A 72089-nucleotide genomic window follows, 5' to 3' on the forward strand; every position below is an offset into this window, starting at 1 on the left:
ATGACAAAATAGCCAAGCAAATGAGATATGTGGTCAACTTATTTTTTAAGATACCATGATATTCTAAATAATTTCCACTCACCCCCAAGTAAAGTCTGATAGATTTGGAACAGGTAACACCTTTAGAACCACAGGGAACATTTTCTGAGACGATTCGGAATGTACCATCAGAAGCATTATCAGAACAATAATCCTAGGGATGAAAGTAGAGGTGGATTGGTAAAGTAAACATTTGTGGACACATTATTCACAAAATGATTTAAATCAGCCTAAAATCAATCCAAAATCCAAATGAATAACTAATCATAACCCATGTATAAATTAGTTTACATGAGACAGCACATCATTATACCCTATATATAGGAACAAGGGCTGATAATAATCTACACTCCTAGAGGTGTTTTATGAATATGTTCCCTATTTCATGCTGGTCTCCATCATAATTTCAAGTAGCGTTATCTTTCTGTTTCCACCTATTTTATTCATTAATGAGCTCTCGTTATCATTAGTCCGATGCAACTAGTCTATTCAGCTCAACTTGTTATTCAGGGGTCTATGCATCAAGCTAATTTGTCACTTAAAGATAAGGAAACGGCTGTTTCCGCATGATTTAAGATTAGTTGGCATGTATTAACTGCCTAACAGAGGAGATTTCACAGAGATACCATGCAGCATCGCAGTCGCCATAGATTAATATGGGGACTGCGATGTTCTGCAATGCATGAAGCTTTGATAAGCTTTGCATTGCACAGACAGGTAACGCCATCTCAGGATGGCGTTACCTATCATTTCCTACGGGATTCTGCTGAAGCCTCTCTGGCTTCACAGAATCCAATATAGTATTAGTGCTGTGCGCAGAGCACTTCCTCCTTTCACCAGCAGTGCTAAGATGCCAGTAAGCAGCAAAAATTAATTGCATCACAGGGGTCACTACGCCGAGGGTCCCAGAGTAGCCCCAGCATGATGCATTTCAGCGCTACATAAATAGGCATCACTGCGATTTGCAGCGATGCATATTTGCTGGTATCGCATCTTATTGATGCATATACCCCTCGGACACCAAAGTTTACTTGGTATTCCTAAATATTCAATGTAACAAGCTATACAGAATGCTCACAAGAGACTTGTGAACATAAAGTGGACAGTAAATCTCATACTTCTCAAAGTAAGAAGCAAACACAACACTAAAGAATTTAAAAAGACTTTTACCTGAGCCAAGGTATACCAACAATTTCCATTGAAGCGGTATCTTTTGCTGTCAAAAGTGAGGTAATGACCATCTCCATACACAGCGCAGGTCCCCAGACATGTGTCTTTGGTACAGTCCCACATTCTACGTTTACATGTACTGCACAACAAGGGAACACATAGGTCATCTTACAAGTATATTTATTGTAACCTAAGAGGCACCAAACCAACCTCACAAGAGACATATAATAATAGGTTGAATATCATATATTTGAGCATCTTACCAGGTATTGCATTTGACAGTAATTTGTTCTCCTGCTGAGTAAAAGTCATCATTGAGTGTGCAAGGACATTGTTCTTCAGGAATACATACTTTCCTTTTTTCCTCAAACACCAGTCCATCAGGGCATACACACCCAGACACACATTGTGCGCTGTACTGTAAGGTACATTTGCAAAAAGAAAAAATAAATACTATAAAAGAACAATGGCAGTCATAACTAAATAAGAGATCACACTACTCTTTCTTTATAATTCTGCAGAAAGTATTCTCCTTTCCAAAACTACCAAACAGTGAATGGAGTTGACTTAGTTTGATGAAAATGTAAACAATATATTAAAGTAGTATTAAAGCTGGGAAAATATGTTTGTATATGTTGTCTTATCTGTCACAGTCCTCTCCAAAATGGCTGCTGCCATGACAAAATGGCTGCTGCTTAGAACATTTTGTTGAGTTAATACAACACGGAGAACAAAAGCAAAAGCTTAAGCATACCAATGTACAGCAATTGCATTTTAAACTTCAGTTATCGTTAATAGTTTGTTATCACCAAAAAGTCATACACTCCCGTAAGATAATAATTTGCTAGAATATAAAAAATGTCTATAACTTTTTTAATATGTATAGCTGCCAATAGTATGTGAAAGATATACCTCACAGGCATATTAAAACCAAGTTTAATCATGGGACAATTAAAAACCATTTATGAAAAATCTTCATATGAACAATTTGCTATATAAAGAAATACCATTGTGGTATAGGATGTACACATAATTAATTAATGTTTTCTTACACATTCACTGTCAATGGTTGCACAGCTTTTTTGACACACAGTTTGTTTGTCTTCTTCAGAGGCATTGTCACAATCGAAGTAGACCATTGGCTCTGCACATACTAAGAGAAGAAAAATATCATGAGGTACAGAACCAGGGTAATTTCTAGGCTTTGTAATGTCAAATACCTTTGGTACAGTACCATTACATACTGTATTATTAAAAATGATATCCTCTTTGTGCAATATGGATTATATTATATAGTTGTAACTATGAATTGTGGAACTGTGCCCTCATACATTCGGAAAGAGAGAAAGACCTGTTCACAATTATTTAAAAATATTAGATATACTTGTGTGTGTGTACGTGTGTGTACGTTAGTACAGTAGGTGTCGTGCACTGGGTCCCAAGGGGATAATGGAGCCCGCTGGGTCAGGGGCTCTGGTTCTCTCCACCCCGCCCTCCTGTATCGAGGTCCACAGCTCGATAGTTCCAACACTCTATATATATATATATAGGTTTTTTTATATGTGTGTCTCTGTGTGTGTGTGTGTGTGTGTGTATGTATGTGTATGTGTGTGTGTGTGTGTGTGTGTGCGTGATTGAAAAATAACAAAACAGCCACATAGATGCTGCTGACAAGACCATAGAATTCACCAGCTTTTAGATCAGAAAGAAGGTAAAATCGCTTTAGTAGCTTTGTAATGTTAATTTGACTTTGGCAGAAGTTAAAATGATTGTGAGTTGAAGATTTGCGGTGGGAAAAAGGGGACGTCCTGTTAAACTTTGGAAACATGAAAGCCCTAGACAGGAAACAAAGCACTGGTAGCAGCAAATTATAGCGTTTCTGAGTCATGTTCAGAAGCTGTAAAAGAAACGTATATGTCAACATTGTTTAAAAAAGCAGCTGCTACTTTCATATATCAATATAATTTAGAAGGACTCCACAAAGCTTCTAGATCTTTATGGCCAGTGGAGGAGATTCCACTGGAGCAACCCATATAGCTATAGGACCCAGTGATGCTTCTGATCATGTATGGGGATGTCATGCATGCGCTGAAGGCTGCTCTACGTTGGCTGTCCCCCTGTGTATGCTCAGAAGAGTAGAGTGAGGATCTCCAAAGCTGATGAACCAGCATTACTGAACGTACCCAAAATGAATTACAATATTACCCACACAGATCAGGCACAGTAATTATACCTTTTTCCACCACAGGATTTATGCCGATACATTCCATCCTTCCATTTGTGCAGGTGCTAGAATATTTGAAAAAAAAAAAAACAATGGTGAGTTTGGCTCACGAGAATCTATTCTTCAATTCATATCTCCAGTCTATGATCAGACATTTCTGCAGTTCATAAATGAAACCTCTCTGACTGCAATGAGAAAGCCCTCTGTTTGCTGCAAACATAACAACTTACCACATTGCTCCACTGTCATGAATCATTTCATCAGGTGCAATTGCGGTTCCCTTATAATAGCACGAGCAGGCAGCAGGGAGAACACAATGTCCATTTTCATTTAGATACTTTCCATCTTCACAGGTGCAGCCATCAACCATGGGAAACTCAATTTTACAGATGACATCAGGCTCACTCAGGGAACGGCAAGTGAGCGGACAAGTATCGACTGTGTAACTGTAGGCAAAGCCTGGGTTGCATGTTTGGGTATATGAGTCTAAGGATAAAACATACCAATAAATTGATTAGAACTGGATACGACTAATCAGATTAATTAACTAAATTCCACAACCTGTCATGACATCCTGGTTTTAATTAAAGGAGGCCTGAAAAGCCTTACTTGAAATAATATACAAATTAAATTATAATTCCAATCAAAAATGAAAATTTATTTGTGGGTGGAGTTTTCTAAGTGGGCTAAGTTTAGGCTACCTGTCATGAGCTATTGCTCCACACATTCCACCATACTTGGTGGACAACATATTGGATCACCAGGAACAAGGAGACTGCAGCAGGCTTGAACGGGCTCTCCTTGTTCCTGTTGACCAAGTCTTTTTTTAGACAGAGCACGCAGGAACATTTGGGGCAGTGGCAGACAATCACAGGACATCGGGATACCCACTGGTGGACCTGCACTCTCAAACTTTATTACTTGGTGAAACTTACGGCAAACATTCGTTCTCCATCCCCGTAAGTCAACTCCCTCTTTAGAGCAGGCGGAAACATAGGATGAGAGCGCAGTACACAAACAATCTTCATTTTTTTCACAATTGCAAGAGTCAAACATACAGTTCTGCAGGGACATAAAATAAATTAGTGTAAACAAGTCAATACGTGAAGATCAATCTTTTCGCTTTCAGCTACTACTGACAGTTATTGTTGAGTAAGGAACATGGAATCGGCACTTCAGGAGCAATAATAAAAGGTCAACAGTCATTGTCATTTACCATTAGAGTCCTCATAGATTTCAATGTCTAAATAGGGATTTTAGAGTGGTGGAATCAAAAGGCAAACAGAGGAAATCTTATACTGTATTATTATTATTATTATTAACACTAGGGGCCTGATTCATTAAGGATCTTAAATTAAGAAATATCTTATTTAAGTCTCCTGGACAAAACCATGTTACAATGCAAGGGGTGAAAACTAGTTTTCTGTTTTGCACATAAGTTAAATACTGACTGTTTATTTATACACTGAAATTTAAAGTTGATATTTGAGTGCTACATGAAAAAACAGTCAGTATTTAGCTTATGTGCAAAACAGAAAACTAGTTTTCACCCCTTGCATTGTAACATGGTTTTGTCCAGGAGACTTAAATAAGATACTTCTTAATTTAAGATCCTTAATGAATCAGGCCCTAGGTTAGTCACTGTAGGGGGGTAAATGTATCAAACTGGGCATTTTGCAACTTGCTGATATTCAGCGACTTCGACAGATAAATTTAAAACGGCAATGTCTTTAAGGGCAAAACTTTCCCTTAAAGACATTGCCGTTTTAAATTTAGTCCCAGAATATCAGCGAGCTGCAGAACTCAGAGATTAATACATTTCCCCGCAGAACTCTAGGGTTTTTTACAGGAAATTATCTCTTGTGAATGAATGTTGCACAGACTGCTTTGTAGTGGGTGCCTAAGTATACGTATAAATTCATGTGGTTTGGTACCTAGAAGGCTCATACTGATTCATACAAGAGTTGGAATGCTTAGTGCTCCAAGAAGATATAAATAAAGGGAAAATGACCATATAAGCAATAAAACACAGTAGGCAGTATAAGATTTCAAATCATAAAGGTTCTAGGCTTCATGTGACTGCTTCAATTGCTGTGACTTATTCCTTAGTTTTTTTACTACAGCATTTTAATTTTAGTTTTACCTTATGGTATTCCTCAGGGTCTACAGTATTGTGACAGCTGACAAATGGTCCATCCTTGTCCAACAACATGCCACACCAATGGGATGCATATTTTTCTGAAAGCAAAACAAAAGTATTATATGTTCTGTATTCAAATATGTCAAAAGTGTGTTTTACCATGGTATATGGAATCTGAATCCCTGCATTCCTGCAACTAGTAATGTAGATAAGGGAAAAATTTGTGGTGCAAGGCACTGTGGGCCTGAGTCATTAAGGACAGCAAAGCAAAAAAAAAGGAGTAACTTTGCACTAGGGCAAAACCATGGAGGGTGAGGTCAATTTAAAAATGCAGGGAAAGATTTATAGTGGGGTTAGGGCATGTCCTAGGTCAATGTTAAATTTCAGTGCAAAAATAATGCTATCAAGTATTTGTGTGCTACATGAAAAAGCAGCCAGTATTTTCCTTGCATGCAAATTAATAAACTAATTTGCACCCGTTGCATTGTAACATGGTTTGTCCAGGGCCAAATTTACTCTTTTTTTCTGCCTTGCTCTCCTTAATGACTCAGGCCCTGTATCTTTATTCAAGTGGTGACATGTCAGAAGATGCTTCAGAGGACAAAAGCTCTTTTCTCAATAAACAACATACAAATGCAATATAAATGCAATACTGCAAAAACAATAAAGACACAGTACAGCAAAAACAATATAAACACAACACACTTGTTTGTCATTTCTCACACACCTATGATATTTAAATACGTATTTTAATTAAAAATGCAGAATACTTCTGAAGATACATTATAAAATGCTCACCATTTTCAGCACTGAGGGCACATGGGTCTTCAAATTGGTTTTTGACATTGGGACAGTCAAGCTGGGTCTTCCACAAGTTTCCAAATGATGAGCCAGTTCCTTCTATTACTCCAGAAGGAGATTTGAAGTCATCAGCCTGAATGTCGTTGAAGTTTCCACAGAGACCTGGAGGGATAATATTGTATTCACAATGGTTAAAATTGCTTTTAGGGTTTTTTTTAAACAGTTGTGCTGTTCATCTACTAAGCTTTCTTGATCTGTGCATGACTCCATGCTAAATACAGACCTGGGCATATTGCATCAATTATCTATAAAAAACGATTCAGAATGGAACATGTGATGCCAAAAAACATTAACAGAAATACAAGAAAGTAATATAAGCTTCATAAGTATAAGTCAGGCTAGTAATGTTATAATACAGACAGGGCCATCTTAACAACATTATTGGCCCCCGGGCAAAGCAGTGCACCAGGGCCCATATATAGATAGATAGATGTGGGGCCCCCGGGCACCTGCCCATCGTGCCCAATGGAAAAGATGGCCCTGAATACCATAATTTTTTTTATATTTAAATGCTCATAGATAAAGTGAGTTAATATAATGACATATGATGCTTAATTGTTCAGCCCTCCCAGTTGCTTAACATGTTTTTTCTCTTGAACTCTTGAACTAAATAATTTGCACAGCAAAGCTAATGATAAAATAAAATGGTCTTACCGCAAGTTTGGTCCTGATATTTTGGGTCAAGTAATACGGAGACTTGCATGGTGGGCACCAGCTGGATTTTAAGCTGTATACCAATATTAGTATGTATGATGATGTAGAAGGACGTAGGCTTAAAGATGGTGGCAGTGGCTGTGGATATAAGATAACTTAATTAAGATGGAAAGATAGGTTGGTAAGTAGTAATAGTTGTTAAGGTTGGAGCAGACCCCCAGCTTCATATTTAACTCCTCACTGGCATCCCATCTAAAGAGATAATTATGTCAGAGACAGAACCAAGAAGTTAAGTATAAAACATAACTGATGACTGCATCTCTAAAAAACTATTGAAAGTGATATTATTGCCAAACATGATTTGTGCAGATTTCACTTTCAGGACCTTTTCAACTGTCCATTAAGTCATTTGGGCATTGTATACTGAAACAAATATTACACTTCATCCATTGGTGATATAAAGGAACAAGGCAAGTCTAGTAATATAAAAAAAATGCCCTATGTATAATAGTATAATAGATTTGTTTCAGCAGTTCCATGTGTGATATTTACCTGATGAGATTGGAAGCTGGCTGTAGATGGAATTTATATATACGCTGCCACACTTCTTCACAAGGATAAACTGGAGAAATAGAATATAGTAATATGTTACATATGCGAAAAAATATTCTGGACAATGAATCATAAATATTCTGGACAGAAGGGACTTTTACATGTAGGCATGCAAGACTTGTACCTATGGGAACCTTTTGGAGAGGAGAAACTTGGTTTTGATAAACCCAGATTATGACAAACTCTGCAAAATATACCGTAGCTTTATACTGTAGATCATGGTACCAATGTGATCATAGTAACCATTTGTTATTTTTGGTTACCAACAGAGCCGGATTTAGACCTCATGGGGCCCCAGGCAAGACATTGGTTTGGGGCCCCCCTCCCTGAAAACAATCCATAGCACTATATTTTTGTAGTAAAGTCATGCCCAACATTCAGTGGGAGCAGAGAGGAGGAGAGACTGCCGGGAACCGAAGCGCAATCGCGACTGTTTTGGTTTTTTCTTTAAAAAAAAAAAAATCTGTTTCCGGCCGCAATTAGTTTTATTACGCCGGCAGACAGAGAGGGATGGCAGGAGGGGAGCGCCCCTCTGCCTTGCCTACCCTGCTCACCTCCGGCCCTGAGGGGGCCCTCTGGGGACCGCTGGGCCCTAGGCAGTTGCCTAGGTTGATAGTGGTAAATCCGGCTCTGGTTACCAAACATAAACATCTTCTAGAATAGCAATCAAGGCTAATACATTTTATATTAATGCCATGATATGTTTCACAAAAATTTATATATAGTTAATGTACCCTCAATTAATGGACATACCTCTTTTCCACCATTCAAGCTGAGGGAAATACCCTTCAGGCATGTTTCTGTGTCTGTTTGTCCACACTTCTCAAGATCAGCCATCACACTGAACAAGCCAGAGTTACATGTCTAAATAAAGGACAAAATAGTTGAGAGTAAGTTACATTCATGCCTTGAGAAAATGACAACTGTCCTTTTGTACTAAATCTTTACAACAAGAGCAAATTTGTGCACTGGATGAATGGTAGAGTGAAGTCTTTCATACAGATGACTATCATCATCATCATCATCAACATCATCATCAACATTTATTTATATAGCGCCAGCAAAATCTGTACCACATTATAATTGAGAACAAACACAGTATTAAAACAATACTGGGCAATGCAGACGGACAGAGAGGTAAGAGGAACTGGCTCACAAGTTTACAATCTATGGAATTATCTACAATCTACATGCAACCGGGGTTGTGGGTAGATAGTTATGGCTCAGGGCCAAAAATACAAATATTAGATGTCAATATTAGTTCACTGGATTGCAGTCATTCTACTTGAGGATTCAAGTATGTTTATGCCTAAGGTGATTGATAACGAAAAGCAATGTCACGTATTTCTACAAAGTCCTATACAAGTGTTGTACAACTGTGTCCTATTTTCACCAGTCATACAATCAGCATTAGATTGGTTTCTAATCGTTATTGCTCATTTGACCCTAAACAATTATGGCAAGTAAGTATCAGGTTTTTGAGTTTAAACTCCTTACATAATGCCTTCCAGTGTTCACATCTGTATGATAGGGCATATTGGTTTTGTAAGGTTGTTGAGTACAAGTTATAAAGTTAAATATGCTTACTGACCCCCTCAGTGATGTCACTGGTTCCCATTGCCAATGCAATGGTGGCCTCCATGGTGAGTAGGTCTTTCTCTGTTTACCTTGGCTAATGTGTAGACACAGTCTCCATGGAAGTTGTAGCGGGTAACGTCAAATGTTGTGACGTGTGAGCCTCCCTCCAAGGAGCAAGTGCCGAGACATGACTTTTTAACACAGTTCCATTTCCCTCCTTGACAGGTGCTGGAAAGATATGTTATTGTTAGAGGCAGAATAGTTTTTATTTCTAGCAAATCAGTATTCTTTTTCTAATTTTGTATATACTACAAGTGTAATGACCATTCAAAACTGCAGGGAATTATTTGCTGTCAATGTTAGGCATACTTGCCAACTCTCCCGGATTGTCCGGGAGACTCCCGCATTTTGCGAGAGTCTCCCGGACGAGTGTGGCAATCTCCCTGATAGGAAGGGGGAAAAATTTAGTTTAAACGCCGCGATTCACCCGGAATCGCGGCGTTTAGCCCCGCCCCCACTGTAAAATGACGCGATTTGCGTCATTCCGTCACGGGGGCGGGGCCAAAATGACGCGATTTCGCAGCCCCGCCCCCTGCACGCCCACGTCCCAGCCGGCATCTCCCGGAAAAAGAAAAAAAAATGTTGGCAAGTATGATGTTAGGTCTTCATGGTGTAATGTACTTAGCAAACCTTTACACCATAATCTGTTTCCAGGACTAAATCAAGATAACAAGCATAATAGCTAAAAAAAAACTAGACAAAAACAGCAAAGCAAAATAAATAAATATATAAAAACATGTAAAACATATAATAAAGTGTGACTGTTTTTTTTTCTATATTACTGCAGAAGATTCTGACAGTATTTACCAATCTTGACATTTCTCAGAATATCCTGTTCCTGTTGGGTAAACATCTCCATTGTGTGTGCAAGCACAATTCTCCTTAGGAATACAGCCAGTTTTAGAGATATCATCAAACACCGTTCCTTAAAAAGCAAAAACAAGAATTAAAGATGGAATCTTTTTTTTTTCTAAGGCCAAAATGCATAATCCATATATTCATTTATCTTGCAGATATCTGCAACATGTGTGCAGCAAAGTTTGAAAAAGACAGAAAATGAAATCACCTGCAGGGCAGAAGCAGCCATCTGTACAGTGATCATCACAGACCAATGATCGCTCAGGGTTAGTACAAGTGTCTGGACATGCAGTGCCACACTCTCCAAACTTTAAGTTGTAGGCACATTTCAAAGCTATATTTAAAAAAAAAAAAATACAAAAAGTATTAGGTGTTATTTATTATTGACATATAGCAGATAACACAATAAATAATGCATGAGCTAATTTAATAATTGTTTAAACGGTCTTTAACCCAACACTTTTATTTTCCCTTTTTTTGCCTACTATAAATATTAAAGGATGACTGTATAAATATTATTTTTATAGAGCTTTGCCTAACTTCTTTCATGGTATTAGTAAATCGGTTTGTAGAGCTCACAATTTAATACAATCCCAGCTGTTACTTTCTCTTACCTATAATACCTTTAATCTGATCCTAATCTAATTGAGGTGTGATAATCTTCTCACAATATAATATCTTTGGGGCGTGGCCTAATGGCAAGGGATATGCGTGATATTAAAGAGGCAGTTGGGAGTGGCCTAATGGCAAGGGATATTCGTGACATTAAAAATGTAGTTGGGCGTGGTCTAATGACAAGGGAAATGCGTGACATTCGAGAGTCAGTGGGGCGTGGCCTAATGGCAAGGGATATGCGTGATATTAAAGAGGTAGTTGGGAGTGGCCTAATGGAAAGGGATATGCGTGATATTAAAGAGGTAGTTGGGTGTGGTCTAATGACAAGGGATATGCGTGACATAAGAGAGGCAGTGGAGAAGGGGTTTGACATCATTGTGGACATGATGAAATCTGGAAAGGTCCATAAATAAGACAAAGAGCAAAGTGGTAGCAGATACAATTTTCTAAGGGGCTGTTCACAGGGGTAAATGAGTATTTTTTACAGTGTCTTTCATCCTTCTTCTCACCAAAAGAGACCAAAAAAGTAAAAATGATTAATGTAATAAAAATGCACACAAAGGGCCTTATGAAGAGCATTACAACTACGAAATTTACTTATTATGCAGAACCGCATGTATTTTAAGATACATGCGACAGTACACAAAATCTATACATTTCAGTAAGATACGCTTAAAGCGTATAGATTGCTAAAAAGGTATTATATGCTTTAAGCCTGTCTTGTGATATGGGATGAAAAATAAATAAAAAATACCCCCAAAAAGGAGAGCTCCGCTTCCCCCCAATATGTCAAACCAGCTCTAATGCTGTCTGTTTGCAGACTAAGATATAGGGCTAGATTTACTAAGAATCGAGTTTGGTGGCGGTTTGAAACTGCCGGCGGTTTAGTGTCCCAAAACGCGGCATTTATTAGAGGTGGTTTGAGGCTGCGATTTAAAATGGATTGATGGCGATGTGTGGCAGATTGAAAAAGCTGAACCGTCATCAAAACCGCCATCCAAAAGACTGGACAGAATAGTTTTTATACCTGCTTATGAATGACTTAATAGCACAATAGCACAAATATGCTGTTTGAGCTATTTTGCCATTCAAAACATAAGAGAAAACACCATTGACATTTAAATTATTTGGGCAATCATTTATTGATTAAGGGGCAAAATGAATTCAACATTAATTTATGTAGGAATTTTTTTTTTCCCTATTATGTTAAGGGGACAATGACATGTTGGAACATCTATAAGGAGATAACAGAGAGACACATTGGAAAGGAGAGAAGGGAGAGGTGGCAAAGTTTAGGGCTGTAAGGGAGGCGGGTAGAGGAGGAGAGGGTGGGCAGTGGAGGGAGTTGAAGGTTTTTAAAGATGCGACAGGGGTTAGAAGACTGGATGGAAATAAAAGACTTGGGTAGGTTTTTTTAGAGGTGTAAGATCAAAATATTTATTTGAAATGAAGGAAGTCAGCATTAGAGAGAAATTTCCTCTAGCTGGCCTCAGCGGTGCGGGAGCAATTTGCAAGTAACAGAACTGCTAAGAGTAGTACTGTTGGGGTCGTGAGTGGCAGGAGAAACTAGATCAAGGGCTGAGGTGAGAGTGCGGTTACACATGGAAACAGTCAGATTGGGCATGACAGAATGGTGATCAGAGAGGAGTGGTTCAAGTGAGGGGGAAAAGATAAGGGTCAATGGCATCAACATCATGATTAATGTCATCTTGATGCCCTTGATATATAGGTGATGGGAGCTGTTCAGGAGGCAGGGAGAGGCAGGAAGATTGGAGAGCAGGAAAAAGAATGAGCTGGGAAAATCAAGAGATAGCACAGGAGTGCATGTGGAAATCCATGGAGTAAACACTACAGTGGGTGGGAGAGGAAGTCCACTGGGAATGGGCAAAGAAAGAAAAGAAGGAGAGAAGTTTGGTGGCAGCAGCAGCAGTGTGATTATCAATGGGCATATTGAGATCACCCAAGAAGAGTGAATGAAGGTCAGAGGATAAGAAGTGGGGAGAGCCAGACAGCAAAGATAGGACCAGGGGAGCAGTAGATTACAGCAGCATGAAGACAGACTGGATAAAAGATACTAACAAAGAGGATCTCATAGTAGTAGGAAGGAAAGAGAGGAATCAAGAGAATAACTGGAAGGTGCAATGGACGGAGAATAGGATGCCTACACTACTGCCTTGTCTGGGGCTGTGGGAGATGGAGAGACCTCTGTAAGAGGAAGCTGCAGGAGAAGTGATATTGGAGGAGGAGAGATAGGTATTGGTTATGACTGGGAGGTCAAGGCAGTTGGAAATGAAGACATCATGAAAGGAGGTCAGTTGATTGCAGAAAGATCTGGCATTTCAAGAAGTGCAGGAGAAGAGGAAAGAGAGAAGTGGGGTGTGGATACTGTTGGAAGGATTGCAGGTATTCAAGGGGGGGCAAGATTTGAGAAGGAAGGGATGGCAGGAGCACATGGTTGGGAGAAGTATCCTTGGAAGCCAGGAAAAGGATTAAGGTGAGGAGGAATATGTTTAGTGGAAGTGATTGTGGCTAAGGGGTTATTATGGTACAAGCAGGTGGGTGAGGAAAGTTGATCAAAGGGGAAAGAACATATGTAAAGAGTGAGGTAGGGTGTACAGAACATAGAGTGTTGTGGAAGATGTTTCTAAACATATAAACATATATAAATACAGATCTTATATTTCTTTAGATGGACTTCTGATGTGTAGTGTAGCTTTGTATACTGTATATAAAATATTATCAATGGCAGTTCATAATGCACTTTGGAATTATGCATAAAGTAAATACACTATATGTTATATACTATCCATGGTCATTTACATATATTCTAATAATAATCATAAATTGAAATTGAATTAATTAAATGTAAATGTATTTTTATTCATGTAGCTTACAGATCGAACACCCTTAAATTGTTCAACTTGAGCACTCCCCAATCTGTTGAAGTGCTCAAGAATGCACCGCACTTATGCCACTCACTCCATTGTATTTAAGTGGCGCTGTGGCCCGATTAAAGATTTCATAGATAACTACATCATCTACCTAAAACAATTGTGCTCTATTAGGACATTAATGAAAGAAAGGGTACAGAATATAGCGTGTATTTACCATATCCTGATCTTTTTTTATAGTAATCAATACAAAGGTTACAAGAAATCTTCTTACTAAAGTAGCATTTGTAATATATTTAATTTATTGTGACCAAATGTGACCACTTTCTGAAACCTCTATTAAAAATGCTGCTGTGTATTTTCTATAATACCCCTGACAATGTCTATTTAAATTAATTGTGACTCACGGCAGATTTTGTCTGTTCTCCAGTTCTTTGGCTGCCCCCCAGCATGAGTGCACTGTCTGGAATACTCATTAAAGATGTTGCAAAGACAAAAGCCTGTTGAATTTCCCTTGCATCTGCAGACATCATGCTCACACATTTCTATGTATTTCTGAACGTCAATAATTTGATTGCATTCTTGCAAAGCTGAGCCAGTCAGAACATATGTACATAAATGTTTCTGTTGGATATAAAATAATAGAAATACAAATTACAATGGGAAGCAATGTATTGGGGTAAAGTTATCTGAAAAGAAAATCATGATAAAGTAATGCAATGTAATTATAAAAGATGTAATGGGGGAGGGGGTGGGTTATGATACACAAAACCTCATATCCATTCTTATTTTTGATCTACAGCCCATCGGTACCCAAACTTTAAATCTGTGAGATTTAAAAAAGACCTGGGGGTAAATGTATCAAGCTTCAGCGAGTTTGAAAAACCAATCAGATACTAGCTATCATTTATTTAGTACAGTCTACAAAATGATAGCTAGAATCTAATTGGTTGCTATAGGCAACATCTCCACTTTTCAAACCCGCCGGAAAACTCTCAGCTTGATACATTTACCCCCTGTTGTGTGGCCAATATAATAATGTATGGGTCTACTCAATTACGATAAGATTCAATAAAAGTAAAAAGCTCAAATTTTGCTATTGGATGTGTTGCTATGCTCATAGCACATCATTACTCTTTGCAACATATTACTAATTAAGCCCTGTAGAGATATACTTTGCTTCAATGATTCTAAGTAAAAGGGCAATTCACTTGCAATTTTAGAAACTTACGTTTGTTTCACATGTTGTTTCTGCTTCTTCTACAGAGTCCTCACATCTTTCGTCTGGCCCATTGGATTTGTGAAGATTTCCATACTGAAGGTTACTCAATTGGACGTCTAAAAACATAATCCATTTTTATTTCATGAGAGTTATGCTGAGTACAATAAGACCTATAATAGAACTGTATACACTCTGCAACAGAACTAATTATATTGTTTCAAAATTCAAAAAAAAATGAATTCTCTCATCCGTGTAATAAATGAGTACAATATTTTGTTCTAATCCTTAAAATATTATCTTTCACAGAGGCTTCTCCCTACATTACTAAAGTTATTGGGCCTGATTCATTAAGGATCTTAACTTAAGAAACTTCTTATTTATGTCTCCTGGACAAAACCACGTTACAATACAAGGGGTGGAAATTAGTATTCTGTTTTGCACATAAGTTAAATACTGACTGTTTTTTATGTAGCTCACAAATATCAACTTTAAATTTCAGTGTACAAATAAGCTATCAAGTATTTGTGTGCTACATGAAAAAACAGTCAGTATTTAACTTATGTGCAAAACAGAATACTAATTTGCACCCCTAACATGGATTTGTCCAGGAGACTTAAATAAGAAGTTTCTTAAGTTAAGATCCTAAATGAATCAGGGCTATTATGACTACATCCAAAAAGAAAGAGAGTTGTCTTTAGCATGAGTGCCTATTTTTAAGGTTAAGGCGTTTTCATCTTGGATGTAGTTACAACAAATCATATACAATAAAACTGATGTGTGCTTACTGTTAACAATGAACTCGTTGTAAACTGGAATCCCATTGAAGTCACCACAGAGACCACAAGTCTGGTTGGCGAATTTTTCATTCAATACCAACTGAAAACACGAAAAAGATAAATATTAGAAAGGAACTAATACGGAGTAATGTACAAGGTATGGAACGTATTGAGCCCTGTATGATTAAAAAAAACACAAAAAACAACAAACATTAAAAACAAAAAAAGTACATAACACATATTGCTAAAATCTATAAACAAAATATCAATAAACGGATATAAATTACAGTTTCCTTTAAAAATGTTAAAGCTTTATTGAGACATAAACACAAAAACACAATAACTCAATACTGTAACAGCATTGAAGACACATTATTTTGACCTACTGTGATGGAGCTTTTTTACCTACCGTGAGGGAGTCTTCTTCATTCCACACCATTTGAGCACCAATTTTAGATGAAACACTGATATAGGTACCACTCTTTGAAATTTGTATTCCAGCCACACTGTATGGCAAGGTCTCCACGCTGTGAGGAAATTATTTGTTTTAGTAATCTGGGAGTATTTAAAGGATACATTTAATTATATCTTTAACATATCTATATGTTTAAATACATCTGTGATATTTTATCCTGTTAAGCAGGAAATTCCAAAATCTGAAATTAAAAATGTAAACAGTTGCTGCTGTTTGTTCATAATGTCCTACAAACAGACATGATCAGCAATCACTTCCTTTTCTAGTCACTGTGAGGAGCACTGCTACACAGCTTAATGATGAAAGGAATGACAGACAATGTGGAGAATAAAGGGCAATGTAATATAGCATATTTTTTAGGCATGAAAACTTATTTGGAAAACCCTTAGTCCCAAGCTCCACAGACAACAAAACCTGTATCTGTATACCAATAAGAAAGTCATCATTCTTCACAGATCAGAAACAGTGACACAGGAGAAATAGATTACCGGAAATGTTTGGAAATTTCTTTTGTCATTAGGCACAAACATTTGGAGATCAATACAATAAAACAGCAAATGGAATCTTAATTGAGAGTGGCTAAACTTAACACCAGATTTATTTCCAAAATGTGTGGATCCTGTGTAAAGTAGATCAGACTTTTAGCCTGTTAATGTCAAATATGTTATTATCACCAAATTCTCAAAAGGATAGTGTTTGTGAATCTGGCTGCAAAATAGTTAAGTTTAAGAGTAAATGAAAAATACCTATTTGAATTTGTCCAAATTGTCAACACAACTCAGGTTAAAACATTTTCGAGTAAAAAAACGGAACCTGGCCACACACATTGGGCCTGAGTCATTAAGGAAAGGAAAGTAAGGCGAAAAAAAAGGAGTAAATGTTCTCAGGGACAAATCATGTTACAATGCAAGTAGTGCAAACGAGTTTACTATTTTGCACATATTTTAACTGCTGTCTGTTTTTTCATGTAGTGCACAAATACTTGATATCTTTATTTTTGAACTGAAATTTAAAGTTGATCTAGGGCATGCCCTAACTCAACTACAAATCTGTCTCTACGTTTTAAATCCCCCCCCCCCCCCCTCCAGTGCCACATGGTTTTGCCCAGGTGCAAAGTTACTCCTTTTTTATGCTTTAATGACTCAGGCCCATTGTGTTTTTTGTTATCCAGCTTGTGCAAAATTTCTATGTACCTTGTGCTCCAATGGCCACTAACAATGGGCAAGCACAATTAAAATCTATCTGTTAAGATCTAATCTTTAAAAGCACAGATCTGTATTTGGCATCCAAGCCAATTTTTTGGGTCCAATCAGGACCCGTTCGTGCAATCTGCATAGACCACACACACACTTTTTGATAACAGTCAACAGACAACTTAATATTCAGCTAGAAATGACTGAAATCTGTACACATTTCAATTCTTTGGCGATAGTACAACCCCATGCATACTGCTACTCCCGGCCAAATTGTACAACTAAATTGTCACCTGTGTAGCCTGCTTACAGCTTCAACAACATTGTCACCTGTGTGGCAAGCTTAATGAAAGCAAGAAGAGCTATATAATTAGTGACAGTTACAATAGTATCCTGAGTTCAGTTGTGGTAGTTGAGATTGCGCACTTGGTGGACCATAGCAACCAAACACATTTTCCTGGAATCAATTGTTTTGCTTCTGCACAATAACTACAGCAAAATACAGTGATATAATGACTAAATAACTCTTGGCCTGATTCATTAAGGATCTTAACTTAAGAAACTTCTTATTTAAGTCCCCTGGACAAAACCATGTTACAATGCAAGGGCTGCAAATTAGTATTCTGTTTTGCACATAAGTTAAATACTGACTGTTTTTTTCATGTAGCACACAAATATCAACTTTAAATTTCAGTGTACAAATAAGCTATCAAGTACTTGTGTGCTACATGAAATAAAACAGTCAGTATTTAACTTATGTGCAAAACAGAATACTAACTTGCACCCCTTGCAGTGTAACATGGTTTTGTCCAGGAGACATAAATAAGAAGTTTCTTAAGTTAAGATCCTTAAGGAATCAGGCCCTATATAACTATATGACTTATATATAGCAATATAAAAAGCAAAGTATATATTCACATAATGTTGTGAGTAAATTGGAGTATTATCTTATAGTAATTATTATATCATTGTAAAAAAAAATTGAAAATAAAAAACAGTCAATTTTATGGCTTACCTTTCATCGTTCACAATGACACTTTTTTCGGCTAAGGTAATATCAACACCTTCAATTTTAATGCTGATGACAGAGATGGTAGGAACATTTTTCCTAACAACACGTCTAATTTGGATGTTAAATTCCTCAAAATTGCTCTTGCAGTGATGTGCAAAGTGATAGTTACACTCTCCTGGGAAATGGAAGATGTCTCCATCGAAGGTCTTGAAATGTTGGTTCCCAAACGTGCTGCAAATCCTTGAGTTATGAGAGGGATTCACAGCTGCAGGTTTGAAGAGGGTTAGAGAAGGTTTAGTTCTTTCCAAACAGTTGCTCGCTAACTATGCATGGCTTGTGTTTGGCATTGAATTTACACCCATTTATAATTGCCCAGTTATTTCTGTTAAATCTTGTTAGTGTTAAAGATTTATGGAAACTATACAATAAATGCCTTTAACATATCCCAAATCAAACAAATTGTATTGGAAAATATACTGCATCGATATCATATATTTTGTTTTGCTGTTACTGCAGACAATGGGCACGATTCATCAAGACTTGCACACTCGGACATACGCACACCCGAATTCAACAAGGAGCGGATCTAAAGATAGATGCACTGAGGTCTACTCAGCTGTACTATCCAAGACACTACAGGATATATCCAATAACTATGTGGATTAGAAAGAATGGACAGGAAATAAAAAATCTATTCAATTAATGTCACCTGTTAATAATATTGGCATTAATGATAAAACATTTCTTTTTACCTCGGTAGACAGGAGCAGGTGATGTGATAATTTTCACGTTTGGAGACCTCTCATCTGTCATACATACAAGAAGGGAGCAAATTTCAGTTTCTAGAGAATAAAAAAGTAATATATCCCACCAGGCTTTGCCAGGGTCATAGGGCCTGATTCATTAAGGATCTTAACTTAAGAAACTTCTTATTTAAGTCTCCTGGACAAAACCATGTTACAATACAAGGGGTGCAAATTAGTTTTCTGTTTTGCACATAAGTTAAATACTGACTGTTTCTTTCATGTAGCACACAAATACTTCATAGCTTATTTGTACTTCTGAAATTTAAAGTTGATATTTGTGTGCTACATGAAAAAACAGTCAGTATTTAACTTTTGTGCAAAACAGAATACTAATTTGCACCCCTTGCATTGTAACATGGTTTTGTCCAGGAGACTTAAATAAGAAGTTTCTTAAGTTAAGATCCTTAATGAATCAGGCCCATAGTGTTTAACCCACTCTATAAAGATCAATATCTAGCTACTGGGTTTGTCATTAAAGGTGGACCAAAAATTGGTCCAATATCACTCCATAGTCCTGTAAAACAGAACTGCGTGCAACCGATACGATCTAATCAGTAATCAGCCTGAATCGAAAGGACCGCATAATACCTGTCAATAAAGTTTTTTAATCCAAAGATACAGACAGTTTGATAAAGGTGAACTATGTAGCATTACTTTTTATGCTTTCTGCTATAATGTTATTCCTGCACCTGTTCTACTAGTAAAAAAAATAGTATAATAATTTGCTCGAAATGGTACCATACCACTGTAATTCATAGGTCTTTGAGTTCTGTACACTATACATTTTCTTCTCACCTGTCTGCTGCTGCTGTACATCTTGGTCATCCTCGTCGATAACCTGTTTTTCGCCTGTTAAAATGAAAATATTGATACAAAACCGTAAACAGACAATACACAAGTAGTTCCCAATGCACATCCAAAGATCTCCCAGCAGCTGTCACAGAGTTGATGCCAACAAAAAACAATCTCACACAAAATGACAACGCTAAGTATTAGTCCACTCAAAGTATTGTTAATGGATGGGTCAATTGAACCTTAAAGCACAATGCCAAATGTTTAGTTGATAGCTGATGACAACTCGAATAAACTTTAAGCACATCCAAATATGTATAAATGCTGGATAAAGATTACAGTAGTCAATATGAAAACTTGGTCATTGAATAAATAAATGAAAGAAATAAAAATAAATATGTATATATGTGTGTGTGTGTGTTTGTGTTGTGTTTAATGTATACATATATATATATATATATATATATATATATATATATTTTCCGTATATATATATATATATATATATATATATATATATATATATATATATAAAAGAAAACAGGAATACTCTTGTATTATTTGTAGATTACAGTGGTCAATATGAAAACTTGGTTGTTGTTAAACGTTTATATGTATGTATATATATATATATATATATATATATATATATATATATATATATACATATATATATATATATACACATACAAGTTAACCCGTGCATGATACTCATCTATTCTAGTCAAATCAAGCTACTTAAGGTGTTAAAAAGGTTCTTGTCATGCATTTGGGCCATAGCCCAGGCCTCAACCACTCCCCACTGTCACCCCCGGCAACCACCAACCACTCCCAACTGTCACTTCTCCTTCAAGAAATATATATATATTTTTTTAAATCTTTATAAACACTTTTAACAATTAACAAATTAAATTAACAAATTAAAAACATCTTAGTATACCAAATTTCAGCCCTTTCTGAATTTTTTTTTCCACACACACTAAGAATTTAGGAGGTCAGTGTATAACTCTGCCCAGCATGTGGCGCTGCAGCTTGGTTTTTATTTTTTCCACACACACACAGACAGACTAACACACGCCACTAGCCATTTATATTATAGATATGCATTGTTGTACCCATAACAAGAATAGCACATAGCTGTATGAATGGACTAACACACTATAGTTAGCATTGCATAGGTCCCTGTGGATTTTGATGTCCTCCCCATGTTTGCCTGGGTTTTCAGTCTCTGGTGCTCTAGTTTCTTCCCAAAGTACAAATAAATACTGGTGCTGGTGGGTTAATTGCTGGCAGACATAAATGGCCTAGAATGTATGTAAGTTTATGTGTGTTTTTAAATTGACTCGAGTGTGCGTGTATATGTAGTAGAAACTGTTATCGACAATGGGGAAGGGAATTCCGTGAATATATTAACGAATATACAAAAATAAATTATAAAAAAAAGGATGCATTTTTTAATTAAGACCAATCTCATTAAGGGGCAGAAATGAAGATGACATAGAAAAGCAGATTGCTCAAGGAAGCTTAAATCACAGAAATACGTCACTGTAACAATAATTAAAACAAGAATGAAGTATAAGGAATATAGCATATTTAGCAACTAAAATTCATAAAAATAGGCAGACGTCTCAACAACAATTTATTTACATTACAAACAGTTAAATTGGGACATTAATGATCACTTTACTTGTTACTATGAACAAACCTGATTTAAAGCCTTGTAAATCCATCTCGTTATAATCTAGGTCAACAGAATCCCAGTCATCTTCTAAAGAAAGCACAAGAACAAAATCCTATAGTAAGAAACCTCTAGAAAATGTTTGAGTTACAGGTTTTCTTTAAAGTTACAATGCAATTTTTTTATATAAATGTCCTAACTATTTCCAAAATAAGCACTTTATTTAATGTAGCTATTCATCTGTTTTTTACAGAAACACTATGGTAAAGCGCTCTGTTGTACATGTTGATGAACAGTAATCAGTCTCACCTTTAGTATTCTTCTGCTGCTGATGTCCTGAAGATAGAAAGCAAAGTTTAAATATGTATTAACTTGACTGAATAACAATATCAGGTAAGCAATCAACATATACATGGTAAAGTATAACCCTACCCAAAACTGAGTTTTGGGGGCTATTCCATTAAATATTAATGCAGAATAATACTTGCCTGGGATCTGATGCCCCTGCCAATCTAACACGTCCCCCAATGTCTGCCACTGACCCCCGCCTGCATGATAGAGGTCTGCTTCAGCAGGAGACATGAGGGGACTCTCCTCACTCTTGGGGGGAGAGTCCATTGACCGCGATGTTCTTGAGAACATCATGGCTGAGAATTTTTACCGTTATCATGGTAAAATCTCCACTCATTTGTCATAGTAGTGCAAGGAAAATTCAGCGGAGATTTCTGTATAAATTCCCCCCTTGGAGTGGTAGCGCTTTTTTGTACAGGCAATTTGCTGTTCATTGACAACACGCTGCCCGCAGGAGCTGGGAGAGTATTATTGCAACGCCGCAGATACTGAGAGACCTCCAGATCGGGGACCCTGTCAATGTGGCCAAAGCTTAGACAGCCCTCATTACTAGGGTATGTCAGCAGGACACCAATATCATGGACCCAGGCAAATTCAATTTAATAAAGTACAAGCTTGATCTATCTGGAACTGAAATGTCCTTGACATCTGAACTTCAGATAAGTCACTAGTTTTACATAAGGAAAGATAGTACAGTGCTGTCCTGCTACCAGTCCAGGTATAGGAAGCACTTGGAAAGCAAAAATTGTTTTAAAAAATAAAATGTTAAAAGAAAAAATATTTAAAAGGACATTTTAAATAAAATAGGCATATTCAAATAAACAGAAGAAATAGCGGGAATCATTTGATGTATAAGTTGTGCAAAGATCCTGGAAAACCTGAGCATGTGCAAACGTTTTCCGAATAATTCCTATACATTTAGATTATATATATATATATATATATATATATATATATATATATATATCTCTATCTATATCTATATATATATATATATATATATATATCTATATATATATATATATCTATCTATATATATAGATATCTATCTATATATCTATATATCTATCTATATATCTATATATCTATATATCTATCTATCTATCTATCTATATATATATATATATATATATATATATATATATATATATGTAACTAACAAGAGATAAACACTGGTGCTCTGTGCAGTATTGTATGTGTAAAAAAGTAGAATTCAATCCCACATATACACCTCTTCCATGTAAGGAGGCAGCCTTCCTTCGAATATATATATATATATATATATATATATATATATATATATATATATACACATACACAAGTTAACCTGTGCATGATACTCATGCATTCTAGTCAAAGGTCTTAAAAAGGTTCTTGTCATGCATTTGGGCCTAGCCCAGGCTTCCTCAGGAGAAGAGCGTTACTTCCCGATGCAAGCGCCTTTTTTAAATGTGTGTTCATGAGGTAAAATTACCTCACGAAAATGAGTTTGAGCCCTCAACTCGTAAATTTAGCCTTTACTACCCCTCCCACGGGGGGAATGGGGGATGATGGAAGTTAACGGACTTCACTATTCTAATTTTTTTGTCAAATAATGTCAGTATACCAAATTTCAGGTCAATTGGATGATCCCTTTCTGAGAAAATAGTTTTTTCCACACACACACACACTAACACACGCCGCTAGGCTTTTACTTTTATATATTAGATAATGCTAAGAATTTAGTAGGTCAGTGTATAACTCCGCCCAGCAGGTGGCGCTGCAGCTTGTTTTTTTTTTTCCACACACAGACTAACACACGCCACTAGGCTTTTATATTATAGACATATATCTATCTATATATATATATATATATATATATATATATATATATATATATATATATATATATATATATATATATATATATATATATATATATATTAGTGGCGGAGTTTGTGGCACTATATATATATATATATAAATGGTGGTGATGTTGATTATATATATATATATATATATATATATATATATATATATATATATATATATATATATATATATATATATATATATATAGTGGTCGAAATGGGGGTGTATACAGTGGTATGTCATACAGCCACTTCACTTACTACCTTCAGTGTAAACCTATCAGATTCCATTCACTTACATTCCTATTACATTTTCCATCTGCTTACTTGAAAACTTTACTCGGTGGATTTGCATTGAATGATGTATACATGTATTGTGCTAGTTTTCATTTTAATAATTAATAATTTTAATATCCATTTTTGGAATTTAAATGTATTTTAAACTGTGGAACTTACACAGCATGAACCAATATCTTCAGGTGATACATATTGTGATTGTGCTAAAATTCGTATTTTAACTCAGGACTGTCCACTGGTGACCCCCTTGACTTTTTTTTGTGGCCCTTGCCATTCCTGACAACCTCCATAGACTCTACTGTATGATTGTATGATGTTTTTATTAGCAGTCAGCTTATTAGCACATAGTAGCATATGTTACATAGCACATAGTAAAACATGTATATAATTAGGCAGCACTGTTTCTAGTTAAGATTTTCAAGAGGCTTCTACAGTCTACTTCATGTCAAACTCTAATCTAAAAGTAGCTCATTTACAGTACACATTGTTACACCATACAAAAAAAATAGATTAAAGTATTATAACCTGGGTATTTATTATCAAAATAGTTTAGATGAAAAAATAAATATTGTGGTTTGGTGTTAGTAGCTTCATATTAGTTCTTTGCTCCATGGTTAGCTTATTGTAATCTATAGCAGATTTATTTAGGATTATGGAACACCTCTCTACAATAGACTGATTGCTTTTCTGGGTTCCGTGCCAATGTTTATATAAGAAATAAAACAACTTTGTCCTGTGGCATAATCCAAAGCTTGTACTTGTTGAATACACTTCTCATACACTACTGCCTGCAATATATGGACAAAATCTGTATATGTCTCATTTCATGGCACGGGTCAGGTAGCGTAAATATGCCATACTTGCCAACTCTCCCTGAATGTCAGGGAGACTCCCTGAAATAGAGGTGATCTCCCTCACTCCCCGAAGAGTCTGGCATTTTCCCTGATGCTGAGCCAGTACAAGACGCTTCGCCATCTGTGGCATGATGCCACATGAAATTGAGAATTCAGAAATTGTGTCCTATGTCCATGTATTGATGCCTATGGAGGTGGCCATTTTCATGGAGACCAAGATTTATTCAAAGACTGACAGGTAAGACAATATGGGGGGTATTCAATTGTTAGCGTTAACAGGAAAAAACGAGCTCTCAAAAAATCTTAGCGTTAATACGGTAATTACTCGCGGAATTTCAGCTCGCCGCTCCCTGAGCGGCGAGCTGAAATTCCGCGAGTAAACTACCGTATTAACGCTTTTCTCGCGCAATATTACCATATAAACGGTAATATTTTTTGAGCGCTCGTTTTTTCCTGTTAACGCTAACAATTGAATACCCCCTATGACTTCAGTAATGGAGACAGAAATGTAAAAGACACTTCAGTATCTAGAGATTCATTAGCTTCTTTTCTTTAACGCATAGTTGCCTACCCTCCCGAAATGTCCGGGACACTCCCGCATTTCAGGGAGACCTCCCGGGTGAGCAGGGCAACATCCCAGTTCTCGCCCCCGCAATAGATAAGTGGCGGGGAGGGGCTAAATGATGCAAATATCGTATCATCTTAACCCCGCCCCCTGCTGTAATTGTCCAAAATTGTGACAATCGTTTAGGGGGCGGGCCAAAAGTGAAGGAATTCATCAAGCTCCGCCCCCACACACTCACCTCCCCCGGGATCTCCCTGAAGCCTACGAGGAAAAGTTGGCAAGTATGAAATATGCTCTAACCCATCATCACATATATTTGCCTTATGTTCAACAGACTTTTTAAGGTGTCAATACGCAATTGTGATTCTTCCTACCATTTAGGTTGCTTTATGCCTAGTTGGTGACAAATTGTATTGTGTGTGCCAAAAATGACAGACGTTTATTGGGCCTGACGGAAGACGTGATCGCAGGTTGGCTACAGTTATTGTTTAACCAGGCAAATTGTACCCCCTCAGAATCCGGTAACTCAATCTGAGTGCCAAAAGCCTGGATCTTTCTTATTTGCCTACAATTAGACATAGATCTGGTTGTTCAGAGCTCAGGTCCAGCCACCAAATCTGCCCATAGGGGAACCTGTACACTGGGTTGAACATTTTAAGAAGTTCTTTTATTATTTATATTATTATGTGATTTCATTAGTCACTTATACTAGAGTGTAGATTTAATGTAATATTTAACTGGTTGCTAGTGATTACAAAAGATTTAATACTACAAGACAACACCTGCACCTCGTTATTAGTCCGAAAGTCTTTTTTCCAATGATCAATCTACAATATGTACAATTTCTTGACATATGATTGTCCTTAATGTTATAGCTGCTTTTTTAATTTTACCAAATTATAAGGGTAAACCAGCTCCCACTGTTACTGCTGTAACAGCGGCTATATTTTACGGTAAGCGGCCTTAGAGAAACTTGTAAAAAGAAAAGAGAGAGGGTGATATGTGATTGGATGTCAGCCATGATTAAAGCTGGTTAAAAACTACAGAATTTTCCCACCAATGTGCTATCTACAACGATTGTACAAGAGCTGGAAAAAAAAGAAAAGTAACCACAGACCTATGCTCTTCAACTGTCATAACCAAAAAAAAGGATTGTGACTTTGTAAACTCTATGGAGATCCTGATCGTGAGTGCTTACACGCTGCAGGATTGGAAGGACGTCGTTCTATAGCTAAACGAGATCTATAGTTCTGCCGAACAATCAGATCAAATGATGATCTGCGCTTTGGAACGATCCCCGTTCATCGCTGAATCGTACACACTAATGTAACATCAGGCCAAACGGTCGTTTATCGTTTGAGTGACCCAATACTCTCCTGAAAACACTGTAGTGTGTACCCAGCCTAGCCATTCACATATCGCTCTCTTTGGCCCAGAATGACCATCTCACTTCATATTTGTCGCAGGCTGACCAAAGTGATTGGATTCATTGAGAGATGGTCCAACCATAGCAAGCAGTGAATTTAGAACAAGTAAATTTTATGAGTAAAACTGAACATACAGTATTTCTATTTATGTATTTGAATCAGAAAACGGCATGACACTTTATCACTAAACAGAATACAATTGTCATAATTACCTGCATCTACATTTTGTTCTTCACTGTGTGCTGCACCAGAAACAAGAGTTCAAAATTATAGAATGAAACGATGCTCAGCCAATAGAGTTATGCATTAGGTACATTGCATAATACATTTTATTTCATTTATTTACAAAATACTTTCAAAATTCTTAATACTATATTTTTATCCACAGGTTTAAAATCTCTCCTGTTATTTTGACTATGGTGAGCTTAGAAATGATTTTGCTGCTAATAAATAAGGTATTATCGTTAACAATTGACATAATTATCACAAGTTTTATATCTATTTTGTGATTTTTTTTCTTAAACCCATTTACACCAACTTAACTAGACATTCTTAACTCTGATACCACTAGTGCAACCAAATAAATAAGGATTGAAACCTATAAATAGATATATAAATTTGTTAAAAAAAATCACACAAAAGTTCTAAACTGAAATTCAGACGATCTAAAAAATAACAAAAATATCTTTTTCAGGAAGCATTCACCGATCTCTATACTGATACTGTCGGTTATCGCACATAAAAATTGTAGATCCCTTAGCGGATTCCATGTAAGGAATGTTGTGTCTGAGTCCCTACACCAATCATCCTCCAGGACCAAATGTTTAAGTGTTCCTGTTGCCTATTTTACATGTTTTTTTCCCACATCCTCCGCTTTATATACTTCATGTTTACTATTACAACGACCCCTATTTTCCATTTTCCATAATATGAAAATATTACCTTGATCTCTCTGTATATTTTTTTCATTTAGATTGTGACACTGTTGTTATTCTAATATTTAGTTAAACTCTTTAGGGCTGACATGAATTAACTCATGCAACATATGAGAATATTTCAGAAGCCCCCAGAATCCTTTGCGGTTGGTGTTCTTAGGATAAAAACATGCAAAAACAATTTCAATCGCAAACCATTAATAGAAAATATCTCTGCATCATTTGTAGAAGGCCATCATCTTGTTTTGCTAGACAAATGAACCGTACATGTTGTGATCTGCTGATCCACCTGAAAACATTAGGAATGCATGTATCTAAATTAACCTAAAGATATGTACACTGCTGGACTTTCCAAGACATACAGCAGCAGATTCATATTTCGCCCGCTGGATACCCACTGCCCCATGACAGTTATCTCAGTGGCTATTATGCAATATAAATGTCAAACAAATGCAGTGTTAATAAACTATATCCAGACAATTTTTTTACAACATGCAACTTACCATGTGCTTGGATACAGGTAAAAAATACCAGGAGGCTTCCTATGCATATTAATAGCCTCCTATGCGTCCCCATGTTGCGTACAGTTCGGTTACTAGCTACCGAACTGGGGATTGTGATAGGAGGAACAAATGTTTAGACTCTCATTTGATCCTTTTATAGAGTAAGTTTGGGAGATGGGCAGTGGTTCCTCTGCATAAAGAAGGGGCGGGCCCATAGGGGAAGAAATTGGCACTGCCAATGTATGGGATGTTCTGTTGTGTTCAGGATAATGAGCGTGGAGGAACTGTGTGAGGATGTTTGTGTTTCGGGAGGTGGTTTGATTAACTTGTTGAAGGCATATTAAAAAAAATTGAAGAGTCTTGCCTGGCAAGGACATTTATATGTACTTCCCTTTTGATTTTGATATTACTATCATTTATTCATACACTGCAGACATGTTACAAATGAGAAGCTGGAAATAATGACATAAACAGGCAAACTAGCACTGACAAAGGGGCAGGAGTGGTAGAGGGAAAACTGCCGGTGATAATTTACAGTCTAAACTGTTCTATAACCCTAATGATCACTGGACAACAAAGCAGCACGGTTGGCTAAGTGGTTAGCACTTCTGCTTCACAGCACTGGGGCCATGAGTTCAATTCCCGACCATGGCCTTATCTGTGTGGAGTCTGTATGTTCTCCCCGTGTTTGTGTGGGTTTCCTCCAGGTGCTCCGGTTTCCTCCCACACTCCAAAAACATACTAGTAGGTTAATTGGCTGCTATCAAAATTGACCCTAGTCTCTCTCTCTCTCTCTCTCTCTCTCTGTGTATGTTAGGGAATTTAGACTGTAAGCTCCATTGGAGCAGGGACTGATGTGAATGAGTTCTCTGTACAGCGCTGCAGAATCAGTGGCGCTATATAAATAAATGGTGATGATGGTTATGATGATTGTTTTGTAGTGAACAAGCAATGGATTTGTGCCGATGACTTAATGTCATGCAATTACTCCAGTGCCCACGATCAGACTATTTAATATAGGAAAACAGTAAAGTTTGTTTCACTAGATGCCACCAGACACACAGCGGCATCAGAGCACTGTGGGGTGTCTTCCCATTGCCTCTAGGTGGTTGTGTCTACATTTAATTTTAAGAGCTCCATTTAACTATTTATCTCTATCACGTAACATCTGCTGGTCTGAATCTCTACAAGGCCATCTTGGTCTGGTAGAGCTTTCGGCTTCCCCGTGTCTTGACCTGCTAACAAGTTTTCCTTTATGTTTGCTGCCAAACTGAGAAATCATTTATTTAGTGTCACAATGTATTTTCTATATTTTTCATACACCGTGTTGGGATTTGACAGAGGTTGGAGCCATAGACCTCTGAATTGCTGGAAAATAGAAGTTGGGGAGGAAGGAAACTGCAAAATTAGACCACGGGGACAAGAAATATTCTTTTGATTGATATATGTGTTGTAAGGTGCACATGTCGTGTACACACACTTCAAGGAGCCTTCTGTAATGAAAGCTAGCACATGTCAGAATACAGCCTGTCAATTTATAAGGAACCAGTCACATTACCTAACCAATTTCTTGTTGCCTTCATTCTCCAGTGTGATTAGGTGACTGGTGCACTTTTAAGATTTGTCAATATAGCATACAGCTTTGCATAGGAGCAGCCTTGCAAATTCAGCCTATGTCATTGTTCTGAAGCCTACTGGTTCAATGTGTTGGTTCATGAATAAAGAGAACAATAAAAGAAAATAAAAGTTAATTTATCAGTAAAACAAATCATAAGAAGATTGCACATTTCTGCCCGCAGTTACACAAAGTTAAAAAATAATGGCTGCTGTTCAAATAGTACGGTTACTACAGTTCCACGTATCACCACAGGGTGCCAGTAAAGAGTCTTGTTATTTGTTGTTTTGTCTAGGCAAATTATAAGATGCTTTAGTACAATGAATTGCAAATAATCAGTGAAAGTAATTTACGAAGTACAAACCCAGATTTGGACCCGCTTAGATGACCATCAAAGGTTTATGGAGCACAATGGCAGTATTTCCGGAGGAAATTTCAACTCCACAAAAGGACTTGAATACCGCACCAGCTCAGAGTTGGTGATCTTCAGATATGGTTTTAATGGGACCCATTCTGCGCCTCCATATTGTACTTCAGAGTGGCAGGGCATTTCTAGGGGCACTCGGATTAATGTAGAAAAAAAAACAGCATCACACACATGCATATCTCTGTGTAATAATGCTAGTCCTCATGACTAGCAACTTTACCCCTAAAAGAGGTTGAACTGGGCAGTATTTTAGGAGAAAAATGTGTTATATTTATGGAAAAGGGTGATTGTAAAAAGGTAGATGGTTGGGCTAATGTGATATTTAGACACTTGTACAGTGAGTCTTTCCATCTCTACATACTTGCGCCTCCAGGTTACAGAGGTGCTTCCCAAATGTAGAGCGTTGGTGTGCACCTTGATGTGCAGTGGGTGGACCGTCCAGGCCCAATGGTGCAATCACAAGGATTATTGCAGTGAGCATTGAGTATGCTTTATAAATGAGGCTCAGTATATATATTAGTTAAAGGTCCATTTAACTTAAAACACACATTTTTAAAAGAGCTACTACAATTATTCACAAAAACGTAAGTTAAACTTTTCACAATTGTGATTTAAGGGTTTGATTATGTTGAGACCCTTTTTTCACTACACATATTATAATTCCTGTCTGTTACTCTATAGATGGATAGATAAGAGGGTTCCATTACATATATAGTGGTCGAAATGGGCTGGTATGGAGCGGTATGCCATAACGCCACCTCTCCACTCACTTTAGCCACTATATATATATATATATATATATATATATATATATATATATATATATATATATATATACACACATATATATATATATATATATATATATATATATATGCATCATCATCAGTTATTTATATAGCACCACCGATTCCGCAGCGCTGTACAGAGAACTCACTCACATCAGTCCCTGCCCCATTGGAGCTTACAGTCTAAATTCCCTAACACACACAGACACACACGCACATACACATAGACAGAGAGACTAGGGTCAATTTTGATAGCAGCCAATTAAATTACTAGTATGTTTTTTTTGAAGTGTGGGAGGAAACCGGAGCACCCGGGGGAAACCCACGCAAACACGGGGAGAACATACAAACTCCACACAGATAAAGCCATGGTCGGGAATTGAACTCATGACCCCAGTGCTGTGAGGCAGAAGTGCTAACCACTTAGCCACCATGCTGCCCAATAGATATATATATATATATATATAACTGTCAGCTACAGTGATGACAACTTTAATAAACACTAACATACTGTGGGCAGGTGCTGCAACTACCTGTGTCCTGTCACTGTCAAGCTGGGAGGTGATTCCCAGGATTCTCCCACATCCCCTGCTCACCTCTTGACAGGTTAGTGGAGGGATCAGGGCTCAAGTTCTTTATAGAGTAATTTTGCGATTCTTACAATTTAGTTTAAAATCAAGAGATGTCCCTGTGCCCAAACCAATTGTAGTTTTGTAAACCAGTTACTTTGCTTGAATAAAACTGATGTGACCTCATTTTCTCTATTTTGTTTTCATCTTTGGAAATTATGAGATGGAACTAATGATCAGCATCTTAAGGAACACTTCTATCTCATTCTACAAAATATGGAGGCCTTGGAAACAGTTAAAAAATGTCCAGACCCCCTTATTTTAATTGTTCTACCATCTAGCAGAGGGAAACCTACAATCCCCTTTAGCTCTGCGTCATCTGAGAGGTGGTTCCCCATCTCCTCACCTTTCTCCCCCTCCCCTCCTTTCTGTATTAATCCAAAAGTTAAGCATCAGGTCCCTCACTTATTTGCTAGATTTTGGTCCTTTTTATTTCATTTACACTGTCTCAATTCTTCTGCGAAGGATGTGAATTCTTCTCTATTTATCAACTGTTTGGGGTCGATTCCATTCGGCCATGTTATTTTATTCTTAGTTATTCTTCTAATAACGCTGCACTAATAGTATTACCGTTAATACTGTCATTTTAACCTGGATTTTTGCTCACGGCCCCAAAGACTGCGAGCAAAAATCAGCTTTAAAATTACCATACTAACGATAATGCTGCACACTTTTACCGTAGTAACGGTAATAGTGCGCAGGCCGCGTTACTTTTGGCAGTAACACGGCCAACTGAATTCCCCCCTATGTGTAAGTTGTTCATTTTGATGCTATTAATGAAGAAAAAAGAAACCTAGTAAGTCTTATTTGCTGTTTTTTATGTTAGATCTGTTGGAATAACAAGATCAACATTAAGGGCAACACATAAAGCAACAAGTTTGTGTGGATTCCTGAAATTTGCTTCACGTGCCACCCTTGTATTTACATGATTTACTCAGAGATATTTAAACCTTGTGCTTAAATAGAGTAAACATTATACATATGTTCTGCTTGTGTGCACGGACTAATACTGGATTTTCTGCACTACAAGTGAGCCTTCAACTGGCAAAGATGAATGTTATATATTTATGTAAGAACCAACTGATATATATTTATTTAAAAAACAAGGGTCTGATGCAGAGTTGAATGTACGCCCCGTTTGCGTAGCGTAAGCTGCGTGCATTCACTCTGCGCAACAAGAAAATCGCCAAAGCACCTGCCCTAAAGCAGACTTGCACGCATCCACATTTGTGCCTGTTTGTGCCCAAAGAGGCGTGATGGGAGGAGGAAGAGGCTTTCTAACGTAAGCCGATTACATTAAGGGTGTGTTTGCGTAATTGCAAACCAACGCAGGCCTGAACGCACACAGCGACGCACATTTTGCAGCTGTATTAATTGGATGATGATGCTGATTGTCAGAGCTAGGTAACTGCTTCTGATTGGCCGCTTCATTCTGACATCACCGAAGACAGCGCCATCTACATTTAAAGTGGTATGTTAGGGTTAGGGTTAGGGTTATGTTGTGCCGAACGTTGGTAACTTACATGACGTGAGAATGAAGCGCCGGCATCTAGCATCTCCGCCATCGGGGTTAAGGTAAGTGTTCATTTTAATTATGTTGTTATTTCAGTGTTCACTTTTTTTTTTGTAGGTATAGTCGGTGTCGATATCCCAAGCGTCTGGATATCATACCCAACCAGATAACTGCCATTTTCTGCATTGATTGTGTATATATTATATGGTTTTGAGGGTGTATTTTTAAAAATACCTTTTTTTCTGCTTTTATTCATATGTGAGAAAGAAGGTTAAGTGGTTAGCACTTCTGCCTTACAGCACTGGGGTTGTGAGTTAAATTCCCAACCATGGCCTTATCTGTGAGGAGTTTGTATGTTCTCCAAGTGTTTGCGCGGGTTTCCTCCGGGTGCTCCGGTTTCTTTCCACACTCCCAAAAACGTGTACGCGTGTGTGTGTGTGTGTGTGTGTGTGTGTGTGTGTGTGTGTGTGTGTGTGTGTGTGTGTGTGTGTGTGTGTGTGTGTGTGTGTGTGTGTGTGTGTGTGTGTGTGTGTGTGTGTGTGTGTGTGTGTGTGTGTGTGTGTGTGTGTGTGTGTGTGTGTGTGTGTGTGTGTGTGTGTGTGTGTGTAGACTGTAAGCCCCAATGGGGCAGGGACTGATGTGATGACGATGAAGGTTATATCTATATCTGCTGTATGTAATGCCTAATAGCATGTTTTGCTATGAAAACAATGTTTATAAAGTTTTATTACACTTATGACATGAATCTGTGTATATGTATGTGGATGTAAGTACACTTGCTGCAAATCTGGAGCAATTGACACAGATGCAAAGCTGGAATCATCGAGAGATGCACATTTTTGAGCCATAAGTTACCCACAAGTTGCAGTCGACTCTGCAAAGCCCCAAGTGTCCATCAGTTCTACATTTCATTTTCAAAATCCTTTGTTAGCTGATCCAGAGAAAGGTAAAAAAAAAAAATGGGCAATTCATTTTACATACTCTCCTCACCTAAGCAAAGACTTTAGTTTCTCTTTAAGAACATTTCCAGCTTAATTTACTACAGTATTTAATTTTCATCATCATCATTTATTTATATAGCGCCACTAATTCCGCAGCGCTGTACAGAGAACTCATTCACATCAGTCCCTGCCCCATTGGAGGTTACAATCTAAATTCCCTAATATAGACACACACTCACACACAGATACAGACAGACAGAGAGAGAGAGACTATGGTCAATTTTTTGACAGCAGCCAATTAACCTACCAGTATGTTTTTGGAGTGTGGGAGGAAACCGGAGGACCCGCAGGAAACCCACGCAGAGAACATACAAACTCCACACAGATAAGGCCATGGTCGGGAATCGAACTCATGACCCCAGTGCTGTGAGGCAGAAGTGCTAACCACTAGGCCACTGTGCTGCCCATTTTCATGTAACATTTTTTACCTTTAAACTGTGTCAAAACTTGTGTTGCTTTCGTGGATAGGCAAAATATATTGATGAAAACCTTAGCCAGTCGGAGGGGAGGTGAATTGGCAGTGCAGAGGGGGGGCAGGCGCTGCCAATAGTGTCATGATTTGCAGAGACTTTCGTCATTGAGTGCCCCATTCTGCTCACTTCACTGTGAAATGGGCAGGATGCGGGAGAATTGCCTGCTCGGAATTCGGGAGTCTCCAGTTCATTCTGGGAGACCACCAAATTCAGTTACAATGCGGCGGAAGCACTGTTCACTAACCTGTGATGCATGACCACTGCCATGCAATTGTTTGTCCCGATTCGCCAACTTAAAGAGTTGGAAAGTATATAGCAGTGATCTATTTGTCCACTCATGGTATAAACTGTTCTTAGGAAATCAGTTTACTATAAATAGACAGTGACATTTCTACAAAGTTCATAAATATGGAGTTAGTTTTCCACTAAGGAAAAAAAGCAAACTAGCCGCCGCCACACAATATGTACGTTCCAGACTGCTTGCGTACCACACCCACCTCTAAAGCAAATACTTCATTTAAAGCTGAGAATATTTTTCATAAGCCTGGATGCAGTTTCTCTGGCAAATTTGGACGGCTAGGATATGAGAAGAACATTCAGGTGGACATACAATGAGATCTGTGTAATTTATATTTGATGCATCTCTAATTATTTTACCATTGTATTTCCATTCCGATTTCAAATTTAATTTACTTTATAAAACACTGTTTAGATTGAAAAAACTGAGTTTGTATAAAAGTATCAGTTAATAAACCTATGGATTCCACCTTCATATCACTTTAACTTACTTTGTTCTTACAATCTTGCAATTGTTTCTGAGCACATTAAATTTTCTTTCCTTCTGTACTTTTCAGCCAAGTTGTCATATCATCAGAAAAAATGTTTATTTTTGTTTTTCATATCATAAAAAACTGTTCTCTGATTACAATTATGTTGAAGAGATAAATAGCACACCATAGTTGTACTATATTCTAGGGCAATGAAAATGAACAATGATATTTGTGGCAGAAGTATACAAGTCAACAAATGTATCATTTGAAGGTGGACAAGCTATAGTGTAATGCAGTAACTACATTTTATAGAGGTCAAAGCAAGAGCACAAAAAGGAACGTGTATGATTATTGAAAATATTTGTCTATTATGTTCCTTCTTTAATAGATTAAATGTTTGAAATATTTGATAGAATCATTATACTCAGGGATGGAGTACTAAATCACCGGTCCCTATAGCAAAATTTGGTTAGGGCCCAGCAATGGCGTTCCTGCCTCCCAGGCACCGCACTCTGCTCTCAGTAGGGTTGAGCAGGAGTCTCTTCTGAGCATGCGCAGTCCAGTACCGGACTGGCATGTTAACAGAATAGGCAATATCGTCAAGGGGGAGTAGAGGCTTCAGAGGTGGGGATGACCCAAAATTGTCAAGCCCTCGTCACCTCCATGCCCTGTGGCCCCTGCACCCCTTGCATCCACGATAGTTTTGCACGTCATAATCAGAGCTTGATTGAGGGTTCAGGCCCTAGGCTAATACGCTTGTAGCACCCCCTCGCCTAATACACCAGGGGCCTGATTCATTAAGGATCTTAAATTAAGAAGTTTCTTATTTAAGTCTCCTGGACAAAACCATGTTACAATGCAAGGGGTGCAAATTAGTTTTCTGTTTTGCACATAAGTTAAATACTGACTGTTTTTTCATGTAGCACAGAAATATCAACTTTAAATTTCTGTGTACAAATAAGCTATCAAGTATTTGTGTGCTACATGAAAAATCTGTCAGTATTTAACTTATGTGCAAAACAGAAAACTAATTTGCACCCCTTGCATTGTAACATGGTTTTGTCCAGGAGACTTAAATAAGAAACTTCTTAATTTAAGATCCTTAAAGAATCAGGCCCCAGACTAATACGTGGCATTTAAAAACAAGTTTGCTTTAATTTAAAATCCGCTTTCCTTTACTCGTCCCTCCCCCCCCCCCCCCCCCCCACACACACCCTAATGTTTATGCTCAGCTCCACTTGGCTTGTAAAAAGGGTCACGGCAATCTTTGTCACTCATTTTGCTTTCTTTAAAAACCAAACTGTATAGTAGAATGGAGGCATGAACGAGCGATACTGAGGATGAAGATGTGGAGTGGGAGAGACTGTCATACCTGTTCCTGTCGCCATCTTTATCTCTCTAGTTGATTATCCTTAAGCGCCCTCCCAAGGATGACTCATTGTCTTACCATGGGAATAATTCAATATTAAAACCTCACTTCATATTCCTTTCATGTTTTCTTTTTACTTTGGAGAACAACTATTTTTTTATATTTGAAAATGATTTTCAGTTTATACCACTCCCTGTCACAATTTTGCCCACCCAAAAGCCTCACACCTCAGGCTGCAGCCTAGTCAGCCTAATGCATAATCAGGCCCTGCTCATAATCCGGATATGAGATGATCTTAGCTGTGAAGCCACGAGAAAATCCTGTAAAAGGTCCTGTGAAAGTGTGTGTGTTTCACCTACAGTGCATACTGTGGATCCAGCCTTTTTTTTAATGAGTCTATTCATGATAATATTGCAGCCTACAGATTCAGTTCATGGTCCATATGTGACAGGTGCACTTTTAATATATTCACTGTGTTATCTTTTGAACGCTTTGCATTATATGTCATATGGGTATTAAACAAACTTGCATGGAGGAAATTTTTCATTTTGCAAAACATGTTGAAACATAGTTCCCATACATTGTCAGGGCTACTTTGGAGCCCTGCATACTGTATAGCCACTGGAGAGTAACTATGATTCCCTTCCAATGTCCCTATCCCGTTATAAAGAAACATACAATCGTCATGTCACAGAGAGTAGGAGGGATGTGGTGACGTCATCGCTTCACCATAGCCCCGCCCCCCACTGTAAAATGCCGAAATTCATAGCATTGAATAGTGGGGGTGGGGCTTAATGACACAATTAAGCCCCTCCCCCTGCCATTTAATGCCGTGAATTTCAGTGAATCTGGGAGGTTTGCCTACTCTTCCGGTAGTCCAGGAGGACTCCCTGAAAATCGGGAGCCTCCCAGGAATTCCGGGAAAGTAAGCAAGTATGGTTATAAAATTGTATGCTGATTGTTTATTTATGGTACTTTAGTTTATACTATTAATGGCATAAGAATTCCCATGACATCTAGACTGGAGAGCAAGGGGACATATCTGTCCAAAGAGGTCACCCCAGGATTGGATGTCACTTGATCAGATCACATAGAACACTCTTCAGCCTGGTACATTCTGCTGCTGTAGAGTTAAGTTGCAATTTTCTTTTTAACCACTATTCTTGTGTTTTTGTGTGTTTTTTTTAACTTTTTTTATTGCGCTGCTTTATATTATTTGGACAAATAATAATATAAATTATATGTGAATAATCCCCATCTTATAAAATTCAAATTTTCCTGATTTAGAGGATACACATGCTCTACTGTACATGCTTACTGCGCATGCAAGCCAAAATGCCTAAATATCTAGAGGTAAAATTACCAAGCTGCGAGTTTCCGTCGGGTTGGAAAATGGAGATGTTGCCTATAGCAACCATTCAGATTCTAGCTATCATCTTGTAGAATGTATTAAATAAATGATAACTATTATTATCTTTTATTTGTAAGGCGCAACAAAGGGTCCGCAGCACTGAACATAGAGTTTGGCGAGACACTAGAACCTGATTGGCTGCTATAGGCAATATCTCCACTTTTCAAACCTGACGGAAATTCGCAGCTTGATAATTTTAATCGCTAGATTTGTGGGTATCATAGACTTGCAAACTCTTATGTCTGGAGGTTCAGGTAATCAACGGTTGTGTACAACAAGGGCATGTTCATGCAAGTGTAGTACGGCCCCTAGATATGTTACATAATTACTGTACAATTATACATGGACAAATTCCCAGAGAGAATGATTCAATTTATTTCTGTTAAAGCAAGAGATGAAATTCAAAGATATAGGTGCTTATTTATCATGAGCAGCCCCTTTGTGGTGTTATGTAACTTTTTTTTATTGCAACTTGTCTGCCCAATACCAAAAAAAAATCTTAGTGCCACAATTTTAAAAAAAAAAAAAAAAAAAAAATGAGCATGGCAGCTCAGCGATATACACTGCTCCTAAGGGCTAACTTACCACTTTGCCAGTCCAGTCTTTGTGTTGGTTTGGCAGATTTGGCCTTTCACTTGCTCTAAAGTGTAAAATGAAAAAAAAAAAAAAAACATTTAAAAACCTTTATACATTTAAAAAAAATGCTTTATTAAAGAAACAAAGCATTTTTTTTTACATATTTAAATTATTTTAATCTGTTAACAGAATAAGTATTGCAACGGTGCAAATACCGCCATAACACTAGTGCACTTCACTTGGGGTATCCTTCACTGGCAATAGCCACAAAATCTTACCACCACATACCTCCCAACATTTAGAATCCCGAAAGCGTTAGACAATAGGGCTCCACCCCCGTTCAATCCAAACTCCGCCCACAAGCAAACAAACTACTGCAAAACTCCACCCACTTTCTTGTTAATCTTCACCTTTTTTGTGGACTGCATAATCAATGGTCCCTCCAAAATCGGGACCATTGAGAGGTATGCCACCACCAGGGTTATTGCCAGCAATCGCAGGATTATAGAGCAAAAATGATATCAGAAGGTTGTGCTTACCTGTCATCCTCAGGTTTCTCCACAACGCTTCATTGTCAGCTAGTAGGATACCAGCCATTTCGCAGAAGAGGAGGAGGAACATAAGTTGTGAGAGGTAGAAGAAAGGGAAAGTGGGAAAAGGTGCAGGACAAGAGTAAAAATGGGTTGTGAGTGACACAGGGGAAAAGTGAGTTGTATGCGTCGCCCCCTGATAGAACAGAGGTCACGTGTACCCTGTATGTATGGCAGTATGCAGCAAGTAACAGGGGTAGTCCCGCTGTCACCCCAAGCAAGGATATTACGGGGCATCTCCACGGTCTGTAAGAAAGAAAATAAAACCATTGGTGGCTAAATCGCCCTTGCCATCATCCACTCTCGCTGTTTGTGGCCAAAAGTCTGCTCCACCTGCTCTGCCCACGCTACACCCCTGTGTACATAATGTATCTTGTACATTGACTACTAGCACTGTCAAGCCTCATCATATTTAGACATAAGTGCACACATTTGTATGCCAGACATATGCTTGTCTCAGAAATACTGCATTTTTGGATTTGGGTGTATCTTGACATACTTGCGATGCAACATAGACAGGTAGGTACACTTTTTTGTGATAGAATATTTACACGTAAATACATTAAAGTAAATGCGGCCAAGTATCTAGTTGCAATCAACAGCCCAGAAAATCAGTCTAACGAATAGCAGAGGAAAAAGAGTAAAATTAAAAATGGATTGAATAGCCAGTAAAATGTGGTATCTGGCAATACTTTGTTTAGTTACAGCCGCAGAGTTGGATTAAGCACTACGATCTAACACATAAACTAACATTACCCCATCATTTCTCTACAAGTGTCCCCCTCGTATCTCTCCCACTGCCCCCCTCGTATCTCTCCCACTGCCCCCCTCGTATCTCTCCCACTGCCCCCCTCGTATCTCTCCCACTGCCCCCCTCGTATCTCTCCCACTGCCCCCCTCGTATCTCTCCCACTGCCCCCCTCGTATCTCTCCCACTGCCCCCCTCGTATCTCTCCCACTGCCCCCCTCGTATCTCTCCCATTGCCCCCCTCGTATCTCTCCCATTGCCCCCCTCGTATCTCTCCCATTGCCCCCCTCGTATCTCTCCCATTGCCCCCCTCGTATCTCTCCCATTGCCCCCCTCGTATCTCTCCCATTGCCCCCCTCGTATCTCTCCCATTGCCCCCCTCGTATCTCTCCCATTGCCCCCCTCGTATCTCTCCCATTGCCCCCCTCACATTTCTCCCATTAACCCCCTCATATCTCTCCCATTGCCCTCATTATCTCTCTCATTGCTGGCCACTCCATGTTTCTCCCATTGTTCCCTCCATGTGTCTCTCATTGCCCACTTACACACTTGTACTTCCACTCAGCTGCGCACTCCTAGCTGTTCAGACAGGAAGTGAATACACTTCCTCTCTGAGCACTGGATTGTGGGACTGCCTGATTACTCGGAAAGCTTAGACAGCTCTCCCAGGAGTTTATTCAGTCAGATCAGCTTCATGCTTTTAAAAATGCATGAGGCTATTAACATTCTCCGATGGTAGGTAGAAGGCACCCGGGTCCCCACTTATAAAGAGATTCCTGGGGCACATGCCCCCTTAATCCAGCTCTGAATAACCCTTAACGCTCCTAGCATGCAGAACATAAGATACATTAAATGATATAACAAACTGTGTCAACTAATAAAATACAGACACACACATCTTTTCAAAACAGAACTGAACTTTAGTTGATTCCCCAAATGTGATACCAATAACTGTACTTCTAGAATAGCTCTGATATTTAATAAAGTTAAGCTAAAAATGATTTCATCTGAAGCCATGTTTTATAACTCAGGCTTATATTAGACTAACAAGCCAGTTTCTCATGCCACAAGAAACATTGTGAAAACTGATGTATGATGCATACACATTTACAGCATACATACAATATATGCATAACAAACATAAGAGAATGATTATTTATATCAGGAAGAATGTGTCACATGTAAATCAAACATATCTAAGATCAACAAAGGTGTTTGATTATATTTACATAATGGGCTTAACGTACAATAATAACTCTAATTTCCTTACAAAATATCTCACCCCCCTGTTCTAGAGACTCCATGGGGCCCTACGCAAGATACTGTTTTGGGCCCCCCTCCTCCTATCGGTCCACACCACTCTATTTACTTACTCTGTACACACTGGTCACTATACACTAGAGATGCTCAGGCTCGTTTCCCCGAAAACCAAACACACCCGAAGTCAACAGATGCGACTTTCCCGCTCACTCGGAATTGAAAACGAGGCAAAACGTCATCGTAACATCGTCGGATCTCATGAGTTTTCGATTCTATAAGTACCGCCCTCCACGGCGATCCAGAGCTATTTCACAGATGGACACAGAAGGGGTAGCACAGCTCTTGGCAGTCTCTAGTGCAGTTGGGCAGCGTCATAGGTAGATAAGAAAGAAGAGGGATAGCAGTGTTCTTCAAAGTCTCCAGTGACATTCAGGAGAGCTTCATTGCTCCATTGCTAATAGTCATTGCTGAAATAGAAATAATAGGTCCGGCAGGCTGGTCTTCTAACTCTGCAGTCGCATTGTACTATGTTATATAGGTAACACACAAAGAGGAGAGCTCCATTGCTCCATTGCTAATTGTCATTGCTGAAATAGAAATACTCGGGCTGGCAGGCTTGGTCTTCTGAATTTTCAGTCAAATTTTACAGTGTTATATAGGTTACACACATAGGGCCTGATTCATTAAAGATCTTAAATTAAGAAGTTTCTTATTTAAGTCTCCCGGACAAAACCATGTTACAATGCAAGGGGTGCAAATTAGTTTTCTGTTTTGCACATAAGTTAAATACTGACAGTTTTTTCATGTAGCACACAAATACTTGATAGCTTATTTGTACACTGAAATTTAAAGTTGATCTAATACTAGCATAGTCGCCATGGCGTCTGTGATCCGCTTTGCGACTGGGTGACAGCTTTCATACTTGCTTCCTCTTGCAAAGGATTTTTTAACAGTCAATTGTTGTAAACTACTAGTCGTCTTCTTCTTGGTCTGCTTCTGGTTTGAATATCCACCCCCAGCAGCAGCAGCAGCAGCGGGCCTAACGCTCGACGATTCTTATGAGGAGTCCTGAATAAGGGAGAAGTCCTTTCACCTTAGAAACTTGGATGCATAACTCACTTGTGAGGATATTAATGATGAAGGTGTTGGGGGTGTAGATTGTAGGTGCTGGGATCTAGCTGAGAGAAGAGAGGTAGCTGATGCAGGACTGCTTGATGTTATTTTTTAGCATAAGTTTCTGATTTTCACAAAAGCTTTCGATGAACTCCCTTCAAATTGCGTAACATGGATGAGGTTCCTAGATTGTTAAGATCCCTACCTCTACTGACTGTGGCTTTACAATGCTACAAATGGCTAGACAACTGTTGTCAGGATTTGGGTAAAAATAATTCCACACATAAGAGGTGGATTTTTTGGTCTCATGCCCAGGCATGACAATGGCCTTCTTCTTATCACTGGCAAGAACTGCTTCCACTGGTGTATGACTTGCCACAGAAGAGCTCATTAACAGCATAGTTTGCTTAGGTGTCTTAAGCCCATTGTTAGCTTGTTTTGTGGGGGCCCAAACAAACCAAGTACTTCAGCCACAAAAGTGGTACTGCTTGTCGCTGGAGTGCTTGCTTTGTTAAACTGTACATGTCCTTTTCAATATCTGACATAAGGGTGGGTGGGAGAGCCCAAGAACAATTCCATCTTGCACCACTTTTCTTTTCTGCCACTGCTGTGTGGCAATGTTTCCTAGATGTGCTATGAACTGCAGTGTGTTTGTATCATTGCTCTGTAGCTTAGCATCCAGCAAGGTCACTGCAGTCTTTGTTTGAAAGTGTATGAAAATAATATTGTGACCTGTGAGGTGGTCAAAATTGACTGCAAATGAATTTAAATTAGTGTTATTGAGGTTAATAATAATGTAGGAGGATAAAAAAGCAAAAATATGTGATTTTAGCAAAAAAAAAGTAGGGATTTAAAAAAAAAAAAAAAAAGTGGGATCCAAAACCAAAACCAAAACACGCAAGGGCAGTTTTGCTAAAACCAAAACCAAAGCAGGAAGCTAATCCAGATCCAAAACCAAAACCAGAACACAGAAGTCAGTGAACATCTACTATACACAGGTCACATCGATACACACCTATTAAACACTGATCACAATATACAGATCACTCTGACATTGCACACCTGGTACACACTAATCAGTATACACAGGTCACACCACATCACACACTTGTTATACACAGTGACATGTCCACCGCTGGCCACCATCTTTTCTTGCACATGTCCCCTGACTTCCAGCTTTTTCCTCATACGTCCCTCCTGCTCGCCAAGGTTTCCCCCACATGCAGCACCCTGCCCACCAGCGTCTCTCACAGTTCTTTTGCCGACCAACTTTACTCTCACATACCCCTGTGCCCACCAGATTCTCACATGCTTCACTGCCACATCAGATTAATCCCTTATGACAATATTTCTGATTCCTCTCCATTGCTAAAAGAAACAAAAAGCTGTCGGACCAGATTAATCATCATCAACATTTATTTATGTTGCGCCTGCAGATTCCGTAGCGCTTTACAATTGGTTGAGATAAATTTTTATTAGAATTATGCCAGATGCTCCGTTCCAGGCCAGTAAATTTATTCAACGTACTTTATTTGTCATCAGGAGGTGCTTCCAGGACACATAAAATTAAGAGTACAAAAAAATGAAGAGAAATGAGCATTTGAGGATGGTGCACTCATCTGGGAATCATGTATGGTTTGTACTTATCAAAATAAGTGACACATTGCATAGGAGTTTTATTAACAAGCGATCAGTGCAGAAATGCTAGATATCTAAGCACTCTCCTATATAATTACTGATATATTATTGTCTAAAACAATCTAAAACAAGTCTAAAACTTTTTTTAGTATCCTAATTAGCAATGAAGTAGTATTGAAATTATCCTTTTCCTTCCATATCTGTATTAATTAAACCAATCCTCAGAACAGCACAAATTACTAATATTTATATTGATCTTTAGAAAACTATGTATGTGCTCCATGAAAATAAGAATTAAATGGATATGTATGTGATAATAATATAATTAATAACCAGATAAGGGGTCTTATTATTAAAAAGATGGACCTAGGATCCTAGCGTGTTCTTTTTAATACACTACATAAACACTTATACACTTTTTAGCTTTAAGTTCGCTGGTAAAATGTTTTTAATGTTTTGAGTTATAAATAAAGATATACTTTTATTAACTATTTCTTGGATTTGTGGAACTCCTACCCAATGAGTTACTTATTTTGATTAATACAAACCACACAGATGATTGCACCCTACTCAAATACATACTTCAATTTGATTTTTGTACTCATCTCCTTTGCTTTAAGCTTACAGTCAACCCAATTCATGTGAGGCTGAGCACCAGGGGTCAATCACGACATGCCTTGATGGTACTGTCCCCATTCAGCTCTTCTCCATTGACAGCGTTGGGACGTCATTAGGTGCGTGACATTAAAGTCACTGCAAGGAGCCAGGTGCTTCTGTCTTGGTGATGGGCACTACTCCCTTGGGGAGATGCACATCTGGGGGGCTGGGACTGGAGCAAATGGCAGCAGCCACCCCGCCCCACACACATTTTGGGAGCAGAGGCAGACACACTGTCTACAAGGGGGCCAGCTACCACATCCCTAAATTCATCATGGAGTCCTCCCCTCCCAAACCTCACATCTCAGGAGAAGCTGCTGTCTAGAAAGGGAGCCCACCACTTTCCTTAATTCACTATGGAGGCCCCCCTTTCCTAATACATCCGTTTGGACCCAGGGCTGGTAGGGCCCTAAACTGCTGTACTTCCTGTACAACCCCCCTGATGGTGACCCTGCTGCCTGAAACTTTGTGATGGAAATATGAGGACGCCACTTTTGGAGTAACTACCCTATAATGCAAATTTTGTCAATGCAAATGAAAAGTTTAATATTTTAATATTAATATAATTAATTTCATAATAGGCCAGACATTATAATGTTTAGCACATATAGGGCTAGCCTGAATTAAACTTGTTAAATACCAAAATTTAACATTCAGACCCTGATTTCCACAGAGCTTATTCCAATAATTCCTGTAACATTTTACTGGGTTTCTTCCATATTTTGGCTGTGAATGACTGAACATTGGATCTGTTTTGAGATGCTAAAAGGTCAAACAAGAACTTCATGGAATGATTTTCATGTACACTCCACCTCCTAGATAAACTCTGTGTCACAGCGGAAAAGCCACTGTATTTGCCACGGAGTCTGAATTTTGGTCATAGCTCAAAAGATAATTAATCCTAAAATAATAGTTCATTGTATACTGAAAACGCATTTCTTACAATGTTTAGCAAACTATTATTAGTTGTACCAATATTTTGCTCTACATTTGTGCATCGTTTATTTGTTGCAATGACTTATCAAAACAAACCCTGTTCACGCACTAAATTTTTGTATGTAAATGATCTATGAAATTCACATTGAACCCTATAGCAAACCTGATTTAATATTCATATTTCTACCATGTAAATGTACATACTTTCCTGTCTTCATTTTCAGTACTTCTTATACCTGCACAGTGAGAGGGGAATTCACAAACACATGAATGTGCTCATGTCTCCGAATGACCTAATATATCATATATGTTCCATTGTTTCTATGCACTCTTGGCATCAACAGCAATACTTTATTATTAATAGACCCATATAAGCAAACTGGGGCAACTATAAGATGAGATTGTGCACCTTATTTGAAGGCAGCCACTGCACTTTACACTCAATGAACCTGATTCAATAAGGAAAGGAAAGCAAAAAGAAAATGAGTAACTTTGCACCTTGGCAAAACCATGTTGCATTGGAGGGGGAGGCAAATTTAAAATGTGATGGCAGATTTATAGTTGAGGTAAGACATGTTCTAGATCAAGTTTAAATTTCAGTGTACAAATAAAGCTATCAAGTATCTGTGTGCTACATGAAAAAAAACGGACAGTATTTATCTTATGTGCAAAATAATAAACTAATTTGCACCCCTTGCATTGTAACATGGTTTTGTCCAGGAGAAAACTTGCTCATTTTTTTGCCTTTCTTCCTTTAATGAATCAGGCCCAATACGTCTAAACCAGAGTACATTTGTTCTAATCTATTGAATTGGACTTGACACATTGACTGGACTGGATGGAATATCAGTTGTTTTCAGATAAGCTGTGCAGTCCAGCTCCCAAATGCAGGCAACAATCAGGGGAGTGACCAGAACCTAATTTGCTACACGAGTGGACCCAGCCATAAAGATGGGCACCTTAATGGTTTAAAATAGTTTCCGTAGAGAGCCAAAAGGCTGGGTCTAGTCTGATTTGCCCACCATCAGTAAACTGAATGATTATCCTATCACTCAACTTTTGGGCCCAAAGCAGGATCAGCATATGTGTGGCTATATACACATTTGTATGGGTTTGACACATCTTACACACTGACCAGATGGAAAAAATCTGGCATTAAATTCTAGTGCACATTGGAAAAACCTTGTGATGCTTTGAAAACCAGGCAAAGCCTTTATGTTTGCCCTGTGTCTATTCCTTCTAGCACAGAGATTGGAGCATTATCGGAACTAGATCCTTATTCGTACAAACACACTGATCATCTCTGCCCTGTAAAGTGACTCAAGGAAAAACGTATCTTCAACAAAAAACATATTTTTCCCACACAAATCTGGTTGCAATAGTGTGCAGTCATTTAAAATCCCAACAAGAAAATATGACTTTGTCAGTTTTTATCAATGTATAGGATCCCTAAAGAGCCCTAAGGTTTAACTCATATATGATTCAAATTTCACCTGCTGTTTTAATAAACCTCAATTGGAAGTTTAGAAGAAAAGTTAATTCCTCAATTAGAGCAAGACAAACTTGTTTATGAAACATTAAAAAATTGTGTTACAAATTTCTCTTTTGGGCCCCCGGGCAAAGCAGTGCAGCGGGGCCCCTACCTCTATATATGTGTATCATATATAGATATATATTTATATTTAGATATATAGATATATAGATATATAGAGAGATATAGATAGCAGGATTTTTTTTTTTTTTTTGCAGGATTATTTATTTTACTTAAGAGCCCTGTCTATGGGGCCCCCTTGCCTGTGGGGCCCCCGGGCACCTGCCCATCGTGCCCAATGGAAAAGATGGCCCTGCGTAATAGAAACCACTTGCATTTTCCGTATGACTTTTTTAAAACTTTCAATCAGTATATTTATTTGTGATAAACAATAGACAAATAGACAATAGACAAATGATAAACTGCCAGGTCATGTGGTGCACAGTTACTGCAGGTAGCTGATTTATCAAAACCCCTGTACTGTCAGAGTTTTCCCTAGGGAAGTATTGGCTCAGATCAGGGTGTTACTACGCCTGTTGCTATTTACTTTGGCATACAATCATCTTCTGTGGTTACAGGAACAAATTAGTAACAGGTAAGGCAAACATATCAGACATGGATCACTTACAAATAAATATTAATTTGTGATCGTAGTACAGAAGTCAAAGGTTCACAGTAACGTCACATCTATATTAACCCATCACTTGGAAGGCAAAATTTTGCATAGAACATGCAAAACTTATATGGCACTGTCAGCATTTAAATATTTATCTAATTTTATTATTTAGAATATATTTTAAATGAATATATTTGGTCATAATTGTCATCTGTCTTTAATATTCAGAGGCTGTCCCAGATTTTAAAGAGTTGTCCCTGGATCAATCCCTGTTTTTCAATCTTATGGGGAATATTTGTAAATACATTTTTCATTGAAAACTGCAGTTTTTGGGGGATAGCGGTATATTAAAGTATCCCCTTAATTTATGAGTAGGGCATAGTCATAAATTACTGTCACTTCGAAGGCAAAAGCAGTCCCCGTAGGGTTCTATGGGGACTACTATGTTGCACTAACAAGTTCCGAAAATCTTTGATTTTCTGAACTTGTTCCCGGTAGTTAACGCCAGCTGAAGCCTATGGGGAAAGCATTGTGGTAGAGGGATCTTCGGATCTATCGCCAAGGGGACTACTTTGCGTTAGTCACCACAGAGGATATAAGAGACAGGTCTTCGTAGGGTCTTCGTAGGATCAGCAGTTTTTTGTGACTGCTGTTCCTAGTGAAGAATTTTAATAAATAAAGTTTGGAACTTGAACAGTCAGTGGGTGGCAGCAGCAGAGCTTATCCCTATCATTTTACTTTGTAATACGCAGTGTAGGTATATTAGTTTGGTTTTAGTTTTAGATGGGCAACTCCTGTAAATATTATAATGTTCTGCTCAAATGTTCTGTTAAAAGTCATTTACAAACTAAAAAAAACAGCAAAACTGCCACACAATGCTCTTTTATGATGTCACAGATCTACTTTTGATTTGCAGGGAGGCAGGAGTATGAATCTGTGGGCCAAGATGGGGGCATCTCCAGGAGTAAAAAAAACCTTTGTACTGTACCTCGGAAATTAAATTAAATTTTGCAGGACATGATTATTTGAATGAGATTTCGGAGTGAGGAGGGTACATTTACAGGGGCTTTTCATGCTTTATAACACAGCGTACAGCCTTTTTCCCAATGCAAAATCAAATTCCCTACCTCGGATCAAGTCTCATCCCTATACTTATAATGGAACAGACTATGCACCTTCCATTTGTACTTCTGTGGAAAAGCGTTTTTGCCGTCACAGTTTGACCAATTTTGACCAAAATGACACTTTAAAAAAAGTCCCAGCCCTTCCCCCCCCCCATAATTACTTAAGTCATAAATTAGGTGGAAAAAAGGTTAAAGAAAGCTTTAAAACAAGTAGGGTTGCTCATAAAGTGGTAGCATGTTGGACTTTGATGTGACAATTTTGTTGTTTTCAGCCAGAGGATTATCTAAAGCATCTGTCAGCCCACAAAACTAAGCGCAGATTGCTTCTAGTAGGGTGTTAACAAAGGCCAGTAGGGGGCGTGGATCTTGAAATATGGACAAGTAGGCAAATTTGCACCAACAAAGGCAAAGCTCCAGTGACCACAACAGTGAGGCTATTTGCTAACATTGCGTTTAAATGCAGATTTGCATTAAACAATAGCAACCAATCAGCAATTAGCTTTTGTCTTTTTACCGCTTGGCTTTGAAAGCAAATATAAAATTGCTTGCTATGGTTTAATTGAACTTAATGTAATCTTAATCGATAACTAGAGACGCTGGAAAATTTGAAAACGGTTCAAAATTCAATAGAATTTTGCCTGTTCGATGGCCATGAATATGTCTGCGTTACAATCGTTACCCATGTTTCATATTCAAAGTTTGCAGTTCGACGTTCACAGTTTGCTTTGGCATCTCGTGATCGCTATTTGCATTACATTTATTGTCTTTAAATTTCTATTTATTTTTAAACTCTATTTAAATAACATTTTTATATAATAAAAACAGATTTATTTTATTTTGAACTGTAAACTCTACTGTGTTTGAAGTTTGCTGTTAAAATCAAAGGTATCAATTTAAATTCAAACACATTTGAGTTGGTTCGCAGATGAACAGTCTCGAACATGATCAATCTTGGACAACTTTCTAAAATTCTGCTTAATTCTTTTAATCCTGGTAAATATTCTAATTTCTGCACTGTAAAAATGAACCATTTTTAGAAAATATATGTGGATGGTTCGAGCACCTCTATGATAAACCTCATCATGTTATTGATTATTGCCAATCAGGAATAAGAGTGCCGCAAGTACATTCTTATTGCTGTGTTTCAAGTAAAGTTGTACCCAGTTATATCCTGACATTAAAAATATCCCTGAATTCAAAATTTAAGCAGTATACCCAATGTCCCATTGCTATATTGTTCTGCTGGCTGCTCACACAGAAATTGTGGATGTTTTATAGGAATTGGGCAGAGTTAATGGGAGCTTGGGTGCTGCTAATCAAGTGAATTGGAGCAATTGTGATTTGCAAACAGAATAAAAAAATTACCACAATCTGCAAATTGTGAGCAAAAATTGATCCAAGCAGCAGCAAATTCTTTAATAAATCCCTTCTCAGCAATGGCTGTTTCAGTTTCCGTTTCATCAAGAGACAACTCAGAACTGACTAAATTGCTGTCCAGCAATAGCCAAGCCATTCTGCATTGGGACAAAATCCCCAACAATTACATGATAAGAAGTGCCATCGTAGCAGGGAAAATAGACCCAGTCCAGGACTGGAGGATAGGAACTGTCCTGAATTTTCTTTTATGGATAAGAATGTAGAACCGGACTGGGTGGTCGTACATGCTGTCCATGGAGGTAATGCATTCCCCGCGCACCTCCAGTACATGAATTATACCTCCTATGGAAGGAATATTCGCGCAAGTCTGAAACTGGGGGCAGCTAATAAAGAGTGAGTTGTTCCAATGGAAAAAAAAAAAAAACATTAAGGGGGGTATTCAATTGACGGCGTGATCGCCGAAAATCGAGCGCTCGAAAAATATTACCGTTAATACGGTAATCTACACGTAAAAAACGTTAATACGGTAATTTACTCGCTGGATTTCAGCGAGTAATTACTGTATTAACGGTAATATTTTTCAAGCGCTCGATTTTCGACGATCACGCCGTCAATTGAATACCCCCCTAATAGTGTTTAGAAAATAATTATCTTTGAATATATCAATTATGCCTATATGTTTTACAAAATATGTATTGGGTACAGTTCCCTTTAAAACCCTTTAAACAATTTTGCCCTGTTTCTTTCTACTAAAGAAAAACAATTTCCTCTTTGTTTCTTCCAGAACAACAACAGGCATTAATCTCCTAAATTGGCATCTTGGCCTCTAAACATCTTTATTTTTTTCTCTCCATCATTTGCTTAACTAATCCCATGTGTTATTTTTCCTGCCAGAAATGTTATTAGTCAAGCTATGATAGGGCTTGTTTTCGGTACATCAAGAAAGGGAGGTCATGTGTTACATCCTCTCCTATCGCTAATTACAGATGGGTAGCAGAAATAAAACATTGGATATGACAATGTGAGGGGGCATCTGAGAGCATGGTTTCAAAACCCCATTTTTATAATAGTGGCTTTTCAAAAAATACAGTTTACATAAATGCAGACGTATTGCAGAGCTGGGGAGACCATGACAATGACCTGTTGTTGCCAATTGACATTTAGTAACATTTCAGGCCACACACCAGATACTAGCCTGCATTTTAATTGGATAACAATCATACTATGGCTGATACTACTCCCGTCACGGACAGGTCACTTGTTAGGGACAGAACTGGTGGACAACAGTGGGGGACCTAGGTCAATTAGCAGCTATTGCTATGCTTTCCTTGGGTCTTGTGATAAGGATTTTAACATAACACAGTTGTGAAATTATACTTAGTTATTCTTTATTAGATGTGATGACTTCACTACTACTTCTTATTATAAGCACAGATACAGCTACTCACAATTTCTGCAGATATTATTTATATGAGTATCTACATAAATTCTGCGACTTGTTGCATTGTGCAATTATTGTGCAATTTGAAAACATTATCAATATTATATATTAAGGTCTTGAGTCATTGAGAGCAAAGCAAAAAAAATTTTTTTTCAAACAAGGGAGCACAGTTTTGTTTGTTGTCTCTTGATCTCTTATGATCACCTGGCAAATAAACTCATATTTATGCAAATTCAGTTATCAGGTGCATATTTGTACTCCTGTACGGTAAGTGAACTGAAACAAAATGCTGCACCATTGTAGGGAGACGGACAGCTATCCATAAAGGTATGACAATCCATCACTTCCAAATGTTTGCCTTACTTAATTTAGCAAATAAATGAAAAATGTGACACAATTCCACTACTGCGTCACATCCTGGAAAATATTCCAGACTTTGATTAGAAAGGTAATTAACACCTCATTTGATGCAGTTGGCTGTCTACATTTCTAAATGGTATGCCTTCCCCACCCTTTTTTTGTGACTCTGCAACTATTAAATGCACTCATCTCATATTTGAAAGGAAAAAGCCCACCAAAGGTAATAGTAGCATAGAGGGTATCAGTAAAACAGATTACAAAGTCATCTGTTTTTTCATGTAGCACACAAATACTTGATAGCTTATTTGTACACTGAAATTTAAAGTTGATATTTGTGTGCTACATGAAAAAACAGTCAGTATTTAACTTATGTGCAAAACAAAATACTAATTTGCACCCCTTGCATTGTAACATGGTTTTGTCCAGGAGACTAAAATAAGAAGTTTCTTAAGTTAAGATCCTTAATGAATCAGGCCCTTAGCCATTATACATACTACCCATATAAAAAATGGCACTGATTGAGTATAATTATGAAATGTTTGATTTGAAAATGTTATTCTTTATTTTTTGATGTATTGCATGGAACAAGAGAAGATTATTGCAAATGTTTTGAGAATGCCTCTTGTCCCTTGATTGCTGTATCAATATACCTGGTGTCTGATTACATGTTAAAGCCATACTGTTTCTTTATGTGGATTAATACACCCATTGATTTCTCCTCGCCACCTCTACACTGATGACCAATTTGCCAACACCTGACATCTATATTATACCTTACAAGAAAGTGGCACACAGCCAGAACCACCGTGCAATCAGTAAAGGTGTCAAATATGTACATTGCCAGACCTGGCCAATCAACCCCTTTCACAAGCCCACAGACACACCCAAAAAGCAAAGCACTCGTCACAGGCTGTCAAAATTCCCAGAAGAGAAAATCCGTGGTTACCATTACATTTACTGAATAAACAGAGCAACCAGGAAACAATTATTGTGCTAAATTAAACAAAAAAAGTTATAAAAGTAGATATGCAGCAAAGTTAAAAACAACATAAACAGTTCATCAGATTAAGGTTTGTCATGTTTTTCACTAACTTATCATGTTACCGGCAGCTGTCAACACCACCGTACTTCTATGTAGGGCTGCAAAACCATTAAAATAGTTTTTTTTACTATGTGTTTTATTAAAAATTGACTGACATTTGTTAATATTTACCTACATTTTAATTATGTATTAGAACATGATGTTATAATGGATTATGGATTTAAAATATTGGACATATGGGGCCTGAGTCATTGAGGCCCGTATCTGCATGAAATAGCAAACCCCACGCAAATAGGCTCTGCTTACACCCGTAGTCAACAAGCAACAGATCTCAATGTAAGAGAAGAGAACTCTACTTTAGTGCACTGAACAAAGTTGAATCATGTGACAGGGAGGGATCACATGATCCCTCCACACTGCACTGTCTAGGTCTGCTCTTTGGAGCAGAGCTGACATTAATGAACAGGTTCAATTATGACAATGTACATTACATTACCATGAAAAATAAAGCAATATACATTTCATTTCGGATGTTGATAAATAGCCTTACTGAGCAGTCCCCATACACTATTATGGGGACTGCTCTGTAAAACGAACACAAATGCAAAGCAGCAAATATCTACAATATCTGCTGTGATACAATGTTCATAAATGTCAACTTTACTTAGTCTTGCAGCAAATATCCGAAAAATTGGGGCTTTAACTGGGGAATATTTATTGATATATAGGACCCAAAGTGACTTAGATCACATTTCTTCCCCATTCTGCAGTTTGTTCTGAACAACAACTAAATATCTTGATCATGTCTGCATGCTTTATGCATTGAGTTGCTGCCACATCATTGGCTAATTAGATAAGTTTTTTTACGAGCATGTACAGATGTACCTAATAACGTGGCCACTGAGCTATAGAATTATTGTTGGCTGCATGTTTCCAACACAGTAATTCCATATTCAGTATATACGAAGCAGTGAAAAAAAAGCAAAAAAAAACAAATCTAGTTAAAATGTCCTTGCCATGATAACCTTTGATTCATAGGACCATCATCCAATAATCCGTAATGTCACTGCAGCTAGGTTTATAGATACAGAATTACTGTGAACCGTGGATACATGGTGGAAATAGGACTTCTGTTCCACCGTGAATCCAAAGTCTACAGTAATTATGAATACAAGAGGACAACACTCACACTTTCTACCGTCCAGCCGGCTCACCACTTGCCACCATAGTCTGTAAGTTTAACCTTGTTGACTTGCTTTTAATTTTATTGGGGGCATCATTATTGCACTTTTTCCACTCTCCAGCTTGTTCCCAACTTGTCAGCCAGCACAGGCGCACCTGCGCTCCCCTATACATGTGCTGGAGAGTCTGTCCGTCTGGTCTCACTACAGAAAATCTGCTGCTGGGGGAATTTACCAGGTACCCCAGTGCGGCAGTCTGAGCCTGTTTGGGAGGGATTACTAATTTAGGATGCATTTGCTTGCAATACCTAGGACAATACCAACTATAAATACAACCCTGTTTACGAAATCACAGAGTAGCAGCAAATATTATTATTATTATTATTATTATCTACTTTTATTCTTTCTGGATAAAATATCCATATCTATATACATGGATATTAAAAATGTGACATATATTTAGATTTGATAATCATGTAAATATCTGCTATATATCATTGATGAACAATGAGACTGGTGTACATTGCCAATTATCACATTACTGTATCACAGAGGGTATGTTATATTTAGTTTGCTATGGGTCACTAATCAGCAGAAATCAGTGGGCAAACCTCAATAGGACAATTGCATTGACCTTTGTGTATCAGTAGACATCCCATATTGGTCAATACTTTTATGAACACGAAAGTTTTTTTCATGTGCCTGACATATTACACATAAGGATGAAAAGAGCACATTAACTTTGACTAATCACCTGGGAAGATATTATATTGTATGTAGTAGGACCATCTTAAAAATTATACCCTCCAATTGATATTAAGTTGATTTGTAAGAAATAATATTTTGTTATCTAGGTTGAAAAAAAAATACCAAATTTTTTGCAGGGCTAACTTCATACTTGCCAACCTTTCCAAGTTGGCCTCCAGGAGATACGGGAGGAGGGAGGTGGGCATGTGGGGGATGGGGCTTTGTGAATCGTGCCATTTTTGCTCAGCCGGTGACGAAATGACGCAAACGCAACATTTTACCATAGGGGGCAGGCCAAAATGACGCGATTCCTTGAGAGTTGCATAATGGTGTTTACAAATCCTGCCCACTTTACTAGGAAGTGGGCAGGTGCGGGTGAATGCATCATCAATTTATATAGCGCCATTAATTCCACAGCGCTGTACAGAGAACTCCTTCACATCAGTCCCTGCCCCATTGGAGCTTAGAATCTAAGTCCCCTAACATACAAACACACAGTCTAAGAGAGACTAAGGGCAATTTAATACCAGCCAATTAGCCTACTAGTATGTTTTTGGAGTGTGGGAGGAAACCGGAGCACCCGGAAGAAACCCACGCAAACACGGGGAGAAAATACAAACTCCACACAGATAAGGCCATGGTCGGGAATCAAACTCATGACCTCAGTGCTGTGAGGTAGAAGTGATAACCTCTAAGTCACCATGCACTGCTCTCCCGGGAGTCTGGTAGTCCTATCCAGAATTCGGGAGTCTCCCGGACATTTTGGGGGGAGTGGGAAAGTATAGTTAACTTGTAATCCTTCAACTGCATTACATGAGGCCCAGATGCGTGCAGATTGCCCAATCTCATATCTGAGGCCAGAGATCTGGTTGCTCTGCCTGTGAAATGCATTATTGGCACACATGCTTCAAAATCAGAGGTGATTTTTGCCTTATATCACAGTATGTTTGTTCTCAAAATGATTGAAATGTTCGATAAGAATCTGATTGTATTTATTTATTGTATCATTGTCTTGCGTGTAAATGTGGTTAGAAGCTGTTTGTTATTGGCTTGTGTATGTGGTAATATTTCAATCACATTACAGGACTCTAGAGTGTTCCAGAAGTCATCTGCTCATTTGGTGATCATCTTCTGGAACTGTACTGTACAATACAATGCTGTTTGCCAATGTCTTATGAAGTAAATAGGAGACAAATGTTTTGCAGAAAAGTGTATCCATGGATACGACCGCATTGTGTCTGGAAACAGATTGGCGGTTGCTTACTCTGGATCAATTTCAAATATAAGTGAGGGATCGCAGGAGATACAAAATAGGTTGAACTTGATGGACTGGTGTCTTTTTTAACCTCATCAACTATGTTACTATGTTAATATGTAGAAGCTGAGCTGTGTGAATACCCAGACTGGTATTGTTTCAAAATCACTTGATACTGTTCATTTGGACAAACAGTTAATAGATATGTTAAACATCTGTTGAACTTTGTATATCTGTCACGGTTTGGTATTTTGGACTCTTGATCTGTTCATAGATGTTGTGGGAACAAATCCTCGGGAGTGAGAATATGGTAATACACTGGTAAGTGGTAATGATAGCCTGAGGTTCAAATAGATGCCAGATGCAGGATAAGAGTACAATCAGAGGTTTAATGATGACTGGATGAATATACAGGAAAGTCTTGATATATGTATATATACACACACTAGGAGCGTAGTACAAGGTGGGCGGAGCCACCGGCAATATCATATGCAATATGAACAATCAGCATATAATTAGATATGGTTTTGAATGCACAGTCCAACAATAAGGTGGAAAGAATAAGGCAGCAGGTATATGGTATCACAGTTGAGCAGCCCACATCAGAGGGAGATTAACTGTCCAGGTAGCAGTATATGCACAATAGATGCGGCAGCAATCAGGAACCAAATAATGCCTTAATGCTTTCAATAATACATGAACAGTTCAGCCAGAGAAAAGAACAAGCAGCTTGATGATACGACCTGTGGAGTGTCATACAGCAGAGATAGTTGCAGCATGAGCTGAATAGTCTGTGGAGTAGTACACAGCAGAGACAGTTGCAGTTTGATCTGTATGGTCTTTAACAGCAACACAGCAAGGCAATGACAATCCAGGTGAGAACTCACAGAGTAGTTAGGAACCTAATCAGACTGGTAACATGACCAACAGGCCCATAGGAAAGGAAGGAAGTGCCTTTTCAAGTCTGGAGCCAACGCAGAAACCAATAGGAATCTTAATTAGAAGTAGACAGGTAATCAGTCTGCACCTGTGCAGATCAGAACTTGGAGGTTTGAAGTCTGTTAATGAGACACCTGTGAGTGTCTCAGTCTTTGTCTGTGGAAGCCAAATGAGCAGCGTGTGACAATATCTTTACTTTCCACTAGATGGCAGCAAAGCATGGTCCTCTTAGTTTAGACATCTTATATTTTATCTGCTGTTATCTCACTATAAATATTACAGTTTTGTATGAATTTCTGTCTTTATATAATTGTATCCCATAGGGTGGTATTCAATTGTTCCTCCGGGCGCCACCGGAATGAGTGCGTTAAAACTATTACCGTTTATACGGTAATCACTCACTGAATTTCATCTCGCAGCTCCCTGAGCTGCGAGATGAAATTCAGCGAGTAAACTATCGAATTAATGGTTTTTACGCGCAAGTTTACCGTATAAACGGTAATAGTTTTAACGCGCTCGTTCCGGCGGCGCCCGGAGGAACAATTGAATACCCCCCATAGTATTTGTTGCAGGTATAAATAACCTCACGGCTGTAAGTTCTCATGAGCAGGTCCTTGTCTGCCCTATATGTCATGTCTGTACCTGCTTCATCAACCTCTTATATACCTTATGTTTTTATCTGTGATGTCTATTTTATCTAATTTGTTATTCTGACTGTCCAGAGAAGTCACTCACATCAGTCCCTGCCCCATTGGGGCTTACAGTCTAAATTCCCTAACACACAAACAAACACACACACAGACTAGGGTCAATTTGTTAGCAGCCAATTAACCTACCAGTATGTTTTTGGAGTGTGGGAGGAAACCGGAGCACCCGGAGGAAACCCACGCAAACACGGGGAGAACATACAAACTCCTCACAGATAAGGCCATGGTCGGGAATTGAACTCATGACCCCAGTGCTGTAAGGCAGAAGTGCTATTAAAAACTGTTAAATATTCATCCTGTTGTGCATTTGGTCATGTGTTGTTAAATGGAGAGAGCACAACCTTGTAAATTTACTTTGATATATAATCTAATTTACAAGTAAGTGAGAAACATGTATCCCAATGTAGGTTAGTATCATACTTGTAAATTATCCCAGGTCACCGAGATAATGATCTAAGCAGGTTTAGATTATTGGTTTATGTTTTTTTTCTTTTAACCTGCTCTTGTGAATTGAAATTGACTTGGGTTTAACTGACATCATTGGGACTAGGAAGAGCATGAAAAGATTTGCACAGTGTCTCTGAGTCAATTTGACATCATCAACCTCAATGGCCAATTTATGTAAATATTTACAAATCCGGATTAGGGAGAAGGTTAGGAAACATTAGAGATAAGAAATAATGTTAAATCTGTAATCATCTAATTATTGCTGAAAATACAGGGATCAAACTAGGAAAAGCCGCAGCAACAACACAAACTGGTAATCTAATATATTACAAGGAAAAGTGCTGCATATTAAATTTGCAACTGCTGAGACCTGTATATATTATATATTGAAATATGCAGCAGTTTCATGAAATATACTGTTCTTACTACCGCTGCTCCTTGTGTAGTACCTGACCTTTCATCACATTATATATATGTATATACATACACACACACTATATGGACAAAAGTATTCAGACGCTTGACCATTAAACCAACAGGAACTGTAATGACATTGTATTTAAATACATATATTTAATATGGAGCTGGTCCACCTTTAGCAGCGATAGCAGCTTCCACTGGTCTTGGAAGGCTTTCCACAAGATGTTGGAGTGTTTTCGTGGGAATTTGTGCCCATTCATTCTGTAGAGCATTTATGAGGTCAGGTACTGATGTTGGATGAGAAGGCCTGGCTCACAATCTCCAATCCAGTTCATCCCAAAGGTGTTTGATGGGGTTGAGGTCAGGGCTCTGTGCTGGACAGTGAACTTCTTCCACACCGAACTCAACAAACCATGTCTTTGCAGTCCTTGCTTTATGCACTGGAGCACAGTCATGTTGGAATAGGAAAGGGCCTTCCCCAAATTGTTGACACAAAGCTGGAAGCATCGCATTGTCCAAAATGACTTGGTATACTGAAGCATTAAGGATTGCCTTTCACTGGAGATAAGGGGCCTAGCCCAAACCCTGAAAAACAGCCTCATACCATCATTCCTCCTCCACCAAACTTTACAGTTTGCAGAATGCAGTCAGGCAGGTAACGTTCTCCAGGCATCCGCCATAACCCATACTCGCCCATCTGACTGCCAAACATAGAAGCATGATTCATCACTCCACAGAACATGTTTCCACTGCTCCACAGTCCACTGTCGGCTTTACACCACTCTATCTGACGCTTGGCATTGATATTGGTGATGTGAGGCTTGTATGCAGCTCCTGTACCTCATGTGAGTGGCATGAGGTACAGGTGGGGGGACGCTACAAGGATAATAAGGAGTCAGCGAGGACGATAGAGCTAAGCGCTGCATAGAGTGAGGACAAAAAGGAGAGACAAGGCAGAGAGATAAAGGAAAGGTATGGATGGGTGAGAGAGGGGGTGGAAGGGTGAGAACAGGAAGGGGTAAAGGGGAGGACAGTTGGGATGTAGACTCAAGCCTCAAAGGCAGGGGGATGATCTACTGGGTAGTCAAAAACTGGGCAGTTCACACCTATACAGTGTATAGTGATAAGGCACTATGTGTGGGAGTGCAGTTAAATTTGGGTATCAATAGGAAGTGAAAGTGAACTAAGGAACCAGGATGTAGGTTCAGTTCCATAACTCCCAAGTAGTGGGGGTGCGTAGCCTAGGGGGCAGAGACAATGTTAAAGAAACCAAATACCTATTTTTTAGTGTAGAGCATGGAGAGAGTACCATATAAAACTAGTAAATTAAGTAACTAAATATCACAGTGTTAACATAGCATTATAAAACCCACAAAGTTAGGTGTAAGTTCGTCACCATAGTCCCTCCATTGGCCAATGAAAGTTAGAGTCACAGAGGTCACGACATCTGGGAGCTGAGAGGCCCCACTTGAGCATCACAGCCGGGGGGAAATAGATTAAGCCGGTGGAGCAAATCCCTGCCCTCGTCGGGGTCCGGATGGTCATTTGCCGTTCCTCCACCCCCACCATGAGGCAAAAGCAAAATTAATGTTGTCTCTGAGGGTGCAGGTCATATCCCTGAGGTCTTGAAAACCTGGTGCTACCCTCATGTAGCACATATGGAGATTTTCTGACTGACGATGAAATAGCGTCCTTAGTTTTCAAGGATAGTAGCAGAAGAATAAAATCCCTAGGGGGGCTAGAGTCCTTTGGATGGGGACTCAAGACCCTGTGTGCCCGCTCTATTTGTATGGGCTGGTTGGACAGAGCAGGATCTAGGGAAGAAAAGACATTGCTGACATATAGCTCCAAGCCTTTATGTTCCACTGTCTCCAGGATGTTGTGTAGTCGCAGGTTTTTCCAATGTTCCCTGTTTTCCAAGTCCTCCAACTCGTCTTGGGTTATAATGGCTGTTGCCCAGTGTTGGCCCTGATCATGAAGCCTCTGTGTGCGCAGCATAAGCAGTGTCCAGGCTGTTTTCTCCAGAGAGCAAGCCCCAGACAGGGGGAGCATAGACAGCGGTGAGGTGATAATAGTGTGAGACAGAATGATGAGACGCTGCAATCACTGTTTGTGAAGTCAATTACCTGTAGCAACTGCAGAGAAGGCAGGGTGAAGCATTGTTTTTCCTCCAGTCAGGAGTTATAAGTGTTCTCCTCCGTGCTTGCTGGGAGCAGGTATCACTGAGTGAGGTCCAGGCAAGAGTCATGCTGGGTGGAGGCAGGAAGGATTATTTTGGCCCCAGGATGGTTCAGGGTACCATTGGTCAGCAGTCACGTCCTAGAACAGAAGACACATTTGTTGTCTTTGTGGAGCCATGGGGAGAGCTTTGTCTCCTGGATGAAAGCAGCTGGTTGTACGTGGCTTACAGCCCGTCCCGGCGAAGAGTCTATAGTAAAGTAATTGCAATCAAGAACACTTTACATCCAGGTTTTGACCTAGCCTACGCACTGTGCATGCACGGCTCAGCATAATTTAGTGAAAGGAAGGATGGGAGAAGCATGAAGCCTGCCAGGGAGTGATCCGAAGGTTTTCAGGGGGCATTAATTACCATGGTCAAGCTATAAGAAGCAACAAGCTCTTTGCCTTTAAACACATTGGCGTTTTAAAATTTGCTGTCAAATTTGCTGACTATCAGCTATTTGCAAAAATGAGCATAATACATTTGCCCCCTTGAAGTCCAAAATGGCTTGTCTAAGTGCAGAGTTGTACCATTTAACCGCATAAAAGAGACCTAGGGGTAAACATATGAAATGGCGGTTTTGTCGTTTCTTACAAGCAAATTTTAAACCTCCCAATGTATTAAAGGCAAAACTGCAATTTCAATATAGCTGTCCCGATTTTTACACAACATACAAACCGTTGAATGTATGAAGTGGTTGTTTCACAAACCAAAAGAGGTGGCTGTGAGAGGTGAAATTGCTCAAACAGCATTATGTTCGAGCTATCTTGCCATTAATAACATAGAAGAAGGCACCATGGAATTATGAATTATTGTGGCAATCATTATTTAATGTTTATGGGGACAAAATAAATTCATAATTAACTTATGGGGACAATTTTTATTGTTCATTACATTAAGGGGACAATATTATTGTATTATTATATTATGAGCACATTATGAATTTATAATTATATTAAGATGCAATATTATTTGATTGCTTACAGGGACAATAATTATATATAATAATAATTATTTATGATAGGGACAACATTTGTCATGTGCACCATTTATATTGTACACATGTGGCACTATAAATACTAGCTTACTCAGCGACTCTCTATGCTCCTAATGTGGGACAGGGATCCTTCTTTTCAGATTTTTGCGCTAAACTTTTTCAATCAGCAAAGGGACACGTCATTCTGGGTGGGGACTATAATGTCACGTTGGATGCCAAGCTAGACCGCTCTCCGCCATCACCCTCCTCTTTGCGGACCTCTAGAGACTCTTGTCATCTTTGCTCCCTAATCAAGCTGTATGATCTCTATGACTCTTGGCGAGTCTTGAACTCTTCTGCCCGTGCATACACACACTTTTCCGTCCTTCACAACGTCCATACACGCATTGACATGATTTTCACAGATAAATCCTCCACTTCTTCCCTGCGCTCTGCGGATATAATCCCAGTTACCTGGTTTCTCTTAATGTGGTTATTCTTCCCGCAGTCCGCCCTCATCAGAAAGTGTCACAGGCAATCGAGGAATTCAAGAACTTCAACTCCTCCCCAGATATCTCGCACTCTGTTCTATGGGAGGCTCATAAAGCCACTATCCGAGGCCTTTTAATTAGCATGTCGTCGGCCCAGAAAAAAATCCATTTAGCTCGGATTCAAGATTACAAATCGGAGCTTGTTTCCTTCACCAAGAAGCATCAGCGCTACCCAAAACGCAAAACCTATCTCAGAATCCTGGCTGTAAAAGCTCAGTTACAGCAACTTTTGTCTGATAAAGCGGCCAGCATGCTGAAATGGCTTCGCCAAAGATTCTACGAGACCTCTTGGCTCATAGTTTACGCGTCAAACGGACCCGCAACAGAATTATTCATATCCATGATTCCTCCTCCTGTAAGCAATTTGACCCACAGAAAATAGCTAACCGGTTCCAGGAATTTTACGACAAATTGTACGATCTACAATCTGACACACCCCCCTAGAGACCTCAGACTTCGAATTAAAACATTCTTAAATACTTGTCGTCTACCCACGCTTAGTGAGTCGCAATCTTCCTTACTTAGTCAGGATATATCCGCTGACGAATTGAAACATACAATTAAATCTTTGAGAAATACCTCCGCTCCAGGCCCAAATGGCCTCACGGCCATATATTACAAAAAGTTGCTTCCTGTCCTCTCACCCATGCTTCTTAATCTTTTCAACTCTGTCCTCAAGGGTCGAAAGTTTGACAGCGCCACCACCAGAGCTAACATAGTGGTGATTCCGAAGGAGGGAAAGGATCCGAGTCTTTATGCAAGTTATCGCCCAATATCATTACTAAACACAGACCTAAAACTCTTCGCTAAGATTTTAGCAAATCGCTTGGCCGGTATGATCCCCTCCTTGGTCCATCCCGACCAGGTGGGGTTCATTCCCAATCGACAAGCTGCCGATAATACAAGGAAAGTCATCAACTTGATCCATGCCTCAAATAAGCTTAAAACTCCGGCTCTGGTGTTCGCGCTGGATGCTGAAAAAGCCTTTGACAGGGTTTCCTGGCCCTTCATGCGCGAGGTTCTCAAAACATCAAACATACAGGGTCCCTTTCTCAATGGAATCGCCTCTCTCTATTTCAACCCCTCAGCAACGGTCTTGGCTAATGGATGTGCTTCAGCGGCTTTCTTAATTCGGAATGGCACCAGACAGGGTTGCCCCCTCTCTCCCCTCCTCTTTGCCCTAATGATGGAACCTTTGGCCTCTAGAATTAGCCTCAACCCCAATATCTCTGGTATATCCACAGGTTTAAGATTGGCTTAACTAGCCTTATACGCAGACCACGTCCTTCTCACCCTTACAAACCCCCATGTCTCTGTCCCATCTGTTTTTGCTGAAATTAACGAGTATGGTCTCCTTTCAAATTTTAAAATCAATTTCGATAAGACTGAGGTCCTCGCCCTTAATCTCTCTTCGAACACCCAAGCTCACTTGCAGGACACCTTCAAATTTCACTGGCAGCCACATCACATTAAATACTTAGGTGTCAATCTTACCAAAACATATGATCGTCTATTCTCAGCCAACTTTCCTCCACTAGTAACCGCCCTGAAACGTGATCTCAAATCCTGGTCCCCAAAGTATATTTCTTGGATTGGTAGAGTGGCCTCAGTTAAGATGAATATTCTACCAAGGATTCTTTACCTCTTCCAGACCCTTCCCGTACGAGTTCCTTCACTTTTTCTTAAAGATCTTCAGGCAAGCATCTCACAATTTATATGGTCCGGCCGACGTCCTAGAGTTCGCCTCAAAGTTCTCTTTCGTCACGCCCGTAATGGTGGATTGGGACTACTGTGCCTCCATAAATACTACCTGGCTTCTCACCTCACCCAAGCCGTTCTCTCTCATTCTCTCCCCCAAACTAGGCTTTGGGTCGACACTGAGGCGGACCTCCTCCAGATGCTATCCCCCAGTATTTTGTTCTGGCTAGATCCTAAGGACCTTCCCCCTCTGCACACCTTCCCCCCAACAGTTCGTTTTTCTATAGAAATATGGAAATATTGCACCCGCACTTTTAAACTTTTGTCTAATCCCAAGCAGATGTTCTCTCTCTGGCATAACCCCTCTTTCCTTCCAGGGGTCAATCCTAAATCTTTCCTCCAATGGACAAAACGGAATATCTGGTTTCTCTCCGATATTGTCCCAATGGGTTTCTTTCCAACCTTTGCTGATCTCCGTGAGCGTCTCCATCTCTCGTCCTCTGTGTTTTATCAATATCTACAAATTCGTCACATTTTCTCCACTTTAATAGACCCTCGTGCCCCTCACAATCGCTCCCCCCTAGAATCCTTCTGTAAAAACAAAACGTCTTCTAAGGGTTTAATATCCACTTTCTATTCACTACTAATGAGTCACAATCTGCCTGACAAGGAGGCTCATGAGCTCCGCTGGGAGGAGGAGATGGCTAAATCTTTGGATCCTGAGGAATGGACGGAGATTCGCGAGGCAGTCGCCAAATCCTCTATCTGTACACAGATAAAAGAAAACTCCTACAAACTCTTATTCCGTTGGTATTTAGTCCCATCCAGACTGAAAACAATCTATCCGGCAACCTCTGACCTCTGCTGGCGCAACTGTGGCCAACGCGGCTCCCTGTCCCACATCTGGTGGAGCTGCCCGAAAATCATCCCCTTCTGGAAGGAGGTAGCCGACCTTATTTATAAAGTAACTAATCTAAGATCTCCATTTCATCTATCTTAATTTCTCCTCCCCCGGCTACCACCTGACACCCATAAAATAATGTGGTTACTCCCGGGCCATATCCTGACCGCAGCCAGGAATGGAAACAATCAGAGAGCCCTTCTGTTTCGGAACTAATTCAAAGTGTTTGGCATATACACAACCTAGAGCACATGACTAGTGTAGTTAATGATCGCCCTTATAAATTTCTCTCCACATGGCACAGGTGGCAAGAATACTTCACTGCTACACATTCCTCTTCTTGAAAAATTAAAATAACGATACTTCAGTAATTGTTTGCGCTGAGTCTTGCTAGGTCCTGTTTCCCCTTCCTTCTTCCTTGTTCTTCCCCTTACTAACACACCTTCCCCCTACTAACACACCCTCCCCCCCCCGTCCCCCCCCCGCCCCCCCCCCCCCCCGCCCCCCCCCTACAGTCCTTCTCCTCACTGTTTTTCACTTCTCTTTTTTCCTCTTCCTCTCCCTCTCCCCCTCTCCATTTTCCCTTCATGGTGCTCCGGATATCTCATAACCATAACTCTTGATTTTCGTTTACCTGTTTGTTACCAATCTTGAGGACCACTCCGTTTGTGGTGGTTCTGAGTTCTCTACTTCACCTTTATTACAACCTCTCGATGTTAATACTGTTATGAGCTGTATGATCATAATATATACTGTACCGATTGTTATTGACAAAAATCTGAATAAAATATATTTAAAAAAATAATAAAAAATACTAGCTTACTCATGTGCAGTATATTTTAACTGACTAGTCTATCATAAGCAGGGGCCTGATTCATTAAGGATCTCAAATGAAGAGGATACTCATTTCAGTCTCCTGGACAAAACCATGTTACAATGGAAGGGGTGCAAATAAGTGTTCTGTTTTGCACATAAGTTAAATACTGACTGTTTTTTTCATGTAGCACACAAATATTTGATAGCTTATTTGTACACTGAAATTTAAAGTTGATATTTGTGTGTTACATGAAAAAACAGCCAGTATTTAACTTATGTGCAAAACAGAACACTTATTTGCACCCCTTCCATTGTAACATGGTTTTGTCCAGGAGACTGAAATGAGTATCCTCTTCATTTAAGAACCTTAATGAATCAGGCCCCAGGTGTTTAAATAAGCTGTCTTTTTTCTGGCTGTTTTGAGCAAACTGCCTCAAAACTGCAGTTTTGGTATTTTTAAACCACCACACGTCACCAGCTGTTTTACATTCAAACTTTCAAACCCCCCTGTAGTAAACAATAAACCGCTGAGAATTGATGGCGATGTAACTGCCAAAGAAATTGCTGTTTGATACATTTACCCTCTAGTGTCACTAATGACCAATTCTGACTTCTGCACTGCAGAATGTAGATGTAGCACACTCTACAAAATGACAGTTAGAATCTGATTGGTTACTATAGGCAACATCTCCACTTTTTCAAACCTACAGTTTAGAAAATATACCCCCAGGTAGGAATTACCCCACAGGTTCTTGAGAAACTATGTTGAAAAGCAATTGTTCTACTTTATTCCATATTAATCTGTACACACTATTTTATTGGGGTTTAAGGCTGAACATTAGTGTAACCTCAGCCCACTATATATTATAGTACTTACTCTTTGGACTAAAATCCCATATGCAGAAAATTGAGAATCCCTATGCAAAATGACATTTGCCTATATATTTTGCTGGTAATTTATAGCAAATTAAGAGTACTCATAGAGTATATAATAGGGTATATATTACCTTTTACATATATACTATAAGGTGTAAATATTTATAGTAGGTTTTGAATGTTAAGATATATACAATTATTTCTACATTAGCTTAATGCATACAGGATACACTAAGTAGACAGATATCTCCAAGAACACAAGAATAACATGTATGTGATATACAGTTTGTGTATATTGACTAATTGCTCTGAAGCAACAGGTGAAAAAAATGATTCAGAGTGAGAAATCCTATAATGGATGTGATGTAGGAAAAGCAGAAGATACAATAAGGGATCAATGTAATCCCAAGTAATAACTGTTCAGATCTATCTTGAAATTGAGGGTTTGTTGTAGTTATAAGGATCAGAAATAAGACCCCTTTAGCCACTCCCACTGGGAAGGTGAGGGCAACTGCCTTATATAAGGCCAGCAAGACACAGGATCGATCACACTTTTCTCAGCTAGCTCAGACCCCAGCCACAGAGCACCATGGGGACTATGGGTCCAGGCCTCTGGATCCTATCTGCTTTGACACTTGCCTATTCCCTTGATATACAAACTCAAGGTAAGTAACTTCTTTCTAGTTCAACAGACATTCATCTCTATTCATCTATCCTAGTTAATTAGAAGGGTTTTGCCTACCATGAATGCCCAGACCTAGGATGCAACTTTGTAGTGTTTAGGTGAAACATCATGTTTGGGATATTCGTTGTCTTTCTTTCTCTTTTATTAGTTTATTTGGTTTTGCCCCATTTTTCGTAATTTGAAGCTTGTTGGCCAATTTAGCAACACACAGAGGCTGATTTTGGGGACCTTAGACATATATTCTAAATACAGTCCTGTTCATCATAAAAACTCCACATAAGTTAAGTTAACCTATCTCCTTGTTTTAATGCATTTTGATCCTGGCTTTAGGTCCTTAACCCATCCAACATCTCAGGTTGTTAAGATGCTGTAACATAAAAGAATGAATTTATTGTTGCTTTAAAAATAATATTTTGGCAAATGTGTCCCTACAGGAATGAATCCTGCACACAATGACCAAGTCTGCAGCACCTGGGGAAATATACATTATAAGACCTTCGATGGAGACTTCTATGAGTTCCCTGGAACCTGTATAATGGAAAAACAATTCAAATCTACAACAGCTAAACTACTGATATTTTTTGTTTCAGTGTCTCTCTTCCATACGGTCAATTTGGTGTTCAAATACAATCCAGCAGCACCTATGTGAATCGGCAAAGCTTGGACTGGTTCTTTTGTGGAATGATGATAATGCACTAACGGTAAGACACGACTTCTCTTGTACACAACTAACATATAAACTACAACATTTATATTTATACTCTGACCTATCAAACAACTAGACTTCTATATCCTAATAATACTCACTTTGATCATTTATCAACTAGCCACAATTTATTGTTATAAATTTCAGGGAGAAGAAAAAAACAAAACTGCCCTGAATGCGGACTACAAATATTTTATTTAAAAAGCTTCCATTTGGCTATTAAACATGTGCAACATAACTCTGAAAATGTTATTATCTTTACCAGCAAAAGACACAGATTAGATAGTGGGCAGCACGGTGGCTAAGTGGATAACACTTCTGCCTTACAGCACTGGGGTCATGAGTTCAATTCCTGACCATAGCCTTATCTGTGTGGAGTTTGTATGTTCTCCCCGTGTTTGCGTGGGTTTCCTCCCACACTCCAAAAACATACTGGTAGGTTAATTGGCTGGTATCAAATTGACCCTAGTCTGTGTATGTCTCTGCCTCTATCTGTCTGTGTGTGTGTGTGTGTGTGTGTGTGTATGTTAGGGAATTTCGACTGTAAGCCACAATGGGGCAGAGAGTGATGTGAGTGAGTTCTCTGTACAGCGCTGCGGAATTAGTGGCGCTATATAAATAAATAGTAATAGTGGTCTCATTTTATATCAATGGCAGGAGAATTTAACATTTACTCTTTTTCATAAGATAAGGAAAGTCCACAGGAAATATTTCTACCTAGCAAGAAAGCAACATCTCCAGCTAATCAGTAAATCTTGAAATGTATAACATAAAATGAGATCTCATTGAATTTCATTGCTGCTAGAAACACATTAGAATCAACTTAAGCAGGTATGTACTGATTGAATGGACTCTATGGATTGGTGATGTAAATAGATAATTGTAGGCCGAAAGAAAGCAAAAACAGCATTTGTAGTTAGAAAGAATGAGTACAGTGAAAAACAGAAGTACTTAGAGATAAAAAATCTTGGAAGGCCTAGAAAGAAGTGTGAAGAAGTTCCAGGCAGCATTTATCAATTCCAGGACTAGGCTCCCACATTTCAAATGCAAAGAGCCTAAAACTATGGCAGGATCTTATAATATATTAAAGATAAAAATATGGCCAGAGAAGCCAATGCGATTAACCCATACTTGCCAACATTGGCAAGTGTTCTCCCGGGAGGTCTGAGGGGCAGGAGGATTTGTGTGTGGGGGGGGGGGGGGGGGGGCTCAAAGAATTGCGTCATTAATCCCACCCCCAAAACAAGCATCACTATTTTGGGCCAATAAAATCAGGGGGCAGGGCCACAATGACTCGCACACAACATCGCTAAGCACCGCCCCCTCCATTTAATTCAAAAGCGCTGCCAGGGTTCAGGAGAATTGCTTCCTCTCCTGGGAATTCGGGAGGACTCCCAGAAACTCTGGAGTCTCCCGGACATTCCGGGAGAGTAGGCAACTATGGATTAACCTCTAAAACTGTGCATTGGTAGTAATAGTGATTTAGGATATTGTCATCTCAATTTGCCAACAGTGTATTTGAAACATGCCACAAAGTTGTACCCCCAGAACCATACTATCAGGGCTGCATCATGGACGGCTGCACCAGATCCGAAGGTGATATCCTGTGCTCTAGCTTGCAGAGCTATGTTAGGCTCTGTGCAATACAGGGAGTCTGTGTTGACTGGAGAAACAGCACCTATGGGGAATGCTGTAAGTATAACTTCAGTCTCATCACAGTCATCTTTAATGTACTCTAATGCTGTCACTGTCATCACAGACTTATCAAAAACTACGAACAAGGATTGGATGAAATCAAGTTTTTTTATTTGCTATCATGCATAATAGGATACTCAGCTGAAACTGATCAGCAAAATTATTACAATTGGTTTCAAATTCACCACACCACTGATTAAAGCATCAATGCTTCCACCCATCTTAGGACATCAACAGTTTTTCCTGGATCCTTCTGTACTGGTCTGTGGTCAAACTATTACAGGAATGCATTCTTATCACAAGTAAACAATTTACGTAACGGAATATACTGGTACCTGCACACAGTTTTATACAAGCTAACAAAAACACTTAATGAAAACATTACATTTAATATTGAAACAGTTTATTTTTAACAATCTTGTCTATCCTTCAGACATTTTTATTCACATCCCCCAATTAAATGCCTTTAATACCCATTCTTTTTCACCTTTGAACAGCCTGTATACATCTTGTATACCAGGCATGTGGTCCTGCAGTATAACCTACCTGTAATGCCAAGTAAGTGTAGAATGTTCTGTTGCTTTGGAGCAATTGATGAGTTGTGTTTGGTTTTTTTTTAACATCTGCTTCCCTGATAGGTACAATGAAATTTTTGTCAACGTGACTACAAACGATTTCATGGAAGGGTGCTATTGTCCTCAGGGGACAATGAAATTCAACACCATATCTGACAAATGCGTGTCAACTTGCGGTATGTAATATTCCTTCAAGTTAAAGTACACTAATCCCAATTGCCATGGTGCTAAATGTCTACTCTCTTTGTCTAGGATGTACTGGGCCATATGGAAAGCCAAGAGAGGTAATCATCATCACCATTTACTTATATAGCACCACTAATTCCACAGCGCTGTACAGAGAACTCACTCACATCAGTCATTGCCCCATTGGAGCTTACAGTCTAAATTCCCTAACATACACACACACAGACTAGGGTCAATTTGTTAGTAGCCAATTAACCTATCAGTGTGTTTTTGGAGTGTGGTAGGAAATCGGAGCACCCCAGAGGAAACCCACGCAAACACGGGGAGAACATACAAACTCCACACAGATAATGCCATGGTCGGGAATTGAACTCATGACCTCAGTGCTGAGATGCAGAAGTGCTAACCACTAAGCCACCGTGCTGCCCATAAAAATACTGATACATGCAATTTTCTACATAGACTCCATATATGTCTAAAATATACTAGACCTTTATGATGATATTTTTCTTGTGCTTCTAGCCTGGAGAGACATGGGACAGTAATTGTCAGAACTGTGTCTGTGATAACGCAACAATGAGTGTACAGTGTGTAGCACAATCCTGTCCAATACCTAAAACTCAAGCCTGCACCGAAGAGGGATTTATGTCAGTGTCCTGTGCTCAACCCATCTGACCCTTGCTGCCAAGCCACAGAGTGCCGTGAGTATCATGTTTGCACTGATATTGCATAGGAGGCAGCAATACAGACCTAATGGAGATTATACTGGAACTGGAATATAGACTTGGGACAGATACAAAGGATAACATCATGAAATAGTTAGATACTTTTATCAGAAAGAAATACCAACTGGAGCAGCAAATATAGAAAATATTCCAATATGGTCTTTTACCTTCTACTGGGTCAGCAAATAGAGGATTGTGAGCAAAGCAAAACACTCTTAGCATAACTGCATACACAAACAATGGAGGTGGACATCTGTCAAAACAAGTGCAGATAGTGATTAGGTGGATGGGCAATAAATAGATGTGAATAATAAAGTGGATGGTGCTTGCTTGCATAAA

This window comes from Mixophyes fleayi, chromosome 10 (assembly GCF_038048845.1).
Source record: "Mixophyes fleayi isolate aMixFle1 chromosome 10, aMixFle1.hap1, whole genome shotgun sequence".
NCBI classification, from domain to species: Eukaryota; Metazoa; Chordata; class Amphibia; order Anura; family Limnodynastidae; genus Mixophyes; species Mixophyes fleayi.